General features: G+C 55.1%; 1 protein-coding gene and 1 pseudogene across 1 annotated transcript; one reads left to right on the forward strand and one right to left on the reverse strand.

Moving 5' to 3' along the window:
* Nucleotides 1-6,917: 6,917 nt before the first annotated feature.
* Nucleotides 6,918-47,517, reverse strand: LOC119106276 (transmembrane protein 107). The gene is made up of 5 exons (XM_037229890.1): nt 47,457-47,517; nt 27,298-27,384; nt 25,749-25,816; nt 14,837-14,937; nt 6,918-7,553 (listed from the first exon to the last, which is right to left on the reverse strand). The coding sequence occupies exons 2-5, from the start codon at nt 27,382-27,384 to the stop codon at nt 7,390-7,392; spliced, it is 420 nt and encodes a 139-aa protein (XP_037085785.1). The 5' UTR covers nt 47,457-47,517; the 3' UTR covers nt 6,918-7,389.
* A 4,848-nt stretch (nt 47,518-52,365) lies between these two features.
* Nucleotides 52,366-55,308, forward strand: LOC119106278 (endothelin-converting enzyme 2-like; annotated as a pseudogene).
* Nucleotides 55,309-65,259: the final 9,951 nt, after the last annotated feature.

Here is a 65,259-nt window from a genome sequence, read left to right on the forward strand (position 1 = left end):
TGGCGCAATGTCTTGAAATATGCTGAAATGGATGATACACAAGAGGTGACGTTGAATCATACACTGTATATGCAATTATTGCTACGCCCAGTTCAAATATAAACATATGATTAATGAACGAAACTCAAATAAAAAAATGGCAAGCCTTTTCACTTCAGACACAGGGTGATATGCATACGGGCAACACAGCCGGGGCAGCCTTCGATGGCCGCTCCAGATGATTCAGTGAGGCGCAGTTTTCACGGGGTCCGCGCCCACCGCCGGCACTGGCTGGTGAGGTGCGATCGCCGGCGACTTAGCATAATTCCCGTCATTATCCCCGACGCTGACGAGCGGGCCGCCTTTGATGTCGATAGCGCATCGGTCGGCGCGCGGCCCGGCGGCGGTCTCGTCCGTCAGATCTGTCAGCAGCGGCCTGTCACCTGTCGCGCCGACCGACAGCCGTCATCGGTCGGGCTTATCCTGCCGCCATCCGGACCCGTCCGCCGCCACGCTGGCCACAACGCTCGCGTTAATTGACCGCATGCATTGACGCGGGGCGCGATTTTTCTTGCGGCCGGTGACGACCGTGACGCCGCGTGGCCGCCCGGCGCCCGGTGAGGTTTTTCTGCGGTTGGCGGCGTTGCGTCACGCGGCGGCGGCGGTGACAGGATCCGATTGAGATGCTGACGAGAGAAGGCGGCGCGGCTGATCGGGCTCCGGCCAGTCATCGCCGAGCCGATGAGGGTGCGCCATGAGGAAGGTGGCATCGCTCAAACCGGTAACGGACCCGGATCATGATCGCCTCTGATGAGCCGACACCTATTGCCGTTTATATCCCGCCGCCGTCCCAGGTACGATCAGCTTGTTGGAAGATGATTTTTGGAGCAATGGATCATTGCTGTCGATACTTATCTCTCTACTGGGAAGGATCTGAGCAAATGAAGGGCCTCGCCAACCGGAAAGTCATATGATTTTTAAGTCCCCTTTTGTATCAAGCCACAATCAGTGTGAAAACATCGCCATCGTTCAGTGCAAGGCGACAAGACCGATTATTTGTCGTTAAGTCGGCGGGTTTCCCGTCGCTCGCCCACTCCACTGCCCACTTCATTGCCCACTACTACGGGGGCGGCGGAGTGGTCGCAACAGGCGTGTTTTCCCGTCGCTCTTCCACTCCGCTGCCCACTCCCACGGAGCGGCGGAGTGGTCGCAACAGGCGTGTTTTCCCGTCGCTCGTCCACTCCACTGCCCACTCCTACGGAGGCGGCGGAATGGTCGCGGCAGACGTGTTTTCCCGCCGCTCGTCCACTCCGCTACCCACTGCTACGGAGCCGGCGGAGTGGTCGCAACAGGCGTGTTTTCCTGTCGCTTGTCCACTCCACTGCCTACTCCTACGGAGCCGGCGGAGTGGTCGTGGCAGACGTGGATAGGCCCGGACGGAATGGGACGGAGCAGCGCTCGGTGGCCAAGGCAGTTCTGAGGCTGCGGCCAGCTTCTCCTGCCGTTTACAATTACGCAGAGATAGTCACCCATTAGTGCATAATCGGGAGTGTAGCTTATAAAATAACTTGAGAGGGAGGGCTAAGCAAGGAGAAATGGCTACTCCCGCTCTTAAAATACAGGGAAAACGGGCCTCTCACGGAATTTGACACACTTTTTTCCCAAAGTTTGGTGAGAGGGCTCAGCCCCCCCCCCTCAACGGCAAAGAAGCTGCACCTATGGTTAGATGGTCAGAAGCTGGCGGAATTTTAAAGCAACGTGGAAGGTGATCGCACCAGAGAAAGCTGGCAAGTCCCGATGATGATTGAGTGAGCTTTGAGTCAAATTGGAAGCCTGCGCTCCACTCGATCACCCAGCATCGTGCGGGTGCCGGCCGCTTCCGTCCAGACCACGCTACTTTATTCTAACACAGATCACACGATATCGTCGTACGCTGCCCACTTTCCTCGGTCCAACCTTGGCCAGCTGTAACAGATGTGCAGTGGTGTAACGAGCGCACGCAGAGTGGTCGGTTAGGCTGGCTGTTTCAGGGACGCAGTGAGCACCACGGACTTTCGAATGAAACAATGATAGCGCGTGGCGAAGTTTAAAAGCGTCTCCGAGCTTTTACATCCCAAGTAAATATTTTAGTTGGGCGGGCGTGCGCCTGAGGGTCGCCGTGCACGTGTTATGGTGAGCGTTATTGCCCGTCTGACGGGCCTGTCCACGGAGCGATCAGCGTTCTACTGCGGGAGCTCTCCGGTAGCTGACGATTAAAGCTTGCGATTCTTAAAAAAGAACACAAAAAACAGCCGTCTTTAATGATGCTTGGAAAATTATCTTAAATCGAGGAGCAGAGAAAATTATCTACACTTTTACCAACCATTTTATAGCCTTTTTCAAACACAGCGAATGCTCGCCCGTTTCAATTTTCTCGGGAAGACGCAAGGTCTGTAGCGGAGTTATTTACGGATAAGACTGTCTGCACCCAATTCACCGGTTACACATGAGTCTGTGCCAATACTCACCGGCCAACCATTTCTCACCATTTGTCATTCCTGTTGTCAATAATTCCCAAGACGTTTCTCATCCATATACACTTTTCTATCGCTTTAATTTTGATTTATGGAAGAGTTTAGGGAAATGTATACAAAAAACCTGTCCTTTTGCGTTGGCAATCGCGAAAGTAGTGTGGGTAGGGCTAATCATGACTAAAAGAAGCACCATCGGGAGCATGGTACAGCATTTCTTGGGGCATATACCTAACATTTCGTACGCATCTCACCATACCTGTACCAATACCCGCACTTTTCCAAATTCTGTGCCAAACCCAGCCCGTTACCCCTTCCAAATTGGTACCGATGGGTTTACCCAACCGGTGGAGTCCTCTAGCCGGAAGACAGAGAGACGTCAGACGTCTCGATGAGAGATGCGGACCATCTTAACTTAACATCCCATCATGATTCTGGCGCTACCATTCTCAGCTCCACAGGCTCTGTGAGCTGATGGCTGTTCGAAAGAAGCCCTCAGGAACATGACATCCACGCAGTCGTCAAGGTCATATGCCGACATGCGCGTCTCCATTGATCGTCCCAATGTCGACGAGTTTCCCGCTAAAAGATCGTTTAAAGCGGATGCACGGCATTAACCTTCTAATGCGAGCTAACATTTGTCGTGCAAGGTATGTGCAATAGCCGACTTTTTACATGGTGGCACATTTAAAAAATACCACCAACATTCGTGGTCCGTAAAAGTGGGTAAAGCTTAGATTATTTTGACGCATTCCGATTGAGCTCTTCTCGATATTGGATTGAGCCTAGTCCCAGAGTTATGACACCGTCAAAGAAGGCTGACACAACTGTTTTGCTTATATTGCACAGGCAGCATCTTACAGCTTTCATTCTCATTTTGGCTCATCAGATGTAATTTTTGACTGATTTCACCGTTCACCGGTCAAGGCCAATTGTGCTGTACGGGGTGGGTTGCACCAGGTCACCGATAAAAATAATATCTGGTGAGCTTATGTGCGAAAGCAAAAGGTCGCGTGCCGTATATTTGTGATGGGTAAGTCAATAACTAATATGTTTCCAAACCAGTGACCAGTATAGGTGACATGAAATGAAAGAGTAGAAAAATAAGACGACACCATCTGACCTGAAATTGACCTGACCCCCGAACTTGACTTGACTCTGCCTCAACTCGCATCCTTGCTTCAATACCGTGATGTGATTTGACGCACACGAACAGCTCTTTCGTTTGGCGTCAGTCATAAGCTCTATGACCTGCGGGTACCAGACAGGCCTGAAACCCTCGGAATTCTCGGGATTTTTAAGCAACATTTATGCACTCTGTGCCGCCGGTCACCACGAAAAGGGGTCAACCGAACGACGCTTTGGGTCAGATCGGACTGTCTATCGGATGTTGTGTTGTATGTTTTCGATCTCGGACATTAAATCCAGACGTACCGGGAGAGGACATTAGTCCCCACACGGCCGCGGGGTGGTAAAATACTCCGGGTGGCGCCCAAGGTCTGAACCAACGGTCGCTAGTGAATGAACCCAATTTGTCCATGGAAAGGAAGTTGCCCAGTTCCCTTGCCACGAGCTATGTTGCAAGCAATGTCGCACCTTCCAGCGTAATATGACCTTGCTTGCTGCAGGCTTAAAAATTGGCATCACTTGTATCTTGTCCATTCCAACACGTGCACGTCTGAAACGGCTCTGGTGTGTGGGTATCTGGCCAGCACCGAATGTGACCTGACAGGGTGTCATGCTGCGGGTTGTCCTGGCCCATCTGCTTGCGTCTAACCAGCACCGGAATAGGATGCCATGCTGTGGGTGTCCTGGCTCATCTACCTGTGTCTGATCAGCACCAGATGTCACATGACGGATGTCATGCTGCGGGTGTCCTGGCTCATCGACCTATATCTGACCAGCACCAGATGTGACATGACGGATGCCATGCTGTGGTGTCCTGGCTCATCCACCTGTGTCTGACCAGCACCAGATGTGACATGACGGATGCCATGCTGTGGGTGTCCTGGCTTATCTACCTGTGTCTGATCAGCACCGCATGTGACATGACGGACGCCATGCTGTGGGTGTCCTGGCTCATCTGCCTGTGTCTGACCAGCACCGCATGTGACATGACGGATGTCATGCTGTGGGTGTCCTGGCTTATCTACCCGTGTCTGACCAGCACCGCATGTGACATGACGGATGCCATGCTGTGGGTGTCCTGGCTCATCTGCCTGTGTCTGACCAAGCACCCGCATGTGACATGACGAATGTCACGCCGCTTCTCAACGGGACGGCTCAGAGGCGCGGCGGCTTCTTGTGAGAACACGTGAGTGCGGGTTTTCCCGACGAGAGGGAACACGGGCGCTATGTGAACACCCCGAGCGCGGTTTGCTCCACCAGAAACAGGAGCTATCGCACGTGTGCCGCCACCGAGCTTCAGCGGCGACAGCACCAGTCCTGAGACATTGCGAACTAATGAGAATGGTTTATTGAGCACGCGAAGTTCGGCGGACGTGACTGCTGCCGCACGCGCCGCGCGTACCATGCATAACAGCACACGGGCGGCAGCAAGGAGCAGCACCAGCACAACGGAGAGCCTGCTGGGGTGTGAGAGGCAATGACGCCACAGCCTCAGCCACGTGGCGCGCGCAGGACACCTTGTGGCCGCTGAACCAACGCCAATGCGCAGAGTACCAGCAGCTGCAGCATGACACAATGTGCTGACAATGAATACCCCACGACAATGTCCCAGGTGCGTTGTCCTCAGGAAAATATACCACGTACACCAAATCCTTTAAGAAGAAAACGGGGTAACACAAAAACAGCGGAACGCTGGACCATGCACGAAGCGAGCTTTCTGCACGGGTTCCATGGGTATCAAGGGGTGCAGGCCGGCACTAACGCAGTACAGCAGACTGTAGAAGGTACATCACAATGCCTTCTAAAGCAGATCACTCTCGCGCCGCGCGCTGACGTGACCAGATATCTTGGCACCGCTCGGATGTTCGCGCTGTGACCCCAGCACCAAAACCGCGTGATTTCTACTAGCGTTACGAATACCTCAGATATCAAGTGGTAGGTACGTGGCAGGATGATAATGTGATGTATACCGCGCAATGATGACTGGAATTACGCCCCGCTACCGCAAGGAGCGCGGCACGGACCGCGCTGAGCCCGCAGTTAAGTGCAGCGGGGAGATGGATGCGGACACCATCGGAGTCCGCGAGCTGTGACTGAATGAGCGTGACTAGAGCCCAATGGCTTGGGACTTCACACCAATAACGTGCTGCAGGGGAATTCTCAAAGGGCAGAAGGAAAAAGTCCGAACTGTCGAGCGAGCCCGGTGGTACTTCTCCACCAATCAAGATAAACGTCCATCGTATCCCCGAACTTCAGATTGACAAGGCGAGCATCCCCGGAAAGTAATCACAAACCAATTTTAAACTTACGACCCATTCGTAGCTGAACAATGAAATCGTCCGCGCTCTCGCGGCCGAACGAAACCGGAGTGCGAAATGAATGACAACAAAAATAAATAACACAAATTAAATGGAGTGACACACTTAACCTCCACCGGGTGGAAAGGTCTGTCATTGAAAGAAGTGCCAAAACTGTGGATGATTACAAATGTCACTCAGACAGCCCAACGTCCATTCACAACGTCTGACGATGGCAGATTCATTCATCAGACTCACGTATGAGATCGAAGCCCACGCCTGGGTGCGTTCAGGCGGAGCTCAGCCACCGGAACTCGGGGGTTTCACGCAGAACACGCGTGTGGCGACGCCACACGCGTCGCACGCAAGCTGACTTATGGTCGCACCGTCATCAGCATCAAAATGCATGTGCATCCATCCAATTCCGTCGCGTTGCATCGCTTCGAGAGCCGCCAGATTCCGCGCGCAACACGCCCACAACATATGTGACGCTGAGAGGTAAAGAACAGGACCCACCGGTCACGCGCGTGAATGCGAGCGGCGCAGGACAGAGCACGCTCGCCAGCGGAACCGTTCCACGATCCACACTGCTCCGCCGGCGAGAACACGACCCCGGTACAGCCTCGCCGGCGAGAACACGGCCCCGATACAGCCCCGCCGGCGAGAACACAGCCCTGACACACAGGCCGGTGACGGACCGCACGCCTCCGCGCGGCCCTGGTCTCCACCCGGTCCGTTCTCAGGCCTGCGTTATGATGTTGCCGATCGCGGTACGTCCCATCCGAGCGCCGCCGCCCCACACGCGTCCACACACCACACCGTCGGCCGCCCCACACGCGGCCTCACACCACACCGTCGGCCGCCCCACACGCGGCCACACACCACACCGTCGACTTCCTCACTCGCGGCCACACACCACACCGTCGACCTCCTCACTCGCGGCCACACACCACACCGTCGGCCGCCCCACACGCGGCCACACACCACACCGTCGACCTCCTCACTCGCGGCCACACACCACACCGTCGGCCGCCCCACACGCGGTCACACATCGCACCGCCTCGCCGCTATTTCAGTGGCTGGGCGGACAGACGGAAGGACGGACGGGTGGAAGGACGGACGGGTAGGAGGACTGAAGAACAGAAGGACAAAAGGATGGGTTCATGGCAAGACGAAAGGAGCGACGGACGGCGGGAGCGACAGACGGAAGGAGCGAGGACGGACGGACGGACGGACGGACGGACGGACGGACGGACGGCTGGCGATGTACGCACAGACAGCCAACGATGACCGGTGGCAGGCGGTTCTCAGCCCATTCTCAGTCAAGGCTCCCAGCACGCCAGGGACACGACATCACCGACCGCCGGCGGCGCTCAGATCTCCGGCCAGGTCTGAACCGGACGCCGCCGGGATGGACCGCCCCAGGGCGGCCGCAAACAGCGGCTCGGCGCGGCGGCGACGGCCAGCCTCGCTCCTCACCAGCCTCTCTTGAGCCCGCCGACGCCGATGACGATGACGAGCTCGACGAGCGCCGGCGGCACGGAGCAGAGCGCCAGGATCAGCCAGTAGAGGTCGCAGTCCCACATGTGGAACACCAGGAAGGCCAGCGCCACCGACGCTGACGAGTGGCACAGGATAGCTGCGCGCCGCCGTCAAGGAGATCACGCGGCGAGTGACACACGACAGCTGGGCACAGGGAACGGCACAGACTTGCTGGGCGCCGGGTGAAGCGTAATAGGTGGTGCCGTTGCATGGTACGAAAAATAGGTTCTGTAGTCGTGTGCGGCTGAACAGACCGGAAGCAAAAATCAGTTATAAATTCACTTTACTTATTCGTGGGGCTGAAGATCTTCCCTGGGCGCTGGTTTCCAAGCCCATGTGGCAAGCTTTGGCGGCTTCAACAAGCGGAAACCAAGCTCAAATCCCAGATTTATCCCAAAACATTTAAAATGAATGGCCCACATAAAACAAACATGGTTATGATAAGCGAATGACATTGGTGCACTAAAAACAGCAGACATCAAAGCTGAGCCGATGCCTTACTAAAGTAGCTGCTCCTGTTGAGCTTGCACAAATCCAAGGTCACACAACCAGGAACACAAAACTTTTGGACTGCTATGAAGCTCGCAAAGGCCTCGCACCAACGTAGACCGAGGGTCGTTCGGTCTTCGTAAGGTTACGGACAATGTCGTCCGTCAGGTTCAGTCAGGTCAGGTTATCGGCCGTCAGGCTACGCTGCAGTGAGCCTTACGTTTTGGACCGCCTACATGCGACATTGGGCCGACATGACGGGCTTCTTTCCAACGTTTCATGGTGGAAGCTGTGTGTGAGGTCCGAACTCCACTGACTTTACAATACTTGACTGTGAATCCATTTAAGTGCGTATTATGGTACACGCGTATTGTTGGGACCTACAGCCATAGATACGTTGCAATTTTGATGGTCTCATCTATAATCTACATTCATTTCATTTCAGCCCAGCGCTGTTAAAGCCTTTCAAAAGGTTCAAACCGTTAGTGCCTACGAAGCCGGCAAGATCACACAGACGAAAATTGCACGTTCCCATTAAGATATCTCGTTAAGATTGAAACCGACCCTCCAGAGGAGCCTACCATGACAATGGGACACACGTGTTAGCACCACCAGCTCAGATGACCGTTTGACCGTCCGGTGGCGTCCGTCTGGCACACGTGTCAGCACCACCAGCTCAGATGACCGTTTGACCGTCCGGTGGCGTCCGTCTGGCACACGTGTCAGCACCACCAGCTCAGATGACCGTTTGACCGTCCGGTGGCGTCCGTCTGGCACACGTGTCAGCACCACCAGCTCAGATGACCGTTTGACCGTCCGGTGGCGTCCGTCTGGCACACGTGTCAGCACCACCAGCTCAGACGGCCGTTTGACCGTCCGGTGGCGTCCGTCTGGCACACGCGGCCATCGCTGTCGCCCTTTCACTGAACGTTTCTCTTTTTTTTAGTATGTTCGAGCATCCAGTTATGCGGCATTCAAAAAGCTATTGGATATGTGTACGAAGAGCCCATCCATGCTTTCCCCCCAAAATTAAAAAAGTCACAGGGTACACAAGTCAGAAGACGAAAAATCTGGAGGTCTTTAACGATTTATTTTACGTACATGAAAACTGGCAACTTATTACTATGTCAGCAGCATTTCTGTGCGGCATCAGTTACCAAAACAGTCAGCACCTCACCTCTCCGAAATAAACAAGGTCATAGCTCAGTAACCAGTTTTCCCATCCGCCGTAAATTCACGGCCCGGCAAGGCTCGGCAAGGTAGCCGTGATAGTTCGAAGGAAAATCCTTGGTTTTGCACCATCCCAATTCATTTCGCACGAGATGCTTACAGACTACCAAAAATAAATGTATGATGTGAAATGTCTAGATGCCCTTTACATTAGGTCGTCCTCCAGTACATTACTTCATCTCAATTTTCAGTTACTTTGATTTTAGTTAATACAAAACAGCGGGACTGGGTACGGCACAGGAAAACAGCACCTCACCTGCCGTCATATTGTCACCCAAACGTGAGTCACATCACCTGCCGTCATATTGCCACCCAAACGGGAGTCACATCACCTGCCGTCATATTGTCACCCAAACTTGAGTCACATCACCTGCCGTCATATTGCCACCCAAACGGGAGTCACATCACCTGCCGTCATATTGCCACCCAAACGTGAGTCACATCACCTGCCGTCATATTGCCACCCAAACGTGAGTCACATCACCTGCCGTCATATTGCCACCCAAACGTGAGTCACATCACCTGCCGTCATATTGCCACCCAAACGGGAGTCACATCACCTGCCGTCATATTGTCACCAAAACGGGAGTCACATCACCTGCCGTCATATTGTCATCCAAACGGGAGTCACATCACCTGCCGTCATATTGTCACCAAAACGGGAGTCACATCACCTGCCGTCATATTGTCATCCAAACTTGAGTCACATCACCTGGCGTCATGTTGTCACCCAAACGGGAGTGACGCGTGTTAATTTTCAAAAGTAGCGATCGCTGGCCAGCAAACGCCCCTGCGGGCAGGGAGTCAACAGCGTCGGATTCTCTCCCAATGCACGCAATGTCATTGGCGTAACCAAATACCGGCGGATGTGGGGTCCGTAAAAGTAACCTGGACGGATTCGAACCAGCGTGAGAAAAAGGACAGGGGCCCTGGACAGTTCCGCACCAACACGCGGTCGTTGAACACACCCTCAGACAGTCTCGCACCAACAGGCGGTCATCGAACACGCCCCCAGACAACCGAACACCCCACTGGGATCGCGGCGAGGTTGACGCCGACATTGACAGGAGACCGTCCACCCGGGACGACTGCGCCGCAGCATTGTGCGGCACGTGCGACGCTCAACAGTCCTCTCCGCCGAAAGGGGGTCGAGGCGTGCAACGAGCCACTGGACCGCACAGCTTGGTCTGCGTGTTCCGGGTACACGCAACACGCTATGTTTAGCAAGTATCCTGAACACGGAGCCATGCATGCAAGCCGTTCGGAATAAATTAACGGTCTCCGCCCTCATAATCTTCATTCATTCAGATGCTGGGAGAGCCGAACCATTCGGAGTGACACCGCCAGTCTGGTCAATAAACCGCCACACACCCCACGCTATGACGTCCTACGAGTTGCGTGGGCCAGCTTTTGGGACCGTTAGCCTCTGTAATGAAGTTTCAGTGGTCGCTGGAATTTTGTGACGACCAGCAAGTATCGCCATCTAGCCGTCCCGAGATGAAGTACTAGTGCAGTCTTGAGATAAACGGAGAAAGGCCGCCTGCCTATGCCTTTTCTGCGTTGAGTTCTTATGCTGGAAATCATGGGCGCGGGGGTGGGAGGGAGGAGGGGGGGGGGGGGGGGCAGAAGGCAGGGAGTACTTGTACCTTCCGAAACTTTAAGACCAGGAGAGGGGGCGTCGCCCCCTTCCGCAACTTTGTTCGGGCTAACATTATACTCCACAGACCAAATCGGTATAATTTTATCACACAAGGTTAATTGTCAGTTGTCAGTCGGACAGAAAAGTGAGTCAGTTGGAATTTTTCCTCATAAAATTCAACCAATTTTTTACGTTGTTGTTTTCCTTTATTGTTTTAAATCTTTTAAGTGTCGCCTTGGTGATATGGAGGCACAACTTCAGTTTGTGTGGAAGTTGCCCATTGCCAATATGCACACTGTTTTGATTGTTCTTTATCGCTGTGAATAGTAGACGCACCTCGTCAGCGGGACGAGTAAAGATATAGATATCTGCCACTGACACAGGGGCGGATCCAGGATTTCGTCAAGAGGAGACCACTCAACATTGGTTCGTCAAGTTGGCGAGAGATTCTGATTTATATGCAGATCGGCATTCGCAACTTTGATCTGCTAGAAAACCCGTGATTGGCGCTGCGGCCTCTGTGCTTGTCGTGATGAGTAGATCAAAATCCATCTTTACACAAGTTTTGGCGAAAACCGAGGGGGACCGTTTAAAATGTTATGGCCTTACACTCCACAACTACACTACAACTCCGTTCATCCGTAATAGGCGTAGGGCCTGCAGGACATTGCGCGCCAGCCTTGATTCCTGTCTTTAACGCGATCACAAGGTCACGCTACAGCTTTGGGCAAATTTTCAGGTCAATAGAAACCCCACTGCCGGGTGAGTGTCGACATGAATATGAGTCTGAATCTAATGCCAACTTGAAAAAGGTACTCGACTTGGTGATATCACCTGGATTTTATTCCACCCCCCTGCAGTCCTGGGTTTTGGCCATTCATTTTCTGATTCTTCTTATTTTTATACGGGGCAAACTGTCTTGGCGCAGAACAATATCCAATACTGGCCTAAACATGGTGCGAAGGTACGCTGAACACCGTCATTTTTGCCCACAAACGATAAATCCTACCATTTTGAGAAGTGTTCCGGGGGATATGTGGCCAGGTGAGTTACAGCTGGCTGAGAAATACAACCAAGCTCCGACATGCCACGTGAAGTATTTCACGCGCCCCCGTGCGGGGCTCGCCTACCGCTCAGCGGCCGACATTGTGCGAGTGAGCGGGAGGAGACACGGGGGCCGTCTGTCGGGTGTGACGCAGGTCCGGCTGTACCTGACACCACGGGGTAGTTGGTTCGGGTACCTGCCGCCAGGTGGCATCCACCAGAGGTGTCAGCTGCGCCGGCACTGGAGTCCGCTAGGTGGCAGGGACAGCCATAACAGACATGCAGGGGCCGCAGCCGAGTTGTGCGCATGCACGAGGAAGCGAGCGTCCCATCCCAGGGTAAGCGAAATGTGGGTCGTGGAGAATGGTGTTTCGTGACGACCAGCACCATGACCTCTCAGGGACAGGTTCTGGGGGATGGGCCAAAGACGGCGGGACTCCGCCAGTGGTGGATCCTAAAGGGGGGGGGGGGGGGGAGGGCACGGAGCCATGGTCCTCCTTGGCTCCCGAAGGGGCCCACAGGCTTCGAAGGGGCCCGTAGCCGGCTGAACAGACGCAGTTTTTTAAACACAAAACGCAACAACATTGGATGTCTTCGGGATAACAGGCAACCAAGTGCGGGCGAAAGCGAGGGGCCTAGGAACAGACAAAATATTTCTTCACTGATTGAGAGGGCGGTGAGTGGGAGATTTCAAGGCTCATTACGCTGTAAAGAAGCCCACGCTGTTCCCGAGGCCCTATATGTCCACTTGCAAGGCCAATCCGATCACTAAGGAGCCTTCCACGGTGCTCTTGATTTATTTGCACTTGCTCGGAGGGCCCTGGGCTGTTGTCGCGGTCCTCTCTGCTAGCATGCCGGGCACTCTCGTCGATCAGTGGCCTTCCACGGATTCTTCCCATTAGCCCGAAAGCCTCTGTACACTTTAGCCGGAACCATACATGTTAACCTGCCCAGGTATTCTCGGTTGTTCAGGGGGCCCTTCACGTTGGCTTCGGTTAACCTACCGACCCACTCGCAATATGCTCATGGGCCCCCTACGTTGGTCGAGGGCCCTTCAAATTCCTGACACTTGCGTGGGGCCCTAAGCCCTTGTCGGAGGCCAATCTGTTAACCTGTTTGGGCACATTCGATCGTTCAGGGGCCCGCCACACGGGGTCTAGGGTACTTCCTATTTGAATGGAAGGCCCCACTTGTTGGGGCTCATCTGCGCACCTCCTCGGACGCACCCGATCGTTCCGAGCCCTCCACACCGCGTCTTGGGTGCTTCTATTTAAATGGAGGGCCCCATGCTCCTGTCGGGGCCCCATTTATTAAGCTGTTCGGGCCAGTGGCAGATTCAGAGGGCCATGCCCCCCCTCCCCCCTCCTTGTGCCCCGAAAAGGCCCATAACTGACCGAACAGACACAGTTTTATGACACAACCCACAAAATTGGACGTCTTTAGGCCTCCAGACGACCAAGAACAATCGCAGGCGAAAGTGAAGAACCCGTGAGCAGACAAAGTGAAGTCTCAGCTGATTGAGAGGTTGGTGATTGGGGAGATTTTGACTTGACTGGTGTTCTTGACTTGACTGGTGTTCATGCAAGTTGGTCATTGTGCGTTAATCAAGGCACATCCCGGGGCATGTACGGGTTCGTGAGTAAAACGCAGCATCCAGTCGGCATACCGCTTGGGCAAGATAAACCAAATAAAATATATATGCAACGAATCTAAATTTCCCTTCACGATGCGCTGTGAATCTTCTTATAGTTCTCTTTGTAAAGAGAACGCGACACACCTCGCCACACCTCTCACCGCGATGCATGAACATGGCTAGCAGGTGTAACGAGGCAGTACACGTTGGCGGCTGGCGCGGCGCCGGCTGACCACACGAGATCAACTTACAGATAATTGATCCCAATGACTCGTCACTCACGTTACGTGCGGAGAAACCGCTGGAAAAGATCTCATCCTCAGGCCACTGAGCTTACTTGCAGTGAGTGGCTCAAAGTGAAAGCGATGCCTATTACACAAATTCCAAAGCGTGACGACTCAAGTGGCATCGAGTGATGCGAATGCGAGACAATCATTAGAAATAACATGACAAATTAGCAGCAGAATCTCAGCGCCTCATGTCATAACTCATCCTAATGGCTGTTTGATATCTTTTGATATCTTCTTTTTGGTACATTCCTGTTTGATATTTTCCTTTCACAGGCACCTAATTGTGTCTTAATTTAGTTATCTTCAGCATGAGGGCTCACAAACCAAGGGCAACCACATTACCCTGCTGGGAATTCGAAAGCAATTTTGCGTTACCGGCAACACCAATTCCACCTGGTTACGAATCAAAATACTGCAAAAAACCGCTTTGCGGCGCTCTTCTCTCCAAGCTCCGATGCTGAGCTAGAGCTTGGCAGAGGTACTGCACCACAAAGGGAAAACCCCTGTAAAAAACAATAACCCCCAGCGCATTGGGAGAGCCTGACGCAGCTGGCGCACACCAAAGCCAAAGGCGATTTTTTTTTTTGGGGGGGGGTAGGGCTAGCAGCCGATCCCTATAAAAAGATACCACCGACGTCTGCTACTAGACAACAACTGACAACTATAGATGCGACAAAAATGCAACTGAATGATCATGAATGTACCATCACTCACCTAATCACAACCTAAACGTTGCTGGTTACTGGGATCTCTTTAAAATTTTAATAAACTTTCAGGTGGGTTAGAAATAAACAGCAATGGTTCAATACGCCCAAAACGCAGAACAGTCCAATATGCCCAACACTTACTGGGGTCGGGGCGCCAACGTCCCCAATGGTAGTTAAGTCCATGCGTAACACGTTGGCGTTCCAAAATCAACACCTGACTAAAAAATATGACCAATTTCAAAACCGGAAATACATTACACCTTCCACCAATACCTCAGGCCAACACGGAATACAACCAATGGCTTGCAGAACAGAATGCAGCCGACCTTTGATGACCCAAAAGGATACAGGTCATGGCTGCCGTGGGCATAAACATGGATATGCCGAGGAAGAAGCCGAGCAGTTCGAACAGCATCAGCGCTATGGCCAGACTAAGGCCGACGACCAGCCTGCGAACAGAGAAAGCAACGCATCAGACGAAGGCAGAAGAGTCGGTGCGTCACCAGACATAAATAACAGAGACCAACGGTCATCAGACATGGGCAGCAGAGTCGGTGCGTCACCAGACATAGATAACAGAGACCACCGGTCATCAGACACGGCAGCAGACTCGGTGCGTCACCAGACATAGATAACAGGGACCACCGGTCATCAGACGAGGGCAGAAGAGTCGGTGCGTCACCAGAAATAGATAACAGAGACCACCGGTCATCAGACACGGGCAGCAGAGTCGGTGCGTCACCAGACATAGACAACAGGGACCACCGGTCATCAGACACGGGCAGCAGAGTCGGTACGTCACCGCACAAAGGCAACAGGGGCCACCGGTCATCAGACACGGACAACAGAGTCCGTGCGTCACCAGACGTAGGCAATGGAGACCGCCGGTCATCAGACACGGACAACAGAGTCCGTGCGTTACCAGATGTGAGCAATAGAGACCGCAAGTCAGCAGACACGGGCAACAGAGGCGGTGAGTCACCAGAGGCAGGCAACAGAGACCGCCAGTCATTAGACACAGGCAACAGAGACGGTGCGTTACCAGAGGTAGGCAACAGAGACCGTCGGTCATCAGACACCGGCAGTTCAGAGACATCGGGTGAGAGGCAGGCGCACAACGGACGGCGTACCAGTGCCTTTTTTGGTATCTGAAAACTGGCAAAGAAACAAGAGATGCCAATCTATCCAATGCACCCCAAGAGAAGAGGCAATGGGCCGCCGTCGCGGTAAATATCCCTCCCATTTCATAGCTCCAGATCAGTGAGCAAAACAACGGACAGATGAACGTCCACGCAGAGCAGTTATGCTATTGGCACAAAACAAAACAACTGTGCTGCTAGCAGCATTCCTCAGCGGATCTGCCTTCAGCGCAGGCCGTTGCAGCATGTCTCACGGCGCTTGCGTGGTGGCCAGTGGCCATAATCGACTATCGATCGCCGTGCGAACCATGAGTTCACCGAGTTTCCGCCAGCTGGCAGCAGGAGCGCGGCCCGCATCGGCATGTGCCGTTAGCCACCGCGGCCGGTCGGGCGGCGCTCATGTCGGCGGCCGGGCCAGCGGGTGCTGGGAACGGCGTGAACCCGACCCAACCCGGCCATGCCCACGGTAATTCGCGGCCAAATCAGCGACGAATTCGTCTGAGCGGGTCACAGACAGACGATAAATTGACCTGCGGTGTGTGCGGCGGTGGCACGGAGACCTCGTTGGGCACGTAGATGGGCTCTGCTGACGCCGACCACAGCCACGCGGCTAGGCCCAGCCGCACCCACCACAGCCAACCGGTCACTCCCGGCGGCCAGCGCCAGGCCCCAGGCGCCGTAAACACGGAAAATTCCGGGTCTGCCCCGCCGCGGGAATCTACAGCAGCGGTGCGGCGAGCGCGCCGCGCCCGGCACGCCAGCCGCACCGCGGACGTCACGCCCGGTACGCCAGCCGCACCGCTGACGTCACGATAGATACGCCACTACGCCAGTACACCAGCCGCATCGTAGACGTCTCGCCCGGTACGACAGCCGCATCACAGACATCACGCCCGGTACGCCAGCCGCATCGCAGACGTCTCACCCGGTACGCCAGCCGCGTCGCGGACGCCGCGGACGCTACGCCAGCCGCATCACAGACGTCTCGCCCGGTACGCCAGCCGCATCGTAGACGTCTCGCCAGGTACGCCAGCCGCATCACAGACGTCACGCCCGGTACGCCAGCCGCATCACAGACGTCACGCCCGGTACGCCAGCCGCATCACAGACGTCACGCCCGGTACGCCAGCCGCACCGCTGGCGTTGCGATAGATACGCCACTACGCCAGTACGCCAGCCGCATCGTAGACGTCTCGCCCGGTACGACAGCCGCATCACAGACATCACGCCCGGTACGCCAGCCGCATCACAGACGTCACGCCCGGTACGCCAGCCGCATCACAGACGTCACGCCCGGTACGCCAGCCGCATCGCAGACGTCCCGTCCGGTACGTCAGCCGCATCGCAGACATCGCGCCCGGTACACCAGCCGCATCGCAGACGTCGCGCCCGGTACGCCAGCCGCATCGCAGACGTCGCGTCCGGTACGCCAGCTGCATCGCAGACATCGCGCCCGGTACGCCAGCCGCATCGGATACGTAGCGCCCGGTACGCCAGCCACATCGGAAACGTAGCGCCGGGTACGCCAGCTGCATCGCAGACGTCGCGCCCGGTACGCCAGCCGCATCGCAGACATCGCGCCCGGTACACCAGCCGCATCGCAGACATCGCACCCGGTACGCCAGCCGCATCGCTGACGTTTGCGGCCGCAGCCGGTTGGAATCGGGCGCCGGCGCGGCGACGGAGCATCAGCCCCGCCCCAGGCCCGCGCGGCGGTGGAGCATCAGCCCCGCCCCAGGCCGGCTGACGTAGATGGACTTTCCGTCTCCGTCGCCGCGCGCCACCACCAAGAGCTGCACTCCTCATTTGGACGGGTGCCAAAGCGTGGCGCTTTGCTTGCTTTGCGGTCATCACGGCGGCTCCGGCGGGCGGCAGACAAGGTCAGAGCGAGCCAGCGCAGCGCCGGCCGCCATGCAGGTGTGCACCTCGGCTCAAGCGGGCCCGGCTGCAGCGCGCCGACTGCATTCGACGGTCTTATCGCGATTTTTAGTTCCGAATCCGCAACGGATGAGCTGGATGCCCCGCGAGAGGGGGCGGGAGAGGTGCAGATGGGGGTCACACGACACGGTGGGTGCTAAACTCGGCGGCAACGAAGCTTCAGTGGTGTAATGAATCCTAGACGACAGTGAGAGACGCTGTAAGCAAAGCGATTTCTTGTGGCTTAGACGGCATGAAATCGATTCAACTTGTGTATAATCGAGCGGAAGTCCGACCGCAGTGTCGGAGGTCCGTGAAGCTGACCTGGGGCCGTGGTTAGGAATGATGCCATATGTACCAGTATATGATACCCATGTATCAGCATTATCAGAATTATGCCCACAAGATCCTCATCCTCCCCTACTCAGTTATTGTGATATACCGACAGAGAGCAAACCAAAATTATATTCGCGAAAAATATTTCTTCACATTTGAAACAAGACCATACTGTCCTCCCTTGGGACAATGGGCATTCTCATGCCATTTCGTTGATTCTTCAAGCATTCAGCCATCGCATCACAACGATCTCTGGCACATCTATCGGACCTAAGTCTAGCCATTCACGGCACCACTATCGCATCTGCCCAGATCCGGAGGCCATGTTGGGCGCGATCGTATTAAAATTCACAGCTCCCATGGCCGTGAGCCGCGCGGAACTGACGAGCCAGCTACACGCGGCGCAGGACCCACCGACCACTCCCCCAATGACAGCCCCCGCAGTCTGGAGCCTCCGCAGTGCATGCGCCGCGGCTCCGCGGCTTTCGCGGGCATGAGCCAGCTGTGTGTTGGCTGCGGCGCTGCCCGGACTCGCGAAATTACGCGTTGCGGTCTCGCTCGGCCGCTGAAGACGCGCCCGCGGTTAACTGGGGCAGGCTCCAGCAGCGAAAAACGCCGCCGGACATCTTCAATAATAACAGCGATGGGCTGGAACATGTGCCCAGCACGTGACCCCCATCTGTTCCTTTTCACCGGGAGAGTGCTGCCGCCGAGGCACGGCCAGCCACTCGGTACAGGGCTGCGGGTGTCAGCCGGTCCCCCGAGGAGCGAGAGGGCGATCAACCAAGGTCGAGGTGGCCCGCCAGCGGCCAGGCGCGCGGCTGCCGCTTCGGGCCTGGTTCGCATTCGGCAGCGCGCATAATGGACTTTGCAAATAGGGAGGGGGCGCAGGTCCCAACAATTTCCATTGAGAAACCATCCTAGCCCGCCACGGAGGGGAAATTTGTTTGCATGGCGTATGGCAACATCACACCTTTTAATGCACAGGTTTACACGTCTGCCTCGATCTACCTGTCGACACGTATTCGCATACATATTAATGCGATATAAATTTTATGTGGTGGTATGGGTGAATGTGCCATCGGTTCATCTCCCGGCCTTAGAGCTCGGGACAACCCGACATCCGTGTACTTTGTCTCACGGACAGACATCTTAGCGGGTTCAACGGCAGCAGGCGAGCCCGGCGTCCCAGCGACCGCTCACCGCTGAAGGCGCACGTTGTGTTCACTAAGCTGGAATGGGACGTCGCAGAGAGAAGCTGGTCGACCCACAGACACAAAAAAGCATAGTCCGCGGGCAGTCAAGGAGATCTCTAGTGTGAACGCGCGGTGATCCGCACGGGCGCTGTATAGCTCCAGCTCAATGGATGTCAGTTTGTTGGACACGCTATGTCAGCGCCTTTCCGATCCATTGAAATTCCCGGAAAGTCGGTGCAGTGCGGGTCAAGTCTTGATTCCAGCGTAGCCGGCTTGGTGCAGGTCAGTCGAAGTCTTGATTTCAGGGCAGTCGGCCTGGAACAGGTCATTCCAAGTCTTTATTCCAGCCTAGTCGGCCTGGTGCGGGTCAGTCGAAGTCTTGATTTCAGGGCAGTCGGCCTGGTACAGGTCATTCCAAGTCTTGATTCCAGCCTAGTCGGCCTGGTGCGGGTCAGTCGAAGTCTTGATTCCAGCCTAGTCGGCCTGGTGCGTGTCAGTCGAAGCCTTGATTCCAGCCTAGTCGGCCTGGTGCGTGTCAGTCGAAGTCTTGATTCCAGGGCAGTCGGCCCAGTGAAGGTCCCTTGAAATCTGAGCCCCGATCAGCCAAACGTGTCTCTCCAGTCCGATATCAGTTCAGCCGGCGTGGAGACGAACACGCCGGCACATTCCGGTCACCTCACGCAGATTCCAAACGGCCGCCGTTCCATCCTCCAGCGCACGCGCCGACGTGAAGCCCTTCCGGGCCCCGGGTGGCGATACTCCGCCGCCAGCCCGTGACCGTCACGGCAGCGGACACCAGTGACGTCACACGCCGGCAGGGACGAGCCGTGAAGAAAGTCGCCCGCGTCGCCGCCCGGCAACCCGGCCAAGTTTACAACACGGCACAGATTCCCGAACAGCCGCGGTGCTCAGCTGTCACATTGACGCAAGGCGGCTGCAAGAAGTAACTGGGTCAGCGACAAATGCTGGGTGACATAACAACCCGCGATGGGGTCTAGCACGAAAACACACGTGCACAGCTGAATCTGAAGCACTCGTTGGGCGCGTTCCACAATGCGCCGGTCGCGGGCCGGAACTGTGGTGATCAAGACGGCCGACTCTGATACATGACGGGATCGGGAACCCACGTAAGCGCCTGCTCCTCGTCGGCTTAGTGCAGGCTCCCACCATTAAAGAGCACCCCTTTATGCAACCGGCGTAAAGCATAGCCATAAATGCGCCTTCTGCATGACGGCCTCTCACAGACCAAGGACGCATGCTCTCCTCCTGATAACCATTCACTGACGAATGTACCCACTCATTCCATCGGTATCCCAATCCAAAACATTTCAAGCAGACAGACGCGCCAGGCCCCAATCATCCAATTAGTGCACGAGGCACGTAAGAAAGTTTTACCTACAGATCAGTCAGGTGGCGGGAGCACCGCCACCAGAAGCCCGGCAGTGGACCAGGTAAGTGGCCGTCCGCCGGGCAGTGCCGACCCGCTCGCCCCCGCGCTCCTCCAGAGAGGGGCCGACCAACACGCCATTCCCAGGCCCGACTGGAACCGCCTCAGCGTGACAGCTGTCTTCCATGGCAATTTTGCAGCCACAGGATGTTCCCAGTGTCCCCGTGCACGCTCGTTCAGCGCCCGTCCGAGTGCGCAGGCGGCGGCTCCTTCCCGGCGCAGCCGCACGCCTCATCAGCGAGCACGCTGCGAGGGAGTCGGCCCTGTTCAGTCACCAGCGGAGCGAACATTCTCCGCCGCACTGCGGGCTCTTGTGACGGCGGCGGAGCCGGCGGCCACTCCAGAGCCGATGGCGCCCGCTTGTCGGTACAACTGCTGGCTGCTCTGACGTACGGCTGCCTCGACTGTTTGACACGACGCAGTCCTGCTGTTGGTCACCGCCACCAAGAATGCCATGGGCACCAGGCAAAGTTCGGTGTAAGTCGGCTTGATCTCGTGTTTTCTGACTGGGAGGACCGGCGCGTGGCAGGGGCCGCGACACCTGCATTTCGCCAAGTCAAGAGCACATCCCTGTTTGCTTGCACTTACCTGGGCATTCGACTGGTCCTACAGAATATCGATTACGTTGCTGCATGCATTGCTCACCAGCTGCTGCCTAGATCACCGTTTGGCGAAAAAGAACAATGGGAGTCGCAATCCTTTGAAGGCCTACGGTTCAAAAACCGGAGCACAGGTGCAGGAAAAGTTTACCGATGACCTCATGACACAATCGCTATCAATCTTCATCCGATCTGGCAGCTGAAACAATGAATGGCGCTGGGTTTTTAATTCGGTTCGTGGGAAGAATCGATTTCCGGCTAGATAACTACCGGAATAGCTCCAACTGAGGCGCAGACATCTATCATTACCTCACCAATAAAGAGGGTATCCAGAACCATTGCCGTCAGTAATTACGCGCACAACCACAGGGAACCCAGTCGAGAAAATGCGCCTCTCTTTTACGTCGCCAGTTCCTCTTGTATCGCAAGGGGACCCTTCTACGGCGCCGCTCATCCTCCGCCATCACCTCCAATGCGCACTCACGTTTGTGACGTAATGTGTTTTCGTTGCTAATTCAGCTTGATATCACATGTGCGCCATTTACAGAGAATACCCTCATCTTTACTACATTCCTCTCTTGTGATCATCGGGAAGTTCAGTTATGAAACGGCGTCCGTTTTCTGTCTAGAGTCCGCTTAACATCACAGAGACATGGAGGAGTGTTTATGGCTGGTGTCGGTTGATATGACAGAGGTGCCATTCCATGATGAAGGCGCCTGTTCCTTGTCCATATTCCACTATATTTCAGCGCGGGACGCCTATGTGCGGGAGCTCATATTCCGCCAACAGTTCTGTCCAAAAAGGCAAAGATACCAGTTCATGCAAGGAATGTCTATTTTCCGTTGTGAAATACATAGGACTTCAAACGACACTCATAGAAAAGGTCGCCTCACGTTTTGGGCCGTTTTAAAGGGAGCGTGTCACCTTTTTACACTTCTCACCTATTTTACATGAGATGTATCCGATTTGATCGGCAATGCCAGTTTCTCGAAGTCCTTCTAAAAAGGTCAGAGTTTGGATCCGAAGTACTCGCTCCTGTGGGAGAAATCTCACTGAAGTCCCAGTTCACCGCTATGAAAGTAATAAATGACCTTTGCCTAGCTTTTTCCAACGTATGTGTGATGCAATGTTTGGAATACTCCAATCTCGCAAAATGCTTGCGCAATAAATGCCACAAAAGCTTGAAACACCCGGTTTAGAGAAGACAAATACGCAAACATGACGCTCTTATCTCGCGAATTCAGCGAAACGTTATAGTATGGTTTTGATTTCTCCCCTAATGGCTTTTACCAAAGTATCGTTTTTCGAACACACCTTGGCTTTGGGAAATGTAGTATCACGTGTTCTATAGAGACACACTTATTCAACCTTTGTTATAGGGTAGAGACGCAACTCTTCAGCCCGCCAGTCCGCCAGTTTCTGACCAGCAGGAACCCACGGACTTTTAGCTGGGTTATGGACCAGACTTGGCAGGCTTTTGTGGGTCAAAGCTTTGAGTGCGCCAAAGCATGCATTTTTTTTTTACTATTTCTAAAGTTTTAAAAACATCCCGAGACCAGAGTGTGCTGCCAAACACAACACAATCATGGAACAAACATAACTGTATTTTGTTTACAGCACGAGGACCGGTGGCAGAAAGCCCATGGCCGACATGACAAACCAGTAAACCAGGTTGCACAAATTGAACCGCTTAAAGCAAACAACTCACTGAAAATTCAGGAATAAGAAATCAAAACTGTAGCCTGACCTCATTAAGTAGCAGTTAGGTGGACCCCTTAATATACATACAGCTACACCGCACTTCGTTCTTATTGTGCCGGTGTGGTGCACTCAACCTTCCCTGGTTTGCACAAAACACATCCCTCACAAATCAAAATATGCATGCAGCTACACCGCACTTGGCTCTTATTGTGCCGGTGTGGTGCACTCAACCTTCCCTGGTCTACACAAAACACGTCCCTCACAAATCAAAATCAATATCCAAATGTATAGGAAACTGTGAGCCTTTCATCGCCCTTGCTTCGTTCACTTGTCAATACAACCAACAGTTACTGGCGCATTTATTGCGCCACAGTTGTCGAAGCTGAAAAGTGGTGACATAGTTTGTTTATGGCCTGGAACGTGGGCAGTGGTGGTGGACTGGAATGTGGGTGGTGGTTATAGAAAAGTGCAGATCATTGCAAAGCTACCATGAGGTGTTTACATAGTATGGTTGCATAATATATCCCCTTAAAGACAGCAAATACCATATAGCAAACACCATACCAAATACCATATATACCTGGCCCTGTTTCCTTCATGGAAATTGACATCGTTGAAATTAAGAAACAGTCCCATGAGCTTTGAGCTTTGAGCTTATGTAAATCGCAAGAAACTGAAACTTCCCATGACTAAGAACATCCAACATTTTTTACCCATCAGCGCAAAGCTATTAGTTGATGCATGCGATTTTAGCAGAAACGGCATGTGACGAAATGATCATGCCACCTGCACAACTCCATTGTGCATGAAGTATGATTGCCGTTTTCTGAGCACAACCACTGGTGTTAGCAAAACCATGCTACGTGTTGGACAAGAACATGCTATTTTATGGACACTTTAATGCATATGTTTAAAATTAAAGTGAAATGATAAAATGCATATAGCAAAAAGTCAGTTCTTGCGGGTTAATGGCAGATCAGAATTGTAGCATAGCGGACTATCGCGGGCTGACTCACTCGCTAGGCGAGGCGGGCTGGGCTGCGGGCTGATATTTTGGAGAAAGTTGCGTCACTGCCATAGGGTCTTGGTTCAGCCTTCAACCAATGCGCTTCTCGTTACCAAGCCCATGCCACCCGCTGTGCCAAGCACAAACGTTCATTGGTCCTGACGTCATTCACACCAGTGGAGGTGCCGGTTTTACAACCGCAGGCCCGCAATGTGCGGATTAAAACAGCTGAAAAGTGGTACCTTTAATCCGTAAAAGCCGACAACAGCCATCAGCAGACTCTGCCGTAGTCGTGACGATGGCGGTTACGACAAATGCAACTGTCCCGGACTCGGGACACACCCTGGGGCTGTCAAGCAAGGAAGAAGTGTAGTGCTGTTACAAAGGGTTGACAGCGTAATTTGGACCCGAAAAAATCAAAATGTATTTCATTTTGATATCCTGATAGCGCTGCAATGGCACCAACCGGTGCTATTATAAGACGCAAATGGTCCTGAGGTTTCACCACAGTTTTTCACCCGAGTCCAGTTGCGTCATCAATATAAGCCTACGTGACTCGCCGTGGAGGTAACCAGGAGACGCCGTGTGAGAGACCACCGGGCTGGGCATCCAGAGAACTGGTCTTTGCGGTCCTGGGTCCCGCGAGGCCAGCAGCATCAATCACCGGATCGTTTACCGGCGCATGCAACAGCTATGGTCACCAGCGCGGCTGGCTCCCACACCACTTGTCGAGATGCGGCTCGTGACATATTACCAGTGGGAGGGCCACCAGCCCGGGACTCTTCTCACAGGTCCGCGGGCAGCGGCCTGCGTTATTCCCACGCACCCTCTGCGGGGACGGCCTATCCCACGGCCCCGCCCACGGCTGTCTTCACGCGGTCTCCGGTAGCGCCCCATGCTTAATGATCTCCGCTGGAGCCGGTCTTCCATGGATCCCTGTCAGGGATCTGGTGTCTCCTGAGTCCCCATCAGGAGTCCGTCATCCCTGTGTCCCACCAGGAGTCGGTCTCCAATGCGTCCCAATCAGAAGCTGATGTTCCATGGGCCTCTCATCATGAGGTGGTCTCTGATGTGCCCTGCCAGGAGCCGATCTCCCATGGGTCTGCTGTTAGGAGCCGATTTCCTATGTGTCCCTACCAGGAGCCGGTCTCCCATGTGACCCTATCACGGGCCGGTCTCCCACGTGTCTCTATTAGGAGCCGGTCTCCCATGTGTCCCTATCACGAGCCAGTCTCCCATGTGTCCCTATTAGGAGACGGTCTCCCATGTGCCCCTACCACGAGCCGGTCTCCCACGTGACCCTATCACGAGCCGGTCTCCCATGTGATCCTATCACGAGCCGGTCTCCCACGTGACCCTATCACGAGCCGGTCTCCCATGTGACCCTATCACGAGCCGGTCTCCCGTGTGACCCTATCACGAACCGGCCTCCCGTGTGACCCTATCACGAGCCGGGCTCCCACGTGACCCTATCACGAGTCGGTCTCCCATGTGACCCTATCACGAGCCGGTCTCCCGTGTGACCCTATCACGAACCGGTCTCCCACGTGGCTCTATCACGAGCCGGTCTCCCATGTGACCCTTTCACGAGCCGGTCTCCCGTGCGACCCTTTCACGAACCGGTCTCCCATGTGACCCTGTCACGAGCCGGTCTCCCGTGTGACCCTATCACGAACCGGTCTCCCATGTGACCCTATCACGAACCGGTCTCCCGTGTGACCCTATCACGAACCGGTCTCCCATGTGACCCTATCACGATCCGGTCTCCCACGTGACCCTATCACGAACCGGTCTCCCACGTGACCTTATCACGAGCCGGCCTCCCAAGTGACCGCATCAGACGCCTTCCAAGTGACTCCCGTCGTGAGCCCTGCTCCGCCCATGCACGGCCGCCGCCGCAGCCTGTTGCCGTACTCACTGGGTGTCCTTGGCGCCGAACTCGTCTGGGCTGTACTCAAACGGCAGGCACGCCTCCACGTTGTCCTCCTGGAACAGGAGCCCGGCTCCTCATCAGGACCCGCTCTGGCGTGCATTGTCTGCGCTGGTGCAGCGCCCACCCCGTCATGCTGTGGTGTTAAACAAATGCTGTCTCGATTTGTCATTGGCTTTGGCGGCACACCGCAAGCGGTAATTGCCATGAAACCAGCGAGTGACAAGTACGTTTTGTCAGCCGCATCTGGCATTTTGACTTCGTCAACAACAACGATGATCATCCATCTGCTCCGTAACATTCACATGAATGTTGTCTCTTGAAGTGACATCGGTATGGTACTCATGAGTGCGACAGTCATATGCGTGTACAGACGTACCACTACACACGTCCCTGTGGTTGGAGTCGAGGGAGAACGCTGGACAATCACACAGCGTATCGAACTGCCCGCCGTCCTAATCGCCTCACAGCTAACATGCATGGCATACACATAACTGCATGCATAACATGCAGTTATAAATTTGCATCTCCACATAAAAAGGAACAAATGGGCCTCGATCGCTACTTCTGAAATTAAAACACACTGTTCCGGTGGTCTTGGTTGCGCGAGCTGATACAGTACAAAACATAATGACCAGAAAATAGAGCGAATAGTTTTCGAATGGCTTGGCCTGAGGCCTGGCAACGCTTGTGCAGGTTGCACATGTGAATGACTGCTAGTGAAAACGTTGTAAAATTATTAATGCGACCAGGCACGCGCAAGGCTAATGCGCGAAGGAACCGTCTGTCACATAGCACAGATAACCGGAATTGCTGAAGCTTACAACGCGCCATCATTTCAGTCGCCCGGTACAAGATACACTGACAATTCAATTAAAAAATACCTGCCGATATCTCAATAACAAAGCGTTGGAACCTGTCCACGTTTTGCGCAATGAGAGGAATAGGGCATACGCCAACAAAGAGGACAGTGAAACGAAAACAGCGAATCCGGGGAGCACGCAAAAGCTGAGATTGCGACAGACCTTAAAAATGACAAGCCGCCGGAGCTGGACAACACGGGCAGAAAACAGAGAGGAGCCACGCCAAGCGCGTCTTCTCATGCATCACACACCTAAACTCACAAGTACGAGGCCAAGGAAACCCAGAGGGGTCGCGATTGATAAAACAAGCTCGACAGCCACTAGCCACGCGCACTTGTTTACGTTTTCTTCAGACGGTTCGAGCAAGCAAACATGCACTCGCCCGAACAAAAAACTGCATTCCTCGAACATTAAAGCTGCAAGCCTGTGTGCGTGCCTACTGCTTCGTGTGCGCGCGTGCACGAGTTACCGGGTCTAAAAAAAAAACAAGCATCATCCTTCGCAACAGTTTCTTGATCGCTGCAGACGGCCGCTAGTTGCGCCCCAGCGTCCCGGCGGCGCGGCGGCGCGGCGGCGCGGCGGCGGAGGCTGGCGGGGGCTAGCAGGGGACCGACAGGGCGCCACCACGCCGCCAGTCTCTCCGGTGGGCGGTGCCGCGTGCTGTCACCACTCACCCGGGCCATCAGCAGGGTCAGGCAGAGCGTTAGGTGCGACATGATGCTGAGGAAGCGCGCCGGCACCAGACCGTCTCGGCGCAGCATCTGCCGACAGAGGGTGCCCGATGAGGCCATCTGCGGCCGAGCAGCCGGGCGCTGCGGCGCGGGGCTGCGGTCGGGGGGGGGGGGAGGGACGTTCGACGCGCGCCGCCGGCTGTGGTTTTCGGGTTGCATCCGCTGCCAGTCACTTCAGAGGATGCGAGATTGCGGGGCATCACGATACGTGGCGGCATGACACGGGATCACGACATGCGGCGGCATGACACGGGATCACGACATGCGGCGGCATGACACGGGATCGCAACACGCGGCGGCATGACACGGGATCACGACACGTGGCGGCATGACACGGGATCACGACACGTGGCAGCATGGAGGCAGCATGCGTCGCAAAACGACAGAAATGTTGCCGTGAGTGCAGGTCTGCAGGTCGCGGGGGAGCACCAGACGACCATTTGAGCCGCACAGCGCACACCTCCAACACGGCCTCAGTCCGAACACACGGCCTGTCACAGCCGTCCAGCTCCCACGACGCACTGCTCCAACATGGCTACAGCCCGACCAGCGATACGGCAAACATGCCGACAAATAGCCAGACGCAGGCGTCCAGCTCACGCCGATCCTGCAACACAGTCACGGCCAGCAACTCAACACGAGCATCCTGGCCCCACATAACACAGCCACAGCCACGGCCTGACCAACACAGTCACGGCCAGCAACTCAACACGAGCATCCTGGCCCCACATAACACAGCCACAGCCACGGCCTGACCAACACAGCCACGGCCAGCAACTCAACACGAGCATCCTGGCCCCACATAACACAGCCACAGCCATGGCCTGACCAACACAGTCACGACCAGCAACTCGACACTAGCGTCCTGATCCCACAAAACACAGCCACAGCCACGGCCTGACCAACACAGTCACGACCAGCAACTCAACACGAGCATCCTGGCCCCACATAACACAGCCACAGCCACGGCCTGACCAACACAGTCACGGCCAGCAACTCGACACTAGCGTCCTGATCCCACAAAACACAGCCACAGCCACGGCCCGACCAACACAGTCACGACCAGCAACTCGACACTAGCGTCCTGATCCCACAAAACACAGCCACAGCCACGGCCCGACCAATGCAGTCACGACCAGCAACTCAACACGAGGGTCCTGGTCCCACAAAACACAGCCACAGCCACGGTCCGACCAACACAGTCACGGCGAGCACTCCCGACGCGACTGCTTCGGTGCCGCCGATCCATTAACAGGAGTGTTCCAAATTTGCCCGGGGTTTGGACCGGAACAAACATTTTGAAGATCATTCCGTGCCGTTCACAGCCCTGCTCCTCTTGCAACACAAACCCTGTACTTTGAGGGCCGCACTCCCACGAAAGCGTTCCACCCATCTCCAAGCCACGCAGGCATGACACCATAGCAGCGTGACTACAGTCCTACCGTCCCTCCATCCATGCCGCGATCAAAGTCAATACTAGCATCACCGCAGGGCCTCTTACACCTGGCGTCCAAGACCACAACTTCCAAACAGTACTGACGTCAAGCATCCCACCGACATTGAGTACTTCGTACCAATCACGTCTTACGTTTCGTGCAACATTGTGTAAGAACATCGTTCCTAGTTATTACGGAAAGGAGGCTTGTAATCGAATAACGTTGAACAGCGCCATAACGGAATATGCGACAAGTTAACTTCTTAACCTCGCGGCTAAATATGCGAGAGTACCATGAGGAAGGGTCAAAATACAAAACATAACGATATCTCGCCCAGCAAACCCTTCCAAGACCACGCTGTCACCTTTCAGTAAGTTTGAAGTACAAGTGAGGGCTATGGTGGCAGCACCTAAGGCACAAGGACAGTTGGCAAAGTGGCGTTTCATCTCAGAAAAACGCTTGGATTTAAGTCCACTGTGGGGGTATAGCCAGAACTTTGGCAACGGTTGGAGGGGGAAGGGGGGGGGGGTGACATAGCCCCCTCCCCTGATGGTGTAAGACCTTCACCCCAAATATAGGTAAACTATTTGTAGGTACATGATCAACCCTGTTTGTCTGGCAATGCTCAACATCATTTGAAAATCGATAGGTGATGGCAATCATGTAACACAGTTATGAGCACGCGCACTCGCGAATATTAGCAACACTGCAGTCGATGGGGCCGCGCAGCGTCGGCCCCGCCCCGGCCCTGCCGCTGACGCCCAGCGAATTACTCCCACCTCTTTTTAAGCCAGGTCGCTCTGTGTCAATCGGGGCGATGCCCTCCTCAACGTCAATGTCTCTCTACCTGCCCATGTGCTGATTGGAAGCCACCAAGCGAGCCGTTCCTCATCGTACCGCGGCAGCTGGGAGCCAGCTGCCTGCGACCACCGCTATGTTTTCACCTCTGATTTCTGAGGGATTACAAACTCGCATTTCGATACGCAGACATCTGGTCATGCGTCTTAGTTTGAAGCTCATGCTGGTTACCTGTCTGATTGTATGACATAGGTATGCACGTGCGCGGTTCTGCAAGCCAATGCGGATCTCATGTACCTACAATTTATTTTCATTCATCTTTATGAGTGTACGCTGGGTTTGGCACTTCTGTTATCAATTCAGAACATTTACTGGTTTCGTCGTTCCACTTCGTACGTATTTCATAGCATCGTATTTAATCGTACCGTCTTTTATCGGATTGTATCTTAAAGTATCATATTATAGGGTCCAGTTGGTAAGATCGCATGCTATATTCTAATTGGTAAGATCACATTTTACAGTATAGCTCGCAAGACCGTATCTTATAGGATAACTCGTAGCATCGTCTACCAACGTATTTTTTGCAACGTGTTATGACGAGTGAGTGACCGATGTAGCGAACCGAAGCTAGCGAACGTTGAGAACTCTGGTGGATGGTTTTCGCGCAGACAGATACGAACACAAAAACACGAACTCATCTTGCGAAACTACGCCGCTCTGCCCGGACATTTCCGAGGCTGAGAGCCGGTCACGATTTTACGGATCTCTGGGACCGATCGGACCTGCTGGTGACTTCCGTGCCCGCGCGAAGTCCGTGATTCACCCGGAGTATGGCAGGCAGCAGTTTAGACTGTTTGCGCCACACCCCTGCTGTATTTCCAAGCGGTCATGCTTAATTAAACCAATGTTTCGGTATACGCTGCCTCAAAATCATGCGTCATTTTTTACTAAATATTTAATATTCACATGAATGCATGTTCACCAAATGGACAAATTGTATTGTCCTGGGCTGTCGTTTCCAATTATACCAATAGTTATACGTTGGCATGTTTCATCATATCTGATGCTGGCTTCAATATCTTCAAATGCGAAACGTTCTCTTCAACATGGCCCTGACGCCAACACCGCCCGACGAGCGTGCTGGCAGGAGCGCCCGGCCGGGCGCCCCTGACCCCAGCCGACCGCGGCCGCCGGACACGACGAAGATGCGCGAGCCCGGCGGACGTGTGGCGCGCCGCCGCGTCGGCCGGGCGTCACCGGCCTGCCGGACACGCTCAGGGTGTCAGGGCCGGCGCGCAAGCCAGCTCTAAGTCGAATGTTCGGCGATTCCGGACTCGTCGACGAATGGCGGTCTCGAGCGGTTGCCTTGGTATCGTGGTTGTGCTCGCTCCCCACTTAAGCCTCGCCCCATTCGTTTCTGATAACTTGAGATGCCCATTGTGTGGCATAATGTGCAAACAGCGCCTGAGGAACGGCAGGAATGGTGGGAGGATGCGACAGCATGAGAGCGGAGTATCTGAAGGTCGGATGGCGGACAGCCTTACAGACGGCTCCAATGTTGGCTATTCTTATCAAAATTAATTCATTACATTTCGGTGTTTTATGCTATCAAAAAATCCCACTCACTTCTTTATTACGCTGAGGCCAGCCAGACGCCGGTCACGATCAGCTGACCACGCCGATACCCAGCCGGACCAGTTCGGCCACGCCATCTCGCCCGACGCCCGACCGGACCGGAAGACCACCGATCCCACACTAAAGCAGCGCGACTTCATTAAGACGGACCACGCGTCCCGGGCGTGACCGACGCGGACAGCCGTCGTCGCACACGAGCTCCGGCCGAGCCGGCACGCGCCGACACGAGCACCGCGCACGCGATGGGGACACACTGCGCATCTGAGGGAGAGGCGTTCTGGGAAGCGTCGATACGATCTGCGGCGGCAGCCGCGCAAACACACCCGGTTATCCGGCTACAGGTTGGAAACACGAAGAGCTCAGCGGACCGCTGGCTTTGTTTGGCCGTCCGTATCCGCCCAACCACGAGACGGCCCGGGCCAGAGCAACGGCGGACAGCGGATACCGCCAATTGGGATCACCAGTGGAACACGAGGACGCCAAAAGTTCTCCACGTGATGAGTTACAGACGTCGCCAAAAACAATGCCGAGAGCTTCTTTTCATAAGTTTAATGCAGTTGTCGGTGCACGCAGAACCAAGCGTGACTTGCGGACTACGCAGCGATAAGTCGTACGATTTGTGCCGTGCTGACCCTGACCTGGAACGGACCGGCTTCGGTCGCCACCTCGTTACACAGGGATCGGCTGGTTTGAGTTGCGAGCTCGATGACGGCGCTTCCACGGAGCTGTCCGGGCCTTAGTCAAGGTCAAAACAAAGACGCATGGCCCTAAGCCCACTTACCGACTTGGAAACAGTCGGTCGGTTCTGCAGTAACGGCTGGCCTGGCCGGTGACTGTAATTGCCATCTCGTTCAAATGCACTAAATGACTCTTCATTCGTTAAAAGTTGTTCCTTTTTGTTGAAATCAAACTTTTAATGACCTTTAATAACCCAAGTTGTTGAGTGCGTTTGCGAGAAAAATTATGCAGGTTGATGATATGGTATCTATGGGCTTATTCCTCGCAGCATTAAAAGGAAAATGGAAATATATGTGTGATATTTCGGCTACATGCCTTTATCGAAAAGAGTGGTCTTTTCGATAAAGGCTTGTAGCTGAAATATCAAAGCTATCTCTCTATTGTCTTCTTTATTCTACGGGGAATAAGGCTATGAATGCTGCTTGACATTTAATACTTTCTTCCATTGCGTGGTAGGGAAAAATGTTTTTCAGCAGACTTCGTGACAAACATTAAATATTCACCACCTTTTTGCAGAGCTTTCAGATACAAGTTCAGTTCAATCCTCTTTCCATTGATTACACAACGCATTTGATTTCCATCCGTGACAACATTCAGGAGGAATAGAAGCAGGCGTGGACCAGCGACCATTTCATCAATATGTCAATTTTCATCACGTAATCGGTGAAAAGAAATGTTCCATATTCGAAGATGTTAGGGCAAACATCAGATGTGATAGACAAAACCACTTGTAACTTTAAGTATGCTTTTCGGAGCAAGATACTTAGTCAACATCTCTGTCAGTGCGCCTATATGTATATATATATATATATATATATATATATATATATATATATATATATATATATACAATGACAATTTTTATGACCACATTTAAGTGTGAAACCGTCCCTTTTACTGTAAGCTGACCACAGGCATAAGTTAAAGCGCAGGGTGCGGTTACTGTGAGTATCTATCCCATTCCACGTGAAACCACCCCGTGTCATGAATGGCGCGCGCAACGAATACATAACACAAAATAGCACTACAAAACTTCATAATCTCTATAACACATATCACACATAGATCGGAGAGAACTTGAGTTGGTTTCAAAATGCAAATGAGCTCACTTGTGCTGCCGCTACCCCCCGTTGTACTCGCATTTACTAGCTGGACACGATCCGACGGACAATCATTTGCGGGATTAATACAGTTCAGCCGCTTAAAAACACCAACCACACCAGCAGACGTTCAATTTCAAAGCAACCAAGGGTGAACAGCAGGATACAAACTGCAGAAGTCACACACCAGACTCAAGACTGCCCATAAGCGTAACAGTCGCGAAGCAGGGCACCGCCTCCTGCTGCATTACTGCCTGGCCGGCTGACCCGGTGAGTGAGGTCACGCGTCTGTGGGGCAGCATACGTTCCGCCACTCGGCTCGAATACTCCCGGCAGCGCACAGGTCACGCTCTCACTGACCCAGGCTATACACAGCGCAGTATGGACATGCGCAAGTGCAAGCTTGGTACCAGAAATAGGGCCCGTTGACACTGTTGACAGGGCGTTTGTGTTTCTAAAATATATGTATATATATATATATATATATACGAACTTTTATGAAAAAGAATAGACCTTCCAGAATATCCTGGTTAAGTGATTTTGTCAAGAAAGTTCTGGCATACTTTGTAAGAAAACTCAACTTTTTGAGAAGATACTTACGGTCACGAGGGAAATGCTGGCTTGATCACGTCATGTATACTAATACTTGAAACGCATTCACAATTGCTAGCACACAAAAGTCGACATTTTTCGCTGTTCTAATAAGTTTCAAATAAGACGGAGTCGACCATTTACATAAATCTCCCTATCGACACACTCATTCAAAGCATATTAAGTTTCGGTGGGGGGGGGGGGGGGGGGGAGGACAGGCACAACCGACGATTCTCGAGTTATCGGCGGCCAAACAGCAGAGTTTCCCTACATTCTACAAAAAAGGATATAACCATGGTGGCTGGTCCCAATCTGCTAGCAAAACGTCAGGGTTTCAACTAATGCGTGCCAGCTGCGAGAGAAGGTGGCCGCAGGAAGCGGTCTGTCCCAGGTCAGGGTCAGCACGACGCCAAATGTGCGCAGCCAAGTCGGAGAAACACGGCATCCATATGAAATGCGTTGCTGGAAGAGCTGAGTGCAGAGGTGACCCTGCAGCTCGCCACAAGGTCATGCGTCATAGAGCTTAATAACGAATGCTAATCCCAGTACCCGCACGCCGGGTAAGCACCTGCGGTACAAACCATCTCACGGGACAGCACCAGCTCGTACCGACCAGGATACGACCATAACCATTTTGTCCCTTTAGAAGGTCAGCACTCCTCACATTTGCTACCTGCGCAGTGAATGTCAAGCGGCCAATGGCCGACTGGTGGGACGAGCCCAGCCGGAGCAGATGTGACGCGGTGGAAACGGAACCGGCTCTAGAGCTGCCACTTTTCAACTCGCAGGTCCGCAACGAACTTTTAGCGGGTACTGCTGTCTGCACTGTGGGTATTAGGGGGTGGGGGTGGGTTCTACATCTGAGATTCTCTCACTTGTGTTTTATTCACAGCAAATCTACATTTAGTTAACTAGCAACTGTTGGTAGCAAATGCTGTAAGACAAATCAATTGTTTGCACAAAAATAATAAGCTCGGGAAGTCAAATTTCATTACAAACTGTTCCATTTCAGCTGTCATTTCATAAACAAAAAATCCATGGAACACTGTAACTTCAAGAGCAGACTACCACAGCTCAATAACGATATATCCTACGGTTCAGTACACTTTCTTTATTAATCATTCATATATTAATAATATATAAATATATATCAATAAAATAAAATATTAAAATACTAAAAACATTACCTACTTTGTACACTATTCTGGGGAGTGAAATTTCAACACAAGAGTAAGAACCATTTTAAATAATCTCACAATAGGGGAAGTTATGCATGGGTGTAGTTTTCTTTTCCATAAATGGGCTCCAGTTCCAGCCCCATGCAGAAAACGAATTTTGTATTCAGCCTCAGCCCCCAAAAACAAGAGAGAACAAACAAACTTCATTTCTTCCCACTCAGCTTACCCAAAGAATATTTTGCAAAACTGCGCTCCTGGATTTTGCACACCATTTGTCAAATGAATCACAAGTCACAGAGAACACAGGTCAAATGCAAACACACACTGAATTGCAGGCTTATCTGATGGATGCAACTCAAGCAGCAAACACCCCACAATGCCTGGGTTTAGGGAAAATGCAATCGAAATGAATGAAAAATAAGGCTATCGGGTGCATGCGGTCTTTAGGTGGGGGTGGGGGTGGTGGGTGAGGACTTGACTCGCGGGGCGAGCACGGATTTTCGGAATTGGCTGCAGGACGGGTGCGGGTATACCAAATATTCGAAAGTAGCAGCTCTAATCAGCTCTAACCAGCTCTAACCAGTCAGGACGGCTGGCCACAGGGCGCCCTGGAAGCCGCCGGTGCGCCGGCCCCTGCCCCACGCCCTGGAAGCCGCCGGTGTGACGCCCCTGCCCCACGCTCTGGAAGCCGCGTGTGCGCCGGCCCCTGCCCCACGCCCTGAAAGCCGCCGGTGTGCCGGCCCCTGCCCCACGCCCTGAAAGCCGCCGGTGCGCCAGCCCCTGCCCCACGCCCTGGAAGCCTCCAGTGCGCCAGCCCCTGTCCCACGCCCTGGAAGCCGCCGGTGCCCCGGCCCATGCCCCACGCCCTGGAAGCCGCCAGTGAGCCAGCCCCTGCCCCACGCCCTGGAAGCCCCCGGTGTGGCAGCCCCTGCCCCACGCTCCCCACGCTCCAAATTTTTGGAATTCCAAAAAAATTCGAAGCTCAATTTTAAATTTGGACCAACCGAGAAAAAACTACATTTTTGGACAGCTGATATTATTCTGTCGCGTCGCAAAATGGCACATCTCTCAACTTATTTAATGCTGTTCATTTTCTAAATAATTTGAATCTGGCACAAAAGCAAGTTCCTCAAAGGGCACTCTACCCAATACTACCTATGAAACATGGAATAGAAACCACATCACGTACACTGCCACATATTCATCACGCTATGGGACTTAAAAATTGATGCGGGAACGCAAGTCCCGATTTCTCCAGCATTCACAGTTCGCACCAGCCTTGTAGTCCCGTTTTACGTCCGCCGCCTTTATGACAAAATCTCGTGTTTGTGAACTAATTATTTTTGTATAAGCTGAGTTTTGGACGCTTTTATGACGGACAGCTGGTCCATCCTTGGACCTCGGATTTGACCTCATACAAGACCTTCCAGAAAATGGCACTTCTGGTCGACACCGCCTCGGCGCCGACGCCGGCGCCACACCGGCGTCGGCTCGGCCCTCACGATCCCGCCACACCGGCGTCGGCACCGGCCGCACGATCCCCCCAGTCGTCGCCGATGCGGCCCGACTGGAGCCACGGGGCTGCGCCGCCACCGACGCGCGGCCCTGCGCCGCTGCAGTGTCCCGGGCGGCGACCGCAGCGGCCTTGAGGCGGGCACTGCAACGGGTGCGTACCATTGTCCACGCCGGCGGGGCTCTCCTTCCGCCCTGGCCGGCGACAGCGCCTTTGTGTGTGGGCTGCCTGCGGTTAGCCCACGGCTCCGCTGCACCACCAGTTGACCGGACAAACCAGCGCCGGCTGTGCCCAGCGCCGGCCGCCCACAACGCTGCATCACCAGCGGCCTCGAGAGGCGGCACGTGGTCTTCGAGGTACGGATATACACCACTACGCCACTCCCTGTCGCCGACCGCCCGGCCAGGCCTGCACTCCACACACAGTCCGTCTCTGCAAAATTTACCGCGACCTCCGGCAAAGAGCTTTAAAAGGATATGAGCACCGGCCTAAGCGTTCCGCAACACGGCGCTGTCGCCCGGCCGGTGGCGCGCCGACGCGCCGTGCTCTGACAAAAATGGTGGCGTCTCCCTTATACGCACACACGATGCCTTATACGTCTGGCCCACACGCACACGCGATGCCTTATACGTCTGCATAACACGCGCACAAGACAGCAGGCGCCTGCCAGGTGGCCGATCAGCTGGCGGTGGTCGAGGTCAGCAGGGGCTGGGCGCGGCACAGGGCTGGACACGGTGGTAGCCGGGGCAGGCGGAGCTGAGAACGGCAATGGAATGGGGACGGGACGGTGGATGGGGTCAAGAGGAGCTAGGAAAACACTGTACTGGGGACGGCGGTGGCGGCGGTCAGCCGGGGGTGGGTATGCACCAGACCGGGAACGGAACGGAACGATCCAGGGTCAGGGGGCAGGTCACGGAGAGCTGGGAAGGGGGCATCGAACTGGGGACGAACTATTCGCGGTCAGCGGGGGGAGGGGGGGGGGGGGGGGCGATCGTCGCGGGTTGCGGAGAGCTCAGGGGCACCAGACAGTGGTCGCCACCGACAGCCCAAGATCGAGGGACACTATCACGGGATGCCTATATATGCCTATAACGGGACGCCTATAACAGCGGCGCCTATCATTACACAGTTCTCCTTTGACGATAAATGTGACACTGGCGCCTCGACAGTGACTTCCGGATCAGCTCGTGCCGTTGAGACGAGGAGACACCGTGCACAGGAGCAAGTGAAGGTTACCTCGACTCGTACCACATGGCGTGAGGGGAAGCTCGACCGGCCGCGGTCATGCCATGGCCCACTGTCCAGACGAGATAACGATGCATCGGTTTTATTCGCGTGCTGTCGTTTGGAGCTCACAAATCCCCGCCGCGCAAAATGGCGCCTTGGCAAACCATCGTACTGTGTTTTCTCGAGGCTGGGTAACTGGTGCCACATTTCAAATTTTGAAATTAAAGCTTGCGGTCTTGGTGTTGACCAAACACGGCACTGAAAAGCAAGTTCCAACATCAGTGGGCACAGACTGCGACGTCTCGGGTCGGAGAATCAGAAGAATCGCGAATCGGGTGCTGGTAAATCTCTTGGAAAGAATTCCGCCTGAGCCCTGAGACACGTGCCAAACATATTACGAGGGGAAACACACACGAACAAAATACGGAAAGTCACGGTGATGGCTGAAAATGTGAGGCAATCACTCGCTCTGACCTTTCAGCTCCAGCACGCCCTTAAACACTATGCAGTCTTCCAGATTATTAAAATGCCGGCCTGCGTTCAAAACGAGACCGTCTGAAAACACCGGCAACCTTGAAACGTCAGTCTCACGATCTGTCGCGCTCGCATCTGACCCCGGGCCAGTCATCCGCCCCAGTCACTACCCTTCCACCTCCGTCCGTACGCCGTCCAGCAGCGCCGCTCCCCCTGCAGAGCAGACGGGCCTTCCGCCCCAGCTGGCGCGGCGCTCGTGCGGAGCCGGCGCCGCCGCTCGTGCGTGCCGACTGGGTCAGCACGCCGGCCGCAGCCATGCCGGGACGGCCGGCACTCGGGAGGGCCGGCTGCGTGGAGGCGCCGCTTTGGGGTGAGCTGGCTCTGCACGCGACGGCGGTGGGAGCAATGACCGGCTGACCCAACAGTCCAACTGACAGGCCAACTGCGACACTGGTGACGCAGCCATCAGGGGCACGGGCGCGGGTGGCGCCAGGTCACCAGGTGCACGGTGCGGGTGGTGTCAAGTCACCAGGGGCACGGCATGAGTGGTGTCAGGTCACCAGGTGCACGGCACGAGTGGTGTCAAGTCACCAGGTGCACGGCACGGGTGGTGTCAGGTCATCAGGTGCACGGCACGAGTGGTGTCAAGTCACCAGGTGCACGGCACGGGTGGTGTCAGGTCACCAGGTGCACGGCACGAGTGGTGTCAAGTCACCAGGTGCACGGCACGGGTGGTGTCAGGTCACCAGGTGCACGGCGCGGATGGTGTCAGGTCACCAGGTGCACGGTGCGAGTGGTGTCAAGTCACCAGGTGCCCGGCGCGGGTGGTGTCAAGTCACCAGGTGCACGGTGCGAGTGGTGTCAAGTCACCAGGTGCACGGCGCGGGTGGTGTCAGGTCGCCGAGAGCACAACGCAATCATCATGAGGTCACGTGGCACACGGCGCTGCCTGCGCTGTCGACGCTGGAACAGGTCACCGGCGACGCAGAGCCGGCAGTGTCGCCAGGAGCACCGACTCTACCGGCACTGGGTCGCCGGCAGCACACATTTTGCTAATGTCGGACGAGCAGCCAGTGTCTCAAAGCAGAACTACAATCAGGGGCACACAGCCCGCCGCTGCTGGAGCTGCATGCCGGCAGGAGGCCCAGTGCACGATGCTAAGGCGCGTCGGAACGGATCACCAGGATGCCCAACATAGGACATCACGTGTGCATTTGCACGTGCATAGATCTAACGGTCGGCCTTTCCGTTGGCAGCGGGAGTCCGGTGTTTCCCCGCGTCTGGTGTAAATCCGGTGCAGGTGGGCGAGATCTCATCTCAGGTATCCCCCCCCCCCCCCCTCCATCGATGGCCCTGGCCCCACACCAGCGGCAACACAGCCACAAGGCGCGGCGACTCGTTAATCACCGTTTGGCGGTCGCTGGCAGTGTCACGCTCTCGCCTTCCGTATGACGGCTTCTGAGGAGTGTCAGTGGGCAGCGGCGCTCGGCGATGCCGACCGTTTTCAGGACCACGCCACGCGGCTCGTCGTAACCCATAACTGGCGTGAAAACCCCATGCTGAGGGAACGGTCGGAGCCAACGCGTCAGGACACGAGCCAATGCGAAGATTCGACCGGAATTATGTCGCATCTTTACGCTTAATGCCACTGAGCCGGACACTATGTAAACCACTGATGGCTCAGCACCCACTCTTAATGCCACTGAGCCGGGCACTATGTAAAGCACTGATGGCTCACTGGGCACTATGCAAACCACTGATGGCTCAGCATCCACTCTTAATGCCACTGAGCCGGGCACTATGTAAACCACTGACGGCCCACTGGGCACTATGCAAACCACTGACGGCTCAGCACCCACTCTTAATGCCACTGAGCCGGGCACTATGTAAACCACTGATGGCCCAGCACCCGCTCTTGCATTAAGACCAACCTTTCCAGGCTTGAACCACTTTGCGTGGTGGGCGTTCGACGGGCAACGTCAAGTCGACGTGATTCGACTCGCGACAAATTGGATGAAGTAAACCGCCCCTTCCAGCATGTGCCTGAGGGTAACTGTGAAAGGCTGATCAAGTGCACGCCAAAGCGTTAAAGTTTCTCAGCACTCGGACACTACTTCGCTGAGAACGGAATAAGCAGCCGGCTTTGGCTGCCTTTGACGTCAGCTTCATTAAACAAGGAAGTCCTTGAGGTCCTGGCTTTTCGGTATTGCGGTTTTTTATGCTGAAAGTTGTCGACCTTCAATATACCTGGATGCACTGACAAGACATCAAGCAATCGGGATATAACATAGAGCCTCGGGCGCTGGCATTTCAGTAAGATTAATTTGATATCTTTGCAATCGATTAACAACACCACATCAGGCACGGTTTAAACTTATTGCGCCGCTCTGCCGGGACGCGGGAACCCCGAATGGCGCCGTAACAAAGTGCACCGCTCCGATTGCATGATGGCTTACGACTTAAGCTTAGGGCCTGAAGACCATATGCTTTAGGTCCTGTTTGCTTCAGGGAGCACAACTGAACTGGCAACAACTGCATCAAATTAATAAAATACATTCCCTTCAGCATCCTTATAATACTTTGTAATGATTTCTTGAGGGCCTCATTTAGCCACTGCCCTCTGGTATTCGGTTATTTTCGGCTTCCAAACTAATAACGTCAACTTCACTTGATCCTGAGACTTTCACTAAATGCTTAGGACCGCAACGACCAAACTGCACGTCTTGCACACCGAAATGACAGCCATTCAGCTTCTTTAACGACTGCCTCACCACGTACCGAAATGCTCACTCCCACTTTACAACAGAATGCGGTCAGTCTGCGTGTCACAAACACCTGCCAACCCAGTCCATCCAAGGCTCCGAGGTGGCAACCACACCGTCAAACGGTGTCAATGTCGTGCCATGACATGTCGACCCGACCGACCGGCCAGTCATGTGCTTTTTATTACGATCATTGCGGATGGCCGGTTGTCGATACAATCAGTTGGCTGTTGTCGACCTTGAACTTCCCAAAACCGGCGCCAGTCGACGGCAGCTTCCGAGTGGTGCCCGGCACGGAGGCTCCCCGCTAGGATCAGGTGGGACCGGGTCCTCTGCCCGTGGTGCTGCCGCTGTCCCCCCCCCCCCCCTCAGCCCGACCCGGCCGAGCGCTGCGAGACCATGACCACGGCACAATGGCGCGTAAGCACAAAATCTGCCGGCAGCCGGAGCCCGAGCGACCGCAAACCTGCTCGCCCGACGCCGGCCGGCTCTCCTGGGACGGGCAGCAGTGACGTGGGCAGCCGATGACGTCGGCGGCGGCCAACCGGCCACACACGGCCCGGCCAGGCTGGGCGGCAGCCGGCGTCTTGCACTGCCAGGCGGCAGCTCGCGCCAGGCCAGGCCGGACCGACCGGCCGCTGCCGCTGCCGCGGCTCCGGCGACGGGCGGCGGCGGCCGTAGCACGGCCCTCAGCGCCTCCGGCCGGCTGACCCAGCGGCCGATGACCCCGCGCCGGCGGCCCGCCGAATACCGGAGCGCTACGACACGGCGCCGGCGCCGATTCGGATCCGGGCCGAGCGCCACAAACAAAAAACGCAGCGCAGCGCCGCACCGGCCGCCTGAGGTCCGAGGACGCGGCGCGAGCGCGCCGGCATCCCAATGAGAAGCGTGACGAGGCGGATCGCGGCTGGTGGAGCCGGCAGCCGGCGCAGCGCCCACAGGTCCGGGTCAGCGCGGCTGCGGTCCGGGTCAGTGCGGCTGCGGTCCCAGTCAGTGCGGCTGCGGTCCGGGTCAGTGTGGTTGCGGTCCGGGTCAGCGCGGCTGTGGTCCGGGTCAGCGCGGCTGCGGTCCGGGTCAGCGCGGCTGCGGTCCCGGTCAGTGTGGCTGAGGTCCCGGTCAGTGCGGCTGCAGCCCGGGTCAGTGCGGCTGCGGTCCGGGTCAGTGCGACTCCGGTTCGGGTCAGCACAGCTCCGGTTCGACTGGGCGTGGCTCCGGCTCGGGTCCGTCTACAGTTCGGGTCCACACGGCTCCGGTCCGGGTCAACACAGCTTCGTTCGGTTCCGGTCGTCGGCCGGCACCGGCTGACCCCGACCCGGTCGAGCAGAGGCTTGATGGACTCCCCGCTACAGGCCGCGGCTGCCCGCTGAATTGCCGCTGGACTACCGCACAGGCGGCTGGCAGCAGTCGGCGCCCGTCAAAGCTTCCTCATAGCATGGACTGACCCCCGCCACCCCCGTCGTCACCGCGTCATCACTGCAACCTCCAAAAAACACAGACCGCCTATCTGCATGGCGGTCTCAGTAGTGCAGCCTCCGTAGCGTGGCCTACTTCACAACCAGCGAAGCACGGGCAGTACAGTCTCTAACAGCGCAGCCTCAGCGGTACAGGCTGTCTCCGGCCTCTCAGGCTCTGCCGTTGTCTCAGTCTACCATCATGAGCGGGATCGCTCCCAGCGCATCGCTCGCACCAGGGCGACGTCCGGCTGATGGGCGGCCCCTGGCGGCGGCGGCGGGCGCTACCGAGCCGGGCCGAGCCGGTCCGGCCGGACCGCCGTGCTGAGTCAGCCTCCGTCCGAGACATGGGCCGGACAGTCGGCCTGGTCAGCCGGCCGGACAGCGGCCTGGTCGGCCGGCCGGACAGTGGCTTGGTCCGGCGGCCGGACAGTCGGCTCTGGTCAGCCGGTCAGACCGTCGACCCGGTCCGGCGGACGCGGCCGTCGCCTGCGCAGGGCGCGACGGGCGCGGCCGGCCGGCAGTGTAGTCGGCTGGGAGTGCAGCCCCAGCGTGCTGCGCGTGCAGTAGGATGACGCGGGAAGCACGCGGCAGGCCGAGCTCCGGCGACCGGTGCCGCTGAGCGGAGGTCGGGACGCCGGGGGCGGCACGGGTTGGCGCCGAGGAGCAAAACGCCGTGGCGCACCGGCTACGGCGGAAGAGAAGGTCCGGTGGACAGCGCCGCAGCTGTACGATGCATCATGTATACCGCACACTTCCCGTAACACTGGCTCATAATCCAGTACAGTGGACGGAGGGGGCGGGCGGGGAGGGAGCATCCGGCCCTCGTGACATGTGACGCGCTCTCTGCGGCCGTGGCGGAGAAGCTGGCAGCGACTAGACACTGCCCACAAACCCTAAGTCGTGCGGCCCATGCAACCTTGCATGCGACGCCATGGGATTAATCCTAATTTGCTCACGGTCGCAGGGAGGGCATGCAGGGGGAGGGGGGAGGGGGAGGGGGAGGGGGGGGGGAGGTAGGCGGCGAGACGTCCAGCCTCCGGCCGATGACGCCCGTTCTCAGCTGTCCCGGCTAAGGCGCTGCGGCACGCTCGCGTGCCGGACGCCGGCTCTGGCGCCGGTTCATGGCGCCTCATGATTGGCAGACCCCACGGCTGCTGCACTTGTGCATTAGCTTCAAGGACGGACAGAATGGTGGAGGTACGGCGGCGCGGCTGGAGTGGGCCGTGCTGACTCCGCTGAAATCGGTTCTGGGTCCGGGCGCCCCGCGGGCTCCGCCGGCGCTCCTCCTGAGCTGCCGGTGACCATGGGACGGGGGGTGGGGGGGGGGGGGGGCTTGCCGGGTGGTGACGCACTCCGTCGGGACGCGGAGCCCCCGAAATGGCGGCGTAACAAACTGCGCCGCTCCGATTACTCCCAAGATTGCTGACGCGCAAGCGAGCCGAGCGCCCAGTGATGAATGGCGGTGTTCCGGTCAGTCGGACCGCCTCTCCCAGCGCCGCGCGAGCTCTAAAGATCGGGGCGCCGCACGCGCGCGACCAGCCACACACAGGCTGTCCCTGGTATTGCCCGCACTACGGGTCGGCTGGAGTGGGACGGCAGGTGCGGCTGATGGGGGCCGAACCACGGCAGGCAAGCAGCGCAGACACTAACAAGCAGACGTGTGCTCCTCAAATTGCGAGAGATGCGTGGTGTCGTGCAGCACGACATACGTGCATTCATCATGATTTGAAAGCCCCATACGTCTTACGTGCTCACTTAAGATCTCCGTATTTTGTTATGCCTCCACCCCAATGTCTCTCCGAGGATACCCAAGTCGGTCCGTTCTGACTTTCTTACTCACGCCACATTATTCAGTTCATACAACAGTTCAGTGAAATACAAAATCCTTCATAGAGTCAAATCTCGCTGACTGTTAAGAGGAATGTTCCTCCTTCAAGGTGCTGAAGCATCAGATGATCACATATGTTCACTTAAAACTATTGGTATACTTTTAAGTGGAAACGACTGCTCCAGACGACGCAATTTCTCTTCTTAGTAAACATGCCTTTCAATGCGTCATTGTTTGATTGCGTCACAGACCGTTTCTATAGCGTTGAGGTGCTGCCAAATTTGCCGTGCAAAATTGCCACCCTGTCACTCATAAGACACACTTCGAACTCGCCGAGAGATGGCAGTGGCGAACCTGGAAGTGTTCGCTGAGCCAAACCTCGTTACGCGCTCGTGTTTTGGCCCTTTCTCATGGTGTTCTTCCATATTTATAAGCGAGTTTAAAATATTTACTTGCATTCGCATCGTCGGTTATGGCGTTTTCCTCAAGTTATTCGATTACAAGCCTCATTGCCGCAATAACTAATGAGGAACCTTCATATAACTTCTTGGATTACGTAGCACGCGACTCGATTTGAGCCAACGGCATGCACTGCACGCGCGACATTGGTTGACAGTCAGTTGACGCCCGGTGTACTTAGAGGTCGCGCCCGCGGGCGCTAGGCCCCCACAGCTCGGCTGAAATATTCCCCCCCCCCCCCCCCATCCACTGACGACGTGTAGCCGGCGGGGCGACAGGACTGACATGACGTTGCTGCAGGGTCCTGCAGTGCTGAATTATATTGAAAGTCTGCACGAAACAGTCTACTCTTATTCGCGGGCGTATAGCTCAGAAATTAGGGGTTTTAAGTTTTAGAAGGGCAAGGCTGTGAACTGCACCGATTGCTCTTCAAAATGTCTATTTCAGTTCAAAACCCCCTAAAAAGGTGGCGCATTCCCTTTCACTCTCTACAGCCTCTTCTTTCCATAAGATAACATGGCAGTAGACGGTGTGCTGGGGGAGGGGGGGGGGGGGGAGCGTTCGAGAAAGGCAATGGTCTTACAACTGTCATCTCAACATTTGCAGTGATCGAATTAACCAATTGCACTTCCACCAAATCATCTCGCAAGATTGCTAACCATTGAATGCTTAATGGACACCCACAGCATGACACCAAGCGCTGATATGACGCACGTCACTGCTTCTTGCAAGTTGCAAGGACGACACCACCCGCCGATCATCAGGAGGGGGGGGGGGGGGCAATGGTCCTCCAGATCCACTCTGACCATGCAACACCGCCGGCTTAGTGAGAGATTTCGAGATAACGTTGGGGGAGAGCCGATGGATGGAGGCGGATGACAGGTGTGATGAACCCCCCCCCCCCCCCCGCGTTTCTCCGCAGATCAGTCCCCCTGAAGACCGCTTTGCAAGCTGAAATTGCACTATTGTAATTGACTGAAGGATGGAAGCTCGGGCAAAAATTGTACCTAAATGCATATAACGCTCGCCCTTTTTGTTCCATAGCACTTCTCCACTGTGGGGTACCATCGCTCGGCCTTTAAATAAAAAATGTTCCCACCAAACCAGCAAAGCCCCGACAAACCGCACGGTGCAGGACAGAACGTCTCTGACCAGACAACCACCGCCCACCGCCTCCGCACTAGCACCTCAAGCGCAGCAGCGGCGTCGGCCGTCCGCCAGACGTCGGCGGCGGTGCAGAGCTGGCGAGCCGTTTCACCGGCGGGGACCGGTTCGGCCCGGTCACCGACCCGGTGTCTCCGGAGAGAGACGCCGTCAGCGCCGCCGCGCCGCGCTTGCCGCCGTCCATTTTCCGGCGTGCACGGCGCGACGAGAAAGTGACGTCGGCCGACACGGTACCGGTGCGTGACGGGAGCAGGGCGGGACGGTGACGGGAGCAGGGCGGGACGGGCCGCCGCCGCCGCCGCCGCGCCGCCGGCGCCGCCGCCGCCGCCGCCGCCGTCGCCGCCGCCGATGGCGCCGGGCCCGCACGAAACGGGCGCTGCGTGGACGAGTGGGATCGGCATGGCCACGACGCGCTGGGACCCGGAGACCGGGCTCTGGGGGCGCACGCGTGGGAAGGTGGCCGAGGTGTTCGGCCGCGACGGCACCACCCGACACCGCACTGCACCGTGCTACCACTGGTGGCGGCGAGTGGTGGCGGACGGCGAAGGAATGCTGATCAGAGTTGGACGGACCCTTCACTGCACCTGAGAACGTAAGCCTCCGAACAAGCTGTTGCAGACACACCTATGACGACTGAGAAGGGAAAACATGCCACTGACAGGTCTGTGACGATGCAGGCCAAGCAAATGTATCACTGACCAGCGTGGCAATAACAGACAACACGGACGTCCCAATGGAAGATGGAGAACCGCAACGGACCAAAGAGCAGCATGTTTTGTTACAACGATCAGCCCCAACGACAGCCATCCCAGTCATGGCAATGTCAGTCCCAGAACGCATCATCGACCTGACCACACAGTACCATCCTATCCCACCAGTCGACAAGATTAACCTTAATCCAGCGTACGAGCGAGAGCAAAAGAAGCATGCCAGCTCGCGGACAGGGAGAGCACCGCGCACGCTACTTCACGCTGCCGAAGAAATGAGGCATTCGCGCGGGTGTCGATGGAACGCGAAAGCAAGGCAGCCCAGGAAAACAATGCACACCTGTTTTATGAATTGCTTTCAGTGCATTTACACTGTTGTTTAATGGCATAGTGCACAATGCATAGCAGCAGCTATCAGATCGACAACCCTCCACTACGCCAGCCATTGAGAAAATCGGGACGAGGTCGCGAACAGTTCACTCCAAAACAACAACAAATGCTACCAGCCGAGGGGAAAGTGGTTTCAAGGCTAGAGCCAACTGGTTTCTAATCATCACGGCGACATGAGAAGCAGTGCATGTGTCATGGCCAGATTCGTGACGATCATGAGAGACTTTCGGCAATTACATTGCCGCTGACAATGATGTCGGGTTTATGAGCGCATCGGCACCAGAGGCCATTTTGCGCCATGGCATGCAGACGCGGTGATTGGCAGTGCGTGCAGACGTGAGACTGCGCTGCAGTGGCAATGCTGGACGGACTTGGGCATACAAGTGTTCACAGAATTTTGGAAAGGGGCGCAGCATGCCAAAATTTCAACTGAAAATCTGGGTGGCACAACACATTTTTTTTTCAAATTGAAAATGCTTGGCAAGCGACGGGCGCATATAGTCTCTTGCATGGCATACGACAGCATTGCATATGCCCGCACACTCATTTTCACTTGTATTACTTTATTTTGTCGTTGATGGCAGTTGCTCACATGGATATTTATGCACGCAAATATTTGGAAAGAGGGAGACGTGACCCTGGTGCTACCTTCGAATGCGTCCCTGCTCGTGCTTGATCTCACTTCAGCTGAATCGCTTCCGACTCGTACTCACAACACATGGGACCGATTCCGACTCTGACGCCGAGCAACTCAGCTAACCGGACGAGTCGGCTGCGAGTCGGAGCACTCCCGCCGCACGGCTCGTTCCGACGAGGCCCCTGTGGGAGCCCGGACGGACCCCCGCGGCGCGCGGCACGAGCGCCAGGCGCCGCCCGGCACCGGGCAGCCGTGCCGCGCCGTTTCTCCGAGAAGCCGAGAAAACACGACGCTGGCTCGCCGATTACGACACGCGGCTCCGCAGTCGCTGCGGCCGGGCGTGACGCTGCGTCACCGGCGCCGCTGTCTCCCGCGAAAGACGTGTTTATGAGGCCGCCGGTGACGGCGCGTGTCCGCGCATGCCGTCGCCGGCGAACTTCGGGTCTGGCGGAGCCCGGGACGGCGCCCGCAGGACGCCACACGTCCCGTCCGGACCGCCGAGAATAACGACCTCGTAAATCAACCCGAGTCCTCAGCCGAGTCCATCGCAAGGAGCGACGGCAGCTCGTAGACGAAAGGATTCAAGCGGTGTGCTTGACATGCCTCCCCCGCGTGCCTGTGCCATGGAGCCCAGTTAAGCCCGCTGTTTGACAAAGCCACTGGGCCCATTGTCATTGATACCAGCCCTAATATAATCGAATACGCAACACACATTGACTCCAGTTAAGTGCACAGCCTGGTCTGGCTGCCCCGCAAGTAACTAACAAGCTGTGTATCGCGCTGTAGCTGGCACGAGCGTTTTTCTGTTGTTATTTGCTGGGAATGTGGCCATGCCGACAGCTGAGTACGGCAGCGCCGAGACAGACCGCTGCACGTGTGCCCTGGCCCGTTTCCGGGCCGGGAGGAGGGGGGGGGGGGGGGGGCTCTGGAGAACCGACCAGCGGACATCCGCCGTCTCCGCCGCCGGTTGGTCGTTCCCGCCCGCGGCGGCCTCTAGCCGGCGGACGCCTCGTGCTGTCGTGGCCGGCGGAGCGGGTGGTCGGCACCCATCCGGCCCGGTTACGTAAACAAACGGCAGCGGAGGTTGCCCAGTCGTCGGCCGCCGTACTGCGTACGGTTCAGGTCCAAACAGATCAGCGTGTTCGGTGTGGCTGTTGACGGAGGCCTGCTTTGCAAAACAGCTGCTGGCAGCCGTGCCTTGCGACCGATTCGGGCCTCATTTGCTTCGTCGTTGAAGCAGAGTGAGCTGATTACGGACATGGTTCTGCTGCCGCGTCTGACCTGCCGCCCTCGACCGCCAAAGATCGACACGAAAAGTCACAATATAGCATCTTGGCCTTTGTTCATCATTGTATTTAAGTGTGACCTCCTTCGCCGCGATCGGCAATGCACGGAGCACGTTCTCAACGCTGCCGACCGAACCGGCGGGGCAGGTTTCCGTGGGGGGTTGTGAGGCATGGAGACTATCGCTATGACCTCAGCATTGCTGAACATAACCAGGATGAACAAAAGACGTGACACGACAAACGACTCGCTGTCTTCGGGACATGACATTTTGCGTCATCTTGTCACTGCTGAACACGCTAAATCTCAGCCATCGACAGCACAACGTCTTGCTAACGTCTGCTGCCCGTGGGAGAGTGAATCACATCCCCTCGGTCAGGCCTGCACCCAAACGATGGAATGCAGAACAGCTCGGCACATGGTGAACTGAGTCCTACGGCTCTCAGACATGTGGCGCAGCGGTCAGCGCCTCGCGTATCGCCAGACACCACTCCGATGACGGCCCGTCTGGCGTCGCCCGGCGCACCGCGGCGTAATGAGCACCGCAAACATTCGTTTGCTCTCCCGTCCGGCTAGGAGGTCGAGAGCGGGATTATCCAGCGAACTTGGGTGGACAAGTTTGCGCTTGATAGCTTTTAAACTTTCGCTTGCATCTAGAAACATTTGAGAATTTGCCACTAAGTTTGAACAAACACTTAATTGCACAGTTGTGATGTCATCGCAGGTCAGAGTAAACACCTATACAACTACTGACACAAATTACAATCACACTTGCACAAACATAAGCACAGATCAAAAATTTTCAAAAAAAAACTTCGTTGTAATACACTCATCTTTCGTCTAACCAAAATCACTTCATTCACTACAACCAGTTTTGATTTCAGAAGGGCACAGGTACCATTGGTATATGGTACATGCCATTCCCATTCAGGATGTTCTCAGTAAGGCTTTGAACACAGTAAAAAAACAACAGTAAAACAGGGTGGAAATCGCCCGATATTGCTAAATCCCGAATGCTGATTGTAATGCACAAATGCTTAACTGTGCACGTTCCTACATCATTTGATGTCATACATAAGATGTACGAATTGAATAAAATGCATATGGGGCGAGTAAAAACATTTAGGTCACCATTCTCAAATCGCTATCATAGGTTATTTTAATTAGCTTGCCCTGGCCATGACCTGTGGAACAACATTATTATTTCGTATTTTCTTAAAATAGCTGATATTTCTAAATGGAAAGCATGGCTAAGAACATCATCCACAAGCATTTCGTCAGCAACATATTAACGCAACCAACACACTTAAGGCTTTTGAGATATTGGATTTTTCGCCCTGTAAGTAGGTAGATCACTCCATACTTAACCCCCTTCATATTCCATAATCACGTTCTGATTTATCCATGGCCATACACTTGCACTCAAATTCATACCGCTTGTTCCAGGCGTTTCTCTCTACTACAAGCTCCGCTTAGCTGGCTCAAGTGGGACTCCCTGGAGATCTAGCTCAAGACCCAGCATGAAAATGACCAGGTAACTGCCCGTCCGACTTGTGCGACTTAACTGACAGTGGGAATGAGTGCTAGTAGTTTACTGGGGGGGGGGGGGGGGGGGGGGGGGGGTCTAGCGGGCTGTCATTATCTGAATTTGACTATGACTACGTCAAGCCTTCTCACGTATGACCTGTCGTTTTCCATGGCATAACGCGAAACCTACCGGGTCTGCACCACCTCTTTGCCTGCTTCTTTATATTTGTTTTCTGCTTCGTATCTGGAAGAGCTGCCACTTGATTTTGTGCTTTTGTTTTGTTATTTTTTGCTTTTAACGTACGGTTCATTGCGTTGCTGGGACGGAAGGAAGGATATTCCTAGAAACCTGTTCTTGGATAACGTTATAAAACAAAACCATGCTATCTCCTCACCCTGATGTTCTCCCGCCTCGTCAGCCAAACCTAACGGAAGAGCCTAACGACTCGACACCTCCACCAACCGCCTCGTCGGTTGTGTTTTATAACTTAGCACGAGCGATGGGCCACTTCCATGAACGGATGTGCCAGCTTGTATGTAACACAAGCAAAAGAACAACAACAAAAACGGCGCCTCAAAACATGAAGACACAAACGCCATGCGAGCTGTGTCAAGCTGTGTCGAGGAGAACGTAATCGGCCTTCTGGCGTCCAGACCCGGTCCTCACAGCGCTGCAACGGAACCGACGCCTCAGCAGATGACGTGGGATGCAGGACTGCGCTGTCAGACGGAGAACAGACATTCGTGGACCGGCGGGAGGTCCGTTCACATTAGATCAGAGTTACACACCCGCGGAGGTGGAGAGAGGACCGCGGATCTGACTGACATGCACCGGCGCGCCGCAGTACCGGCACGCGGCGCTCGGCACGCGCGCACACACCGCGTGGGAACGGACAGTGACATCAGCGTACCACGGCTGTCGCCCTGTCGCCTCGGGCGAGAGAAACGCACCTGAGTTGGTTATCGGGCAGAACGGGCACGCAACAACACCATCAGCCGTAACGTCAACTGGTCACGCAACAACACCATCAGCCGTAACGTCAGCTGATTACGCAACAACACCATCAGCCGTAACGTCAGCTGGTTACGCAACAACACCATCAGCCGTGACGTCAGCCAGCCACGCAACACTATCCGCCGGGACATCGGTCAATGGCGTCTACATGTGTTTCCGCACCCGCTAAAACTGAACAGCTGCTAGCGATTCGTGCCCAAAAGCATCGCCGTTAAACACGAGCTCGCGCGAAACCAGCGACGTAACAAAGCGGTGGCGCGTCACTCGCTTTTTCTCAGTTCGGTTGGTAGCGGGGTCTGAGGATAGACGAGACCGCTGACCTTTTTTGTATTCCCGAAATATTAGTGACTTCAGACATGAGTTCACCTTTTTCCCCTGACGTTGCATTTGGTGGCACACACAAAGACACGGCAACTTAGCAAAGCCGCTTCGAAGAATGCAGTCAATTCAAATCGTACGTCACGGCATCAAACACATCCGGCAAATACGAAAAAGGGTCGGCAAAGGAATACCTACCAACGTCGACAATTTTGAATGCAGTGGATATCGTGGTATCTTTTCGCAATGGAGTTCAGACTGACGACATAAATGTGTTTCTGGTGTGCGAAGCGAGCTGGTGGCCACGGACACCACATCCAACGTTGAATGTAAAGCTCGCATCGTCGCATGTCACGCACACCACAACGACCAAATATGAAACATAAAAGCGATCCGGTGAGGCGGAGACCCCCTACATAATCAACTCCCCAATGGCCCTGTTCCGCCATCGACACATTCCACGCGTCGACAATTCCCATCCATTCTATCCCTCCCTCCCTCCCCCCCCCCCCCCCCGGATGACGAGTCGCCAGCCACGTCGACAACAACCGTCCCTGCAGCAGCCCCGCTCGAGCGCCGGGCGCCTCGCACGGGACCCTGGCCTCCCTCGCGGCCACCACCGGCTTTCGGGGCGTGATGCGCCGAGCCGACCCGACCGCCAGCGGCTGGTGCAAAACACCGCGGCCGCGGCCGGCGGCGGTTCGGCCGGCGGCCGCTAGGCGGCAGGTCGGCGGCGGCCGGGCGGCCAGGCCGGGGCCGCAGAGCGAGCAGTCGGCCCCGTGACGCGGCCACCAGCGCCGCGGTCCGCGATAGTCCGCGAGCCCACAGCGCGCGCCATGGACGTCAACCGGACATCGCCGGCGGCCGAGCAGGCCGGGGGCGAGGCGGGAGAGTTCCGCGACAAGAAATTCCTCTTCTCGGACGCGCGCGGCGGCGGCCGAGACGTGTGGATCGTGCGCGGCTTCCAGGTGTCGAAGCTGACGCTGTACCAGGTGCTGACGGTGGCGCTGGGCGCGCTGGCGGTGCTCTTCCTCATCCTGCTGATCGCCGTGTCGGCGGGCGGCGGCGGCGGCGGCGGCGCGGCCACGCCGCGGTCCAGTGCGCTTACCGGCCACGAGTGTGAGCAGCCGGCCTGCATCCAGCAGGCGGCACAGATGGTCGGCTACATGAACTACTCGGTGAACCCGTGTGACGACTTCTACGAGTACGCCTGCGGCCAGTTCAGCGTGCGCCACCCGCGCGGCATCCACATAAGCTACGGCGTCAGTAACATGCTGGAGGACTACAACCGCGGCCGGCTGGAGGAGCTCCTGGAGCAGCCGCAATTTCACGACGACGACTCGGCCACCAGCAAGGCGCGCACGTTCTACACATCGTGCATCAACGCCTATGACCAGAGTGACAACAACGCACGCAGCATGGTGGACCTGATCAACTCGCTGGGCGGCATGGAGCTGTTCGGGACATGGCAGGAGGACGGCTGGGACTTCCTCCAGACGTTCCAGAAGACGCGCGAGCTGCACCGCGTGCGCCTCTTCTTCGTGGTGATCTGGTTCCAGAAGCTGAACCGCATCATCATCCGGCTGCCGCGGCTGGGGCTTAGCGTGAGCAGCGCCTACAAGGTGGGCGACCCGCTGCACAACTCCACCATGGACAACTACCGGCGCACCATCACCAACGTTCTGGAGCTACTGGAGCGCGACAAGCCTCGTGCTTGAACGCAAGGTGGAGCGCAACTGCAACAGCTCATGCGTGCAGGAGATCGTCGACGACATCGTGGACGTGGAGACGCAGATCAGCCAACTGGCCCCGGGCATCATCGACATCCTGCCGAGTCCGCGCAACAACGTCAACATGACGGGGCTCGGCCAGCTCACCGACCGCATTGACTGGATGGAGCTGATGGACGCGCTCTTCGGCAAGGGGTCCATCACCAACACCGTGTCCGTGCACATCCCCAGCCGCGACTACATGACCGGCATTAACAACCTCATCAACAAGACCAGCAAGCGCAAGATGCAGCACTACATGATGTGGGCGCTGATCCGGCAGTACCTGACGGCGCTCGGCCCCAAGTACTCGATCCTCGGCCAAGAGCTCGAGCACAGCATCGACGGCCGGGAGACCAAGTCGCGCGAGCAGATCTGCTACGACCTGCTGCGGACGTACATGGGCCGCGCCGTGCGCGCGCTCTTCATCTCGGGTCACATCGGCGACCAGAAGGTGGAATCCGTGCGCTCGCTGGTGGCTGACGTGCGCGATGTGCTCAACGACAGCTTCGGCTGGATGACAGAGTCGGCGCGCCAGACGTCACAAGAGGTGCTGCGCAACCTGACGGTGCTCTACGGCCACACGCCGTGGATCACCAACAAGCAGAAACTCGACGACTACTACAAGCACCTATCGCTCGACACGACCGACTTCTTCCAGAACTTACGCGCCGCCTACGAGTCCCAGTCGATCGAGTACAAGAGCAAAGGCACCACTATGGAGGACGAGAGCGAGGCCGAAAACGGCTACTGGATCAAGTCGGAGCCGTCCGACGTCAAGATCTCCTTCAGCCCGCTGCTGCTGGCCATGAACGTGCCGTACGGCGCGTTGCAGGTGCCCTGGTACCACCACGAGAACCCCAGCTACATCAACTCGGCGGCGCTCGGCTCGATTCTGTACAGCGTGCTGGCTCAGCCGTTCTTGCTGCAGCACCGCACCTTCCGCACGCCCAACTGGTGGGACACCGAGACCACTAACAAGTACAAGGACTACAAGACGTGCATCCGCGACCGCTTCAGCAAGTACGAGACGCACATCCCACGCGGCTTCCAGATGAGCCAGGGTCGGCAGAAGGTGATGTTCATGCGTCCGGTGGTGCCGCTCGACCCGCGCCCCTCCATGGACTACCTGCAGGCGCAGCACTATGCGCTGCAGCTGGCCTACAAGCTGCACAAGAAACTGGAGGCCAAGCAGACCTCCGGCCCCATCCTGCTGCCGGGCATGAAGCACACGACCACCGACCAGTCCTTCTTCCTCGCGTACGCGCAGAGCCGCTGCCAGAACAACCAGATGTACCTAGAGGTTCTACTCAACGCCGCCTTCCACAAGTTCCCGCACCCCAAACTGATAAACAATCTGGTGTTCAACAACCCGCATTTCAAGGAGGCGTACCAGTGCAACAAAGTGCCGCCGCAACATTCCAGTCGAGAGTGCAACCTGGTCTGAGCGCCCAGGCGAGACCGACCGGTCCGGCCCCGGCGGAGCCCCGCGCGCCGCCAGTGCGCCGCCGCGGCGGCGGCGGCGGCGGCGGCGGCCAGTGCGAAAGCGCCGCGGCGCGCGGCGTCTTCCAGCGCCCGGCGGTGGCCGCACCGTTACCGGACCGGTGCGCGGCCACGGCCCCGACCCACCGCTTCCGCGTGGCCGCCAAAATGGGGCGCCGCCAACATTTGGGTCGCGGCGCGCCGCCGGCTGTGTTGTGATAGCGCGGCGCCGTGTTGGCAGCGCTGTGATCGGATCCTCCAGCGGACGCGCGCGCGCGCGCGCAGGCGCACGACAGCGCGCGCGCCCAGCCGGGCGGCGCGTGTGCCACGCAGAGACGTGCGCTAATCGCCTGCGGCCGCGGCGCCAATGAAGTGTGAATGCAGATGTGAGATTATTTTGTGGAGCTGATACGTGTTTTATGCGTTGCGGTCGTCGAGTGCCTGGACAATACACGGAGATGTTTCAGTGAGGGTTTTCCGAGTCTGTGGAAACGATCAGGCGCGCTTAGGTCGTGTGCACACACAGCTGCAATGTAGCGGCACAGAAAATCGCAACTCGTTCTGTCGTGCACGCTATTTTAAACTAAAACTAAAATGTTGGCTTCAGATGGTCTGCACGTGTGGCTCTGGGCTCAAGAGTCATGCTAAGCACGGCTTGTCCCGTGCACCTAAAATCCCAAGCATTGCGGTTTCTGTTCAGCGGATAACTTCACCTGCTGCCATTTTGGTCGGACCAGACCGCGCCGTCCAGCGATTTTTCTCCAACTGTAGTGTTAAGGCACGGCCGCACCCATGGCATTCAATCCTTTCTGGTCAGAAGCCAACTGCCGTTTGCCTGAGGGTCGGGCTAGCCAGTGCTCGACTCCGAGGATTCGTGTATAGCGTCGTAACAACATACGTAGCGTGGGGTTGTCTAGTAACAACCCCAAACTCTCCCCAGACCTGGGTACGACGGGAACGCGGGGCGGGAGGGGAAGGGGGGGGGGGGGGCAGAGCTGCAGCTGCCTCCACCTCGGTAAAAATTAGCATACATCCAACAGCGGTACTCGGAGACGGCCGATGTAACAATTATGTTCACGAGCAACTACTGCGAGGTTCTGCCGTTGAATCCAGACCAACAAATGACATAAGCTGCCGTGTCAGCCACATTACACAACATCCTGGTGGTAAGCTGATTGGACAACGGAATCCAGATGTATATGTGCCCTTCATGATGCGGCTAAAGAAGGTCTTGCGCGCCTGTATTTTCAACATTGTTAGCAAGCATTGTTAAGCTCATGACAACCGACCCATAATACATGTACCACAAAAACCAGGATAAATTCGGAACGTCGGAGGCCGTCTTCACTACAAAAAAACTCAGCTGTACAAAAGACAGCAAAAGAGACCTTCTGTTAAGTCCTATACCAAACACCAAGTTTTTATTATCTCCTCCACTTGAACTATCTCCCGCTGTTTTAACAGCGATAAGTATATATCATGCACAGATATGCATACATAACAGAAACTGACGCTTTTCGGCAGTAGTTCTGCGAGCGAATCCCGCTTGTAAAGCCACAACGAACGCCATAACAGTTGTCACCTTTATGACCGCAATCTTTGGCACAGATCGGAGATGGACAGGAGATGGACACACAAACGATGGTGGCCCTCCAAAATGGTGCATTAGCCCCCCCCCCCCCCCCCCCCCCCCCAACAGATCAACCGTATCTGATCAAGCCAATGACACTGCCGAAAAAAGTGTTTTAAAAGCGCGCCCCGCCGACTGACTGCAGCTATGTTTCACGGGTACCCACGGGCAGATATTGTGCGTGGTAGTGAGGACCCGCGCTAGGGACCAGCGGTGCATGACGAGACAGGCAAGTTTTTGCAACATAGCCATGCGGGCGGCGCCACCTAAAACAGGAATTACACAACGAAAGCCCCCTCCCCTCCCCCGAACTGGTCAGCATGGCCACCGCGCATGTTAGTTTTCCCCGGGTCTTTTGCGCGGCAAATGTTGGCACGGCTTGCCAAATGGGCTGAGATTATGCCTACATGGCGTACACCGGGCGTCCCAGCTATCTGTGCAGCCGTAACGGCGCACTTCCACAACTGGTACCGTGTCTTCGTTGCCAAACAAATGTTTTGTTGCAATGGAGTGTTCGGAGGAATCTCCTGCTTTTTGCCAACACATCCGAACATATTTTCATTAAGTGCTTGCAGTGCTTGCAACACTTCACGACAAAACACCAAGCTACGGTTGAAAATTCTGTTAAATACCTATCAAGGTCCTGGTAATACGATAAGCTGCTGCAGCCCAGCCACATGCGCCTGAGAGCAGGAGCTCAGCCTCGTCAGTTGTCTGCTCTCAGCAGGCGTGCTCACAGGTAAGAACGACACACGAGCTGAATGACCAATACACTGGTCAGCAACACTCCTAACTCCTAACTCCATGGCTTGTCACCACAAATTGACACGACTGCCGTGGCTGCGTACTCTGCGTGGAGGCAGAGTCTTCACAACTGAACCGGGGGCGATAGATGTGAAATAATTTGGTCCGAGTTGTGCCATTAGTTCAACACAGCAGTAACTGCAGCATCCACAGATCAGACAGTCGCAGGCATCGACGGCCCACACAGGCTGTGAAACGAACGGCCTTCACTTGGCAGCTATGCTCCACCCGACACCACACACTTTGACCGTTTCACATCCCGAACGTGAAATGCATACAGGAACCTCATTCGATCACATTAATCTTCTTCACTGGCGGGATGGCGTTTCATTGAAATGCCCCAAGGGATAAAGCCCTTGCTCCCATACCAGGCTCTGAGTCCAAGGTAGCCACGTTAGCTGCACTTCTGGTGTATATCTGGTCAGATAAACGGCATCAAATGCTAGCCCGGCCGTCCTTTGGTTGGGCTCAGGGGAGCCCCGTGAAAAACCGGCTCGAATCCCAGTCACGTCATGAATCCTGGGCGTTAACGTGACCATTGGCCAATGAGGTTACATAATCAGGATTCGCGATGACGTGCGTTGCTTTCCGTATAAAATAGTTCGTCTTTATTCTAGCCTGAACGTTCGGCTTGAAGACCTATTCGGCAGGTGAAAAACTTTCACAAACACAATGCAAAATAGGTAAAAGGTCATTTCAAACGTGTGACTTGCCTTGAAAAGTGGCACTTTTGGAGGTTACTGTGAAAAGGCTCAACAAAGAATGGGAGGGTGGAAATGGTCGTCCAAATAAAATAGGAATCAGCGAATTTTGGGCGATAACTTTATACATAACCTCATACAGACGAATAATACGGGCAATTTTCTTACGGTTATTCCAATATCCGCTGCATCTAATGTCTACGTCTGGTTTAAACGGACGAAATATAAGTTTGTCGCAGCATACCATGGCAAACCTTTTGGAAGCACACCTGGAGGCTATTTTCTGTTGCGCTGGCTGATCATGCGCAACAGAAAAATGCATGATGGGCGCTTATCATCTTGCGGCGCGCTGCGACACTGCTGAAGTGGACGACTGTTGACTCGTAGCGTTCATATCGTTGAACACACGTTAACAATGGGAACTATAATGTTAGTTTAAGCAATATAACAGGGCATTCTTATGTTTCGAATTCTTACCTTAAATACCTGAACAGCTTTTACATCTACATCTTATTCATGCTTGGAATCTCGCACAAAAAATCCGCAGCAACAGTTGCAAATGCTCCTACAGTGAGCTTATCTCAAACCTGCATGGATTTGGGAGGAGAAAAACAACTCATCTAAATTTTTTACAAGCGCAGCCGAACCCTTGTTGGTTGGGCCCGATCTTATGCAGCGCGCTGCAACATGTACAAATGCAGAAATCACAGGCTGACGGCCGTAAGAGACTAGCAGCTAGCACCAAAAACAATTACAGCCTAAGTGCGTCATTGCATTGTTCTGTCTTATCCTGTTCCGCTTAGTTAAGTTCAAAATGGCCGCCGCACGCGGTGCTCGGTGTGACCTAATACGCTTTGAAAGATGACAAAGACGAGATACAATGCATCAGCGATTACGTCACGGGCAAGTGAGGGCGCCCAATATTCTCCAAAATGCACGATTCGGTTCGATCAAAATGCAAATTTTCCATGCGTCTAAGTTTGGCGTGTGCTAGCTTGCAGTGCTGCGAGGTTGGAAATCTAAAATTCCACCATAAACTTAAAAATGACCTTTAATATACCAGAATGTAATGGTTAAATACAACAGGCAATCAGCCGAGCACATTATGAGGCCACTTAACGTTTCAAGGCAGTTTTCAAGGTCATTCGTAACTCGTCACGAGTCACGCTTGTGGCCAAGAGCACTGCTTTAAAACACCGATAAATCTTACACTATGTACGATATATATATATATATATATATATATATATATATATATTCCTCTACCTTAGTAACTGGTTTATGTAATACCCGACAAATCCTACCTATTTCACCAATATACCTAGTCAGCGATTTTCGGAATAAGAACTCATAATGCCGAAAAAAGCTAGGGGTTCGCGGCCCTTCTTCCTTACATCAAGAGTTACAGTCCCCACACAGCTACACGGACAGTGATCAAAGACCCAACCATGGTCGTGAACACACTGTGTGACATTCGCCCGCGTGGCCCGTCCGAGATATGCCGATTCGCACATCCCCGCACGTTGCGCCGCTCTGCGATGTGCATATCTGCGTTCACGACGCCTAACGCATTCAAACCGCCTCCAGTGTGAAAAACACCACGCACGAAAACTGCGTCAAACAATGGCGCATACGGAAGCAGAGTGGAAGCTTCGAGATGCGCACAACAGCGGTGGCGGGCCGGGCCCGGAGGGTCGGGGGAGGGACCGACGGACGGAACAGCGAGTCTTCGCCGCCTCGCAGCCGGGGACGCGACCGGACGGACTCAAGGTCGGCCAAGGTCAGATCGGGAGGCTGCCGTGTCCGGACCGAGCCGCGCGCCGCTGCCGCACAACACTGACAATCGGTCGGAGACGTGCGTCGCTCGCTTGTCCTGCGCCGTTGTGCTCGTGTTTTCCCCGTGCGTTTTCAGTGCGGAGAGCGCCATACGTGCCTGGCCAATTTGCGATTGAGCGCATTTGTCACCTTCACGAGCCCGCGTGTTCGAGATCAGTTATGTAACATCGCTGTATAGGAGCAGGGCTTAGAGGCGCGTTCTGAGGATTTGCTCAAATAACCTTGAAACGACTGGCAAAACGATCATATTTTACTAGCAGAGTTTACAGCATTTTATCACCCGCGAAAATATGAAGACCTGGCCTTTGATAAACATGAGTGATGTCCGATTTCTTGGGGTAATAAAGTCGGATTTAGAAGTGTCAGCCAGTGTCCGTTTGTCGTAGAGAACGCAGTCTGAAGCGGCATGCTGCACCGATCCGGTGCACGTTGTATACTAGACGGATGGTGCGTGTCTATAAATAGAATAAGACTCGGTAGCATGGCCAAGGGAGAGCTTTTCAGGTCTCGGCTTCCTCCTGGAGGTGGTGGGACCCCCTGGCGCCGAAGGCCCCAGTGCTGCTTGGTAGTGTGTCACCTACCGGCCTCTTTAAAAACGGAGCCACGCCATCAGAGTCGAATTCCAAGCCTAAAAAGTCCTGCGAATAAAAAACACGACACCTATAGCGACCAAAGACCCCAATTGGGGTCCTTGACTGAGAGGGGCCCAAATGACCCCGTTTGGCTCCTGCTGCGCGAAATTCTGGCCACACCGCTGATTAGATCAGGTCATCAAAGATTGCTTTGCGAAAATACGCCGAGCAACAAAGCCTTTGATGAATAATGTTTCGCCTCCCATGACTTGCTCTGATATAGCTCGCGTAATCTTGGCCGATGCCTTACGCAGTTTGACAAGCGTTATCCAGCGCTCTTTGTTTTGCTACTGTGGCATGATTAGTTCTTTCGATAACCGGGTTAGGTCACCGCACACAAGGCTTTGTTCGTATGACTTGGTTTGAACTGCCATACAGCACCGATGAGTCACGAACGGCATATGGTTCAGAGTGCAGAGTCATGCAGCACCGCTCATCCTGCCATCACGCCACACATGGTAATGCGGACGGAGAACACGGATCAATTCATGATCTACCCTTTTGACCAGGTAAGACCGATCAAAGGTCACTTTTACCGGAACTCAATGGCACCGGACTGGTGAAGTTTTGCGCGGCCCATGCGGGGGGGGGGGGGGGGGCACCCACCTCGCTCTCATGGGTGAAGTTTTATACCACCCATCCGGCGTGGCACCCGCCCGGTTCTAGTGGATGAAAGTTATCCACGCGGCCCATCCGGTGTGGCAACCCGCCTCGCTCTTGTGGGTGAAGTTTTCACGACAGTGGAGGGCCGGTGTGGCCGTCGGCCGGCGAACGGCAGCGACGGCCTTCCGGCGAGAGCGCCACATGTCTTGTGAGTAGATTACTAGCTCGATTCGTCCAGGATTACAACCTAAGCGTGCAAACAAGAGAAGAGGAAACCAGGAGGCTGGTGGCCGTAGCCATGAAACGTGCCCTCCAAGATCGGGGCGCTCCCTTCCCTCCAGAGAGAAATATCAATCATCTTCCTATGGTAATATATATATATATATATATATATATAAATATATATATATCAAAATTGGGAACAGAATTGCAATGGAAACCACCATGCCCGTCAGCTCCAGGTGGCGCGCAATCGCATGGATGAGCGAGCTCTTCTGCCCATACGCGCGTCCCCAAAGCTAGATCCTGAACGAGCACCTCGGTAGAAGTAACGCTCCGATCTCCGAGTGGGGGAAGGCCGCCAAGCTCGGGGAAGGAGGTGTGGGCAGAACTCGGAGCCGAACCGCGTCCCCCCCCCCCCTCCCTTTCATCATCGCGGCTACCTCCGCCCATACTTCCACCGTCCACCGACGCGTTGGCTTTGGGTACCACCCGCCATTACCGGTGCAGTTTGGTCCGAGCATCCACGCCGCGTTTAATCTGCCGTTTTAACCTGGCGTAGGGTAAAGGCTCCGTTTACATCGCAAACTGCTGTCAGTGACGCAACCTGCGCCCTGAAGCACGCGACGCCAAGATCTCCACCAAATTGCACAAACAAGGCTTCGTCAAGTGCGACGTATCCATGTAACTAGCGGAAATGAGCAAGCCTCTGTATTTTATTCGTCTGCGGCGAATTCAGGCGAGTATTCGGCACGTGATGTGATAGTTGAAGGTTATAGCCTGACAACGAATTCTTACTAAGCTCCGGCCGTGGCCAATCGGCTGGTGCTGGTGGCTCAGCTGCCGCCCCAGTTGTAGCGAGGTGTTCTGGGAATAGGGTAAAATGCAGGCAGGCATACGCATGCAAAACCTGCAACCAAGAAGAGAAAACCTTACCGGATGCTCGGATGGACATCAGTGTTGATTGATAATGCCGGCATGACACAATGAGCTTCTCATCAGCAGCATCTAAAACAGGCGTGTGCCATCAGGCGAAATCACAAGTTACCCGTCCAGCATACAACCGGATTCGTCATATCCTAAGCGTCATTTACATCCTTCTACATCTAAAACTGAACTATTCCTTGGCAGTTCGTACCACGCGGGCAGGGCACGCAGTGCCGTCGGCGCCAGCGCGTGTTCATAGCAAGGCTTCCGCGGAGCCGACGGAGCGTAACGTGGCATCATGCGCGCAGATGCGTGATCAAATCACCTGCCCCAAATCCCTCAGATAAACAGAAGAGAAGAGGCGCGTGGCAGGACGCCACCTTGTTGGGTCACGTCGGCGGAGCGCCGGCTCGCTTTCGTCCTTTGTGTCACCGCTGCAGCTCGGTGGGGGGAGAGGGGAGCAGAGGAGTGGGAGGGGCGGCAGCATCCCAAGCTTTGACAGCGTCCGGGTGACCGGTTAAATACCCTTCGCTTGGTTGGGGGCCATTTTAACCCCCTGAGATCTCAGGAACTAAGACGGCTAGCGACACCAAATTATCAGGGTGTGTTGGCCTGTACGTGAACTCACTTCGTCAAAGTTTGAGTTTCCCGGGTCATGACCTTCGGGTCAAATAAGGCAAAAAAGGTTAAACTTCAAGTTGGTTTCCCAAGTGTTTTTTCCCCAAGGTTTCACGACAACCCATATATATTCTAAGCAGAAAGTCACATACTTATTTAAAGTCAGTGACATTATCTGACCTGTCGGAGGTCATGGTGACAACAATCCTAGAAGACCACTTCGAGATTTGCATTTGATTAAGCGACAAAGATTACGCTAGGCAGTATGTTCCTAAAAACAAAACATTGAGCTGGGTCATTTGTCAGTGATCGCTGATCATGTCAGTGATCGGATGTCAGTGATCTATTATGACCTCTAAAAGGTTCATGGAAGATTTATTATGCGGTTCCTGTCATCACCAATTCAAATGGCCACCAGAAACGACCCCATGACGATAGTGGTATAAAACCCTAGATAATAAAACAGGGTGGTTTTGATGTTGGTCTGGCCTTCATGCCTGAACTTAAGTCAATTAAATTTGATCATTCAATTGTTGTGTTGCTTGAGAAAGTATTTCTGAGGTGTATGGATTCGTCTAAAACTCTGTTGTTCCATTAGATTGAGCCATTCCCGAGAAACTGACTTCGCTGCATCCATGCCCTGACTTTGACCTGCCGTAGGTCAGCAACCATGCAAGATACATCTAATTTTTACGCCACACGATCCGCAATTTAATTGTCTGCGGCTATGCCAAATTTGGCGCGGTTACGCCCCGCCGTTCGGAAACCATTCCGGCAAACCCTCAGGGGGCGGGGGTTCGATCTGACCCCCACCCGAGCGCGTATGAATAAGGCGTATTATTACCTGTGTGGCGCTGCATGACAGACATGAACCAAACGCTGTCTGGCCTGGACGCCACAGGTTTCAGCACATATCAGCGGTGACATGTCACGTTCAATACTCCAGCCGTGATGATCGCTGTCGTCTGTGCAGCACTTGAACGGGCGTGTTTATGCTGGAACGTCGTGTTTATCTTACAACGAATACATTACATCCTGGTGAGCCTGCTTCGGCCAATCCTGGTGCTCCTCGGAAACCTCCACCGCGTTAAGTCGCAATCTCTGGCGGCGATCGGGCTTGTCTCTGTTTCTTATTTTTGTGCTAGTTCTACGGAATTCAGGACGACAGATCGAGAACTAATATCCGTCAACTAATAAGTCGAATAATATCAGTCACTGCGCAACGTGCGCTTGGGCGTGCAGCCTGCTTCGACGCAACTGATCGGCATCATTCATATTTTTAGGAAATTTGGCCAAAAAGCGCTAGTAAACCTGAGCGAATCAGCGGCGGTCGCCGGCCGTTCGCTTGCCGTTTTTGTCCTTTGCCACCGGCCACACCACATATTCGATTGAAAGTTCATAACTAAATCACACCAATGCCATGATTGGTATGATTGTGGTCATTCATTACGCTTCGATTATACTATGGCTACCGCTACGAGAAGACGGCTCAAACGGTCCGAGTAACTTATCCTATCGTATCAGACTAATGACTGAGGTATGTGTGCACAGAGCTGTTTGCCCCACGTCCAGCTACGTTGCGTATGAAGAATGTGGTGTACTTCGCAGCAATGTTCCTGTCCCCCGACCATCGTTCACGCGTCCATGAGTGTACCGTTTCGCAATATCGGAACGACCTTTCTTACAAGCTTTTATTTATCTCGGACTTGTCAACGTCATACATATCCAGCGGCGTCCGAGGATTACCCCAGAGCGTCACAGTATTGCTTTCTGGGAGGCTCTTCGTCACCGATGGCATTTTTCCGCTCAAGCTATTCATTTCCGTTGCATCTGGCTACAGTTGCCAGTCTGCTCAGTGGCATGACATTGCATGCTCGCCGGCTCTGCGGACGGGCTCGCTCTGTCACAATGGAAGTCCTCCATCGCGTCTCACAGATGTCAGCCTCCATGGTGTATGTGTGCAGGCCACGTCCGACAGGCATGCTTGCAATTCTGACTTGTAACTCCGCCTGTGACTGAAATCGCTGACGTAAAGCCGCATCATTGTCTCGCGCTGAAGACAAACCTGGTCCTCGGCTGAGCACGTCAACGCGGCATAAATATAACTCTGTAATAAAGCTGCTGCCTGAGCCCGACAGAGTTGATTGCATTGTCTAGCAGCGCGATTCAGCACGCACTTGACTTGATTACGGAGACTGTGGCACAAAAGCTTGGGACATTTCTGGGGCGATGAGGCGGGGTCCTTCACCAGCACCCAGCGGACATCCAAAATGCAGCGACGCCATGCTTCTGAGACTGCTGAATTGGCATGTCGAACCGCACCCAGAAATGATTAACCGTGGCATGGCGAACTTTACCGAACCAATAGCGCTATTGCTTCAATAGCATCATCGGCCAACACAGTCATCATTCATCATTCGATGAGCGTCATGTCCAAAACCGAAGTAAG

The sequence above is a fragment of the Pollicipes pollicipes genome, unplaced genomic scaffold, assembly GCF_011947565.3.
Source record: "Pollicipes pollicipes isolate AB1234 unplaced genomic scaffold, Ppol_2.1 Scaffold_6138;HRSCAF=7277_pilon_pilon_pilon, whole genome shotgun sequence".
NCBI classification, from domain to species: Eukaryota; Metazoa; Arthropoda; class Thecostraca; order Pollicipedomorpha; family Pollicipedidae; genus Pollicipes; species Pollicipes pollicipes.

What these genes read in the sequence shown, in the direction of transcription:
- LOC119106276 (XM_037229890.1), bottom strand. Translation starts at nt 27,384, where the DNA reads ATGCTGCGCCGAGACGGTCTGGTGCCGGCGCGCTTCCTCAGCATCATG. An exon ending in TGACCCTGCTGATGGCCCGG is followed by an intron (nt 25,817 to 27,297) that starts GTGAGTGGTGAC and finishes CTCCTGTTCCAG; the next exon opens with GAGGACAACGTGGAGGCGTG. An exon ending in TTCGGCGCCAAGGACACCCA is followed by an intron (nt 14,938 to 25,748) that starts GTGAGTACGGCA and finishes CTCTGTTCGCAG; the next exon opens with GCTGGTCGTCGGCCTTAGTC.